This window comes from Lontra canadensis, unplaced genomic scaffold (assembly GCF_010015895.1).
Source record: "Lontra canadensis isolate GAN:19392208 unplaced genomic scaffold, GSC_riverotter_1.0 scaffold6, whole genome shotgun sequence".
Taxonomy (NCBI): domain Eukaryota; kingdom Metazoa; phylum Chordata; class Mammalia; order Carnivora; family Mustelidae; genus Lontra; species Lontra canadensis.
The window spans coordinates 4,545,523-4,617,611 of record NW_022631000.1 but is presented as its reverse complement, the minus strand read 5'-3'; positions in this window follow the sequence as shown (position 1 = coordinate 4,617,611).

The following is a 72,089-nucleotide window of genomic DNA, read 5'->3' as shown; positions in this document are numbered from 1 at the left end:
AAGGATATATTTGAACAGAATATATTTATTTGAAAAGAATATATTTGAAAGGAATATATATATTTGAGAGGAAACTCTAAGGGAAGTTTTAGATATCAAGACATAGGCTTTGTAATTATGAAAAATAGCTGACTCAGGTTGGTGAAGTTGGTAATATTGTTAAATACAAGAAATGAGAAACAGTTTTAAATACAGGAATTTCTGCTTGTGTTGGCCTAAGAAGTAAAGGCTCTGCTATATATATTATATATATATAGTGTATACAATATATATAGACACACACAAAATTATGTTTTGTTTATAGTTTTATATAGTATATAATTATACAGTTGATGTATTTTATAAATATATATTTATAAATATTTATAAACATAAAATATATAAATATATAATACATTTTATAAACATATATAACTGATATATTTTATACATATAAATAAATGTTTATAATTATAAATTGATATATTTTATACATATACATTTACATATATGACTATGTTAATGTATACTTTAATACTCTTACTTCATGTATGTTGGTATACCTTTCAGATAATAATATCACTTTATTTTCCTTTCTAGTGGTTAGAGCAGTGTTTGTTTGTTTCTCTGCTTATTTCCTCTAAATGCCTTGGTAGTTCCCCATATTCACAATAATTGTATTAATATTGTTCCTATAGAAAGTGATAAATACATGGGAAAATGACCTCGCCTGATAAAATAAAAATGAATAAAGTACTTTTGTAGTATTTTTAGCATTCTGCCTAAAAATATTACAAGTGGACAACCTTATTTAAGTATAACAGGATTGTTACACTGTAACATTCTTGGAGAAGGAGAACTACTAGAGGAATTCCCAGAAGTTAGGAGCACAGAGGTTAATTTAAAAAATTATATGCTGGGTCAACTGGGTGGCTCAGTCAGATCAGCATTTGACTATTTCAGCTCAGGTCATGATCTCAGATTGTGAGATCAAGCCCCTCCTTGGGCTCTGGGCTGGATGTGGAACCTGCTTAAGATTTTTTCTCTCCTTCTACCCTTCTCCACTTGCACACACACACAGTCTCTCTCTCATATATATATATATATATATATACACACACACACACACACACACACACATATGTATATGTATATATATATATATATATATATATATATATATGTCATATGAAACAAGAATCAGCTTTCTGGTTTTCCATTTTAATCACCAAAGGGTGAATGGACAAAGGACATAAGTATGAGCCAATTTAAACTAACCCTCCAAGCTAAACATAAACAGAGATTGTACTAATGACAATATACTATTTTGATCATCTATATATTTTGTGAATCTAGAGATGCTGCCACAGTCAAAAACATGGAATGATTTTCCCTCCAGTAGGATAGGTGAGGTTAAGTGCACCCAAAGAATGACATTTTAGTAGCATAAGGAATTTGGGGATCTATATAAAATTAGTGATTTGATAGCTATTAAATTCAACTCATGATTGATTATTACATGTAACTGCATGAAATTCTCTGGTTTCAGGAGGATTTGTGAGTGTTAAGATATGTTTTGAGCAAGGAAATCTTGGAATAATAATTCCATTTTTTACTTCAGTCACCTAATCTCTGTGTAAGAATTCTAAGGCATGTATACACACAAATGGGAAATAAAACTTTCTTAACAGATGGGCAAGTGCTCTGCTCTCAACTCCATGGCATCTCTGGTCCCTAGGGACTACTTCTTTTCTCTGAAACAACACTGTTATCACTGGTATAAGAGCTCTTAATATTCCTGGTATTTGAAACATAGGTAGTGAGAGAAAGCCACATAGACAGACTGTTTCAGTGTCCCTGGTCCTGAATGTTCATCCAGAATTTGTTGGTGTAAGAACTCAGGAAAGGAGAAAACATGGGGTAGGAGAGGGAGGTTGCAAGTGATGATAGAGAATATAGCCAAGCTCTTTACCTCCGTTACATGTACATGTCCCCCCAAAGTAACTATTTGGTTAGATTTAACTACCTGTAAGCTGACACCATTCATAGGTGAATTTATTCAATATGACCCTATGAAATTGAATAGCTCAAACAATGATTCCATAATGGGGAAATATCAGAATCATCTCAGAAACACATCAAGGATGTCTTTTTCTTTACTAGTACATAATCTTGATTTTGAGGCGGTAGCCAATGCAATCAGATGCAAAAAAAAAAAAAAATGAAATGAAAAAGGTAAAATTATCTCTATTGACAGATATTATTTGTAAATATTTTGAAAACACAAATAGAATCAATGAAAAAACTACCATAAACAATATGAAAATTTAGTTGAGTATGTCAAAGTAGTGAAATCATGAGCCTCTACATTAAAAAAATAATAATAATAACCTGATAAAATATAAATGAAGTACTCATTTTGTAAATAAAATAAAAAACTTTCAAAATGAATTGAGTGAAGTCAGTGTAAGAAAACTATAATTTTTTTTCAAGAAACAGAAGTAAACTGGACCAGATGTAACGCATATGTTGCTTATCATATCCCCTGACTTGTAAAGATCACACAATTCCAATAAAAGAGGGTCATCAGTTTATTTGTTGTTTTTGTTTGTTCATTTTGTTCAGAGCCAAGTACTTTGGAAGATGAGTCCCTATAGTGAGGACGATGGGGCAGGGGGTACAAGAAAGGGAGAAAGAGAGTACAATGATGAAAGGGTTAGTGCTATCAAGCCAAGAAAAAAACCTGCAAAATACATCACAAAGAAAGGGTTATTATGCATAATATATAAAAACCTTGAGAAGAAAAAACCCATCAAACCGTGATAAAAATGGACAAACTGAACTGCAAACAAACAAACAAACAAAAAAATCTTTAAACATGAAAAGATGGCCAAGTTCACTCAAAGTAAGATAAATTTATTTGACAGACAGGGATCATAAGTAGGCAGAGAAGCAGGCAAAGAAAGAGGAAGGGAAGCAGGCTCCCTGCTGAGCAGAGAGCCCGATATGGGGCTCGATCCCAAGACCCTAGAGTCATCACCTGAGCTGAAGGCAAAGGCTTTAACCCACTGAACCACCCAGGTGGTTGAAAGTAACAGAGGAAGAAAGTAACAGACCTCAGTGGACATGTACAGAAGCTAGATATCTCTGAATGTAAGCTGACTTATAACTTAGGCTTCACAATTATTTTTATATTTACTTAAATTTTATATTTTTATATGAGAAATTAATAAAGAAGGAAAAAAGCCTCCTCTAAAATTAACAGAATTCAAATAGAAATAGTGACCCTGGGATACCTGGGTGGCTCCACGGGGAACTTGCTTCTCCCTCTACCTGCTTCTCCCCCTGCTTGTTCTCTCTTTCTCTGACAAATGAATTAAGAAAAAAAAAAAGAAAAAAAAATAATTGACCCTAATTGTATATTAAGTTGGTGCCATAATCACGAGGAAAAGCAATGATCTGTGTGTGTTAACTATACACATGTTTTAAATAAATCCTAATGATAAGTACTGCTTGAACTGCATTTATTAGCCGCTCTCTCATTTTTTTTTTTTTTTGGTGGTAAAATTGATATTGCTATTTGAAATTATTACATTCATGTTGAGCTTAAAAGAAATAGGTAATTATGTTATTGTAATTAGAATAAAGATATTCTGTAAAAGCAGAGATAAAACTATAAAATTAAGCTGAGTAAAAAACCCTCCATCTTCATTTTCATTTGGAAATCAGAATATAAACACAATTTTCTGTCTTATTTCCTGTATTTATCTTTATTAAAAAATGCATGTATGTGTCTGTGTGTCATATACAACTTATGTCCCTGATAAGAAGAGTATTAAAGAACATATTTAATAAATCTGTAATGAGCTATTTTCCCATAAGAAAACTCTAATAATCTGCAACATAATACTTAAAAATGCACACAAACTCTTTATCTTGGTATTTCAGATTGGTCATAACATGGCTTCAGACTATTTTGGATGAGGGCACTATTTATGTCCTATAAATATGGACACCTTTCTTACAAAATTTCTTTTCTTTTTTAATTAGTGCCTGACTTTGCCTGTCTCCAGAGCATGGTTCACCTTAGTATTTAAGCATATCAGTGTGGGAATGAACACCTGACCAACAGTTACTAGCCCTGGGAAGTCAAGGGATATAAGTTGAGCTGAGACAACTACACGGAAGGGTTTGTATTTCATGATTGGATGTGGAGTTTCTCACCAACTTATTGAAATAAGTAGCAAACAGGCATGATGCCCCAGGGGCTGATTGCCAACCATTTTGTAGCCATGAAGGACATCCGCTTCAGGAAAGACCAGTTTCTTGAAAAGAGCAAACCTGAGAAACTATTTGGAAATATAGCTAAAACACTAAATTCCTCTGGCTGGAGTCTGCTTACCTCTGGACCCTTTGTTATGTGAAACAGTAAATTCTATTATGGCTTAGTCAGGTTGAATATAGTTTTCTGTTACTGCAGCCTAAGGCACCCTCATACACACCCCTTATCCATACTTGCAGGTAAACTGTTTCATGTATTACTGCCTTTTCTCCAGTTTTTTCATCCCCCTAAATTGTTCTCTCTCTACTTCAAGATGTCTCAGTCCTATATATTTAAAGCTAAAGGTTGCTTTTCTTGATCTTCCAAGTAGAATTCCTTTCTTCTCTAGACTCCTATAATATTTCAGGGCCAAAACTATTATGTGTACTCATCCTCCTCTAACATATAGTATATAGTATATAGATATCTAGTACCATATACAGAGATAACTAGTAGCATAAGATATATAGATATCTATCTACATACACATAAATATAATATAGAGAGATATATAGAGATACAGATACAGTATATCTTAGAGGAGGGTCTGTAACCAATTTACTCCCACCCTAGAAATGCTGACAAAATGACTGCTTCACGTAGTTACTCAAGAGCTCCTCACTGATTTTCTCCCAAATGAATGCATAATTTTGTCACTTATTTGGCTAATTAGAGTGTATCAGGAAACTTTAGGGTGGGGCCATCTACTTACTTGATGTGAAACCCTTTATCATGTCTATAGTCTAGGATGTTTTCCTATATTCTACTTCTCTTCCTTGTTGCAAACATCCACCCTTGTTCTTCATTTTAAAGATCTTCAATATACTCTAACATTTTTTATTATTCTTCCAAAATACTTGCTGCAGTCTCATGGTCTCCTCTTTTACAATATTGAATAAGGTATGAAAGATGAAGGAATTTGAACTTTTCTTTAAGAACTGCTGCTTGGGCAATATTTAATGATGTTTCATTAACAAAAATACCACAGTGTCTGTTTCTTTGGATTGGAAGGACCATTTTTCTCCATTAGACTCTAAGTAGTAAGGGCTTTTCCTTTAAAATAAATGCTTTAAAGCAGTTTTTCAATCCATAGAATACAGAAAACAGCAAAAAAAAAAAAAAAAAGCAAGCTGCTGTTCCAGTAAGGGGGAAAAAAAAAGTAGTCACTAAAAAGGGCAGAATTGGATTATGAATATTCAATTTAGAATAAGAGACACAGCATTATAGCTTCACTGTCCAAAGAAAGAAAAAAAAAAGAGAGAGAGAAAAAAGCATATTTGCTAAAAGACTCAGAAGACTTTAAATTAATCCTGTTATATTTTCTTCAAAAGTCTTACCCTGATACAGAAAGATGGAAGAAATTTCAATATGAGACCCAGAGAAGAAAGAATTGGCTAGTTGGGACTATTATTTTTGCCACTTCAAGAAAGGAATGTCACCATTTTCTTGGTTAACAATTGAATCTAGTTCATTGTATAATGAGATAAAATATATAAATACATTAACATAAAAATAGCCACAGATTCCTTCTCTCTACGAGTCTTCCCCCCTGGTCCAAAGAGAATGTAATTACCAATCTACCTGAAAAACTCAACCATTTCTATTCCCATCTCATATAGGATTTAGAAGAAAGAACAAATGATCTCCTACGAATAGATGCTTAATCTGCATAATAAACATGTGAAGGAGAAAGTAAAACTTAACAGGCTGGTGCAAGGGAGTTTTATTTGTTTTGTTATAGGAGTGAGTTGGTGAGTGAGAGACACTGCATAGAATGGAAACAAGTTAAAAAGAATAGAATGGAGAATAGAAGATATTCTTGGTTAGTCAGAAATATTTAATTGGATTTTCTTTAACAAATGATAACATATGGATGTAAACAATTTATGGTTACTTTTTAGATAGATTTTACTTTGTAGAGCAGTTTTAGGTTCATAGCAAAATTGAATGGAAAGAGTAGGGAAGCCTATGCACTTTTCTCAGAATGGATGGACCTAGTTACTCCTACCCAGGTCCTGTCCACTTCCCCCTAACCACTTTCTTCAAAGCAGACAGATTGGAGGGGGCAGGGGTTCCCTCCCAGGAGTGTTTCTAGAGCTCAGAAGCAGCTAGAAGGGGTTTCATTATCCACATTTTTAAAGTCTAATTAAAAAAAAAAATCACTGTATATGAAGTTGGGAAACAGATTCAAGTTTACATCTACATCCTCATATTAGTTACCTTTGGGCACCACTTTCAGATAAAAACATGGCCTCAATGGCATCATCCAATATCCAAGAAAACCATGAAATTGATCTGAAGACTGAAAGAACAAACTGAATAACTAGAGAAAGGAAAGTGGTCCACTGTGAAAGATAGGAGGTGTAAAGATGTGATGTGGGGGAGAAAAGAATTGTGGTGGTACAGATAGAGAGAGAGAATGAGAGAGAGATAAAACAGTACACAAGGGATTGCAAAGAAAAACAATTCCCCAAGACCATTGACTGTGAAAACAAGAGGGACGATTATAAAAGTTTTAACAAGAGGCGAGCTAAAATCTGAAGTTTTAGACATCTGTGCCATCACTAGGTGGAGCCTAATGAGTGTAGTGGTTCTCCTGTGAAGAAGGAGGGCAGAGACCAGAAGCAGCAGTGTGCTCTGAGGATCCCTTGGGTCACACTGAGACAGTTCCCTTTCTTGTAGTGCATTTGAGAGAGGTAGAACCACCTCTCAGGGGACAAAAGAGCTGGTGGGCATCATTAAGTTGCCCCATTCATTAGCATATGAGCACAGGTGCCTACTGAGGGTGTCTAACCTGGTGCCAAATTTTGCAGTGTTGTCCTCTGTGCACTCACGTGACTGCCCTTCTGAAACAAATGGACAACAGCCCCAGCACAGTGACATCCTCCCCCAAGGATAAGTACAAGTATGTCCCATGACAGTTCCCTAAAATTTGGAGTATTGAAACTCAGCTGTGCACCTCAGATAAAGCACAGGAGCAGACAGCTCAGTCACAGACAGGGTGAAGGCAGGTATCTTATGAAAACCTGGGGCAAAGATGGGAGATGCATTGCTCTTCTGTGACGGTTTCCTGGGCAGGAAGGAAAACAAATTCCCTTCTCTGTGGAAGAGCAGGCCTATGCCATTTCACCCCCAACCCATCAACAGAGTGCCCCATAGTGGAGGCATTGAAATGCTTATACCAAGCCCTCCCCCTCTGGGTTCCGCAGGTGTCTTTTTTAGTACGGCAAATGTTTTGAGAGCCAGAACAACAACGGACCCCTCCCAGAATAACATCACCCCCCCTCCATGTACCAGGTCTATTGATTAGAGTACTGCAAATCTTCATCTCCTGTGGAAATATGACCAGGCACAGGCTTTCCCTTATTCTTTATTAAGAGAGTCCTTAATAAAATGCCAAGACAAAGGAATTCATCCCAAAAGAAAAAAGAAGAAGTCACTGCCAGAGAGCTAATCAATATAGATATATGTACTATGTATGAACCAAAATTTTAAAACAACAATCATAATGATACTACCTGGGCTTGAGAAGAGCATGGAAGAAACCATTTTACATTACATACAATAATAATAGGAGTCTTTAACACCCCACATACAGCAATGGACAGATCATCTAAGCAGAAAATCAACAAGGAAAAAAATGGCTTTGAATGACAGACCAGAACAGATGGACTTAACAAGTATATTCAGAACAGTTCATCCCCAAGGCAGCAGAATACACATTCTTTTTCGATGCAGGTGGAACAATCTCCAGAATAGATCACATACTGGGTCATAAAACAGCCCTCAATTAGTACAAAAAGATCAAGATCAAACCATACATATTTTCAGACCACAACACTATGAAACTTGAAGTCAACCTGAAGAAAAATTTGGAAAGGCAACAAATACATGGAGGTTAAAGAACATCCTACTAAAGAATGAATGGGTTAACTAAGAAATTAAAGAATAAATTAAAAAAAATAAAAATGATTTAAAAAATTAAAAACAGAAGCACATGAAAATGAAAAATGTGATAGTCCACAATTTTTGGTATGCAGCAAAGACTGAATTAAGAGGAAAATATATAGCAATACAGGCCTGTCCCAAGAAGCAAGTCTCAAATATACAACCTAAATTACACCTAAAGGATCTAGAAGTGGAAGAGCAAAGCCTTAAGCCAGCAGAAGAAGGGAAATAATAAAGAGTAGAACAGAAATAAATAGAAACAAACAAATAAACCCAGTAGAACAGATCAAAAAAACTATGACATGGTTCTTTGAAAGATTTTAATAAAATTGATAAACCCGAAGCCAGACTTATCAAAATGAAAACAGAAAGGACACAAATAAATAAAATAATGAATGAAAAAGGAGCTATCACAACAAATATCACAGAAATACAAATAACTATAAGAGAATATTATGAAAAACTATATGCCAACAAACTGGGCAATCTGGAATAAATGGAAAAATACCTAGAAACATGCAAACACAAAACCGAAATAGGAAGAAATAGAAAATCTGAACAGACCCATAACCAGTAAGGAAATTGAACCAGTAATCAAAAACCTCCCAACAAAGAAAAGTCTAATGACAGATGGCTTCCTAGGAGAATTCTAGAGACATCTAAAGAAGAGTTAGTACCTGTTCTTCTCAGACTGTTGCAAAAAATAGAAATGGAAGGAAAACTTCCTAACTCATTCTCTGAGGCCAATATTACCTTAATTCGAAAACCAGACAAAGGCCCTGCTGAAAAAGGAGAATTATAGGCCAGTATCCTTGATGAACATGGATGCAAAATTTCTCAACAAAATAATAGCAAATTTGATCCAACAGTACGTTAAAAGTATTATTCAACTCAATCAAGTGGGATTTATTCCTGGGCTGCAGGGTGGTTCAATATTTGCAAATCAATCAACACAATAAACCACACTAATAAAAGAAAGGATAAGAACCATATGATCCTCTCAGTGGATGTAGGAAAAAAAAAATTGACAAAATCCAGCATCCGTTCTTGATAAAAACCTTCTTGATAAAAATCTGTTCTTGATAAAAGTAGGGATAAAGGGCACATATCTCAACATCATAAAGGTCATATATGAAAGAGCCACAACTACTATCATCCTCAGTGGGGAAAACCTGAGAGCTTTCCCTCTATGATAAGGAAGAAGAAAGGGATATCCACTCTGACCGTTGTTATTTAACATAGTACTAGAAGTCTTAACCTCAGCAATCAAACTGTAAAAAGAAATACAAGTATCCAAATCAGCAAGGGTGAAGCAAAACTTTGACTATTTGCAGATAACAGGATACTCTATGTAGAAAACCTGAAAGACTCCACCAAAAAGTTGCTAGAACTGACACTTGAATTCAATAAAGTTGCAGGATATAAAATCAATGAACAGAAATCTGTTGCATTTCTATACACCCATAATGAAGCAGCAGAAAGAGAAATTAAGGTATTGATCCATTTACAATTGCACCAAAAACCATAGATACCTAAGAATGAACCTAACCAAAGAGGTGAAAGATCTGTACTCTGAAAACTATAGAACACTTATGAAAGAAATGGAAGAGGACACACACACACACAGGAAAAACACTCCATGCTTATGGATTAGAAGAACAAATATTAAAATATCTATACTTCCCAAAGAAGTCTACACATTTAATGCAATTCTTATCAAAATACCAACAGCTAGATTTTCACAGAGCTATTTTTCACAGAGCTAGAACAAACAATCCAAACTTTTGTATGGGACCACAGAAGACCATAAATAGCCAAAGCAATCTTGAAAAAGCAAAGCAAAGCTGGAGACATCACAAAACCAGTCTTCAAGCTATACTGTGAAGCTGTAGTGATCAAGACAGTATGGCGCTGGCACAAAAACAGACACATAGATCAATGGAGCAGAATAGAACACCCAGAAATGGATCCACAACTCTATGGCCAACTAATCTTTGACAAAGCAGTAATGAATATCCAATGGAAAAAAGACAGTCTCTTCAAAACATGGTTTTGAGAAAACTGGACAGCAACATGCAGAGGAATGAAACTGGACCACATTCTTACAGCACCCACAAAAATAAACTCAAAATGGATGAAAGACCTAAATGTGAGACAGGAAACCTTTAAAATCATAGAGGAGAACACAGGCATCCAGCTCTTTACATTGGCTATAGCAACTTTTTACTATATCTGTCTCTGAAGACAAGGGAAACAAAAGCAAAAATCAACCATTGGGACTTCATCAAGATAAAAATCTTTTGCACAGCAAAGGAAAATCAAGACACTAAAAGGCAGCTAAGAATGAGAAAAGATATTTTCAAAGGACATATCTGATGAAGAGTTAGTATCCCAAATCCAAAAAGAACTTAAACTCAATACCCAAAAAATAAATAATCCAGTTAAGAAATGAGCAGAAGACATGAATGGATATTTTCCCAAAGAAGGCATCCAGATGGCCAACAGACCCATGAAAAGATGTTCAATATCACTCATCATCAAGGAAGTACAAATCAAAACAATGATGAGACACCACATCACACCTGTCGGAATGTCTAAAATTAACAGTACAGGAAACAACAGATGTTGGTGAAGATGTAGAGAAAGGGGAACCCTCTTACACTGTTGGTAGGAGTGCAAACTGGGCAGCCACTGTAGAAAACATTATGGGGGTTCCTCAAAAAGTTAAAACTAGAACTACCCTACGATCCAGTAATTACACTACTAGGCATTTACTCAAAAGATACTGATTTGACAAATACTGATTTGAAGGGACACATGCATTCTGATGTTTATAGCAGCATTATCAACAATGGCCAAGTTATGGAAGGAGCCCAAGTGTCCATTGACGTATGAATGGATAAAGAAGATGTGCATATATATAATGGAATATTACTCTTCCATAAAAAAGAATGAAATCTTTCCTTTTATAATGATGTGGATGGAGCTTTAGTGTGTTATGCTAAGTGAAATAAGTCTGTTAGAGAAAGACAAATACCATATGATTTCACTCATATGTCAAATTTAACAAAAGGAATGAACGAGGAAGGAAAAAAAGAGGCAGAAACAGAACATAAGAGGCTCTTAACTATAGAGAAGACACTGAGGGTTGATTTAGGGGAAGTTGGTGAGGGATGGGCTGAAAGGGTGATGGGTTGTGTTGAGCACTGGGTGATATATACAGGTAATGAATCACTAAATTCTACTCCTGAAACCAATATTGCACTATATATTAACTAACTAGAATTTTAATAAAAATTTGAAGAAAAGCAAAAATAATAGAATAAGTATTTCCCATATACCTCTTGCTCTCACTTAGGTTCAGTCTTCCCCACTATAAATTTGTTACAGTTCATGAACATACATAGTATACATTAGAGTTCACTTTTGGTCTTATACATTCTATGGGTTTTGACAAATGTATAATAACATGTGTCCACCATGAAAGTATCATAACAGAATAGTTTCAGTATCCTAAAAATCCTCCATGCTCTATTTATCTCTCCTTACCCCTAACACCTAGCAATCACTGATCTTATCATTCTCAGCAAAGAAGCTTTAACAGCAAACATTTTTCCTATTCTATTTCATTTTTAAAAACCTGACAACACTATAAGATTACACCACAGTGCCACATGGTCCATGGCTTTTGTATGGCTAAAGTAATATGTATGCATTGTGGACAAAAATAGCACATTCCTTTGTTGAATAATGGAAATTATGCTATTTTAACAAATCTTTGTTTCAGAAACAAAATTGTGTCAAATCACCTTCAAATCCTGCCAAATAAACATACTGGGATTTAATGTGTTTTACTGGGATAGAGAGAATAATGGCCACCTAAAAACATTTGTGTCTTAATCCCCCAAAATTCATGAATATGTTACCTTACATGACAAAAGTGACTTAGGTTAAGAACCTTGAAATAGGTACATAATCCTACATTATCAAGGAGAGTACCATCTAATTATGAGTCCTTAAAAGCCTTTCCCAGTTTCAGTCAGAGACAGACAGACATCACACAGTACAGTCAGAAATTGTGATGTTGCTATCTTTGAAGATAGAGGAAGTAGTGAAAAACCAAGGAATGTGGGCAGGCTCTAAACTGAAAAGGCAAGGAAATAGATTCTTCCCTAGAACTGCCAAGATGGACTGTGATCTTGTCACTGTAGTGATTTTAGCTCAATGTGGTCTGTTTTGAATATGTGACCTACAGAACAATGATATCATAAGTGTTTCCTGTTTTCATTGACTAAGTCTTTGACAATTTGTTAGAAGGACTATAGAGGACTAATACATTTTTTGTCTAGGCAAAGTTCTGGTGGGTAACACACACACAAAACCAGGTATACAATAGTCTTATAGAATTTTCTGTGAATGAGTTAGAGTAATAGTTATTTTTTCTCACATATTCAGAAGAGTAATTCCCATGAGCATACCCAATTTTGATGATTAGGTTGTTATATTGTGAGTTACATGCATTTTTGATTAATGTAGTGTTTCATTCTCTTAGGATATTCTGTTTGAGAAAAGTAATAAAGTTAATTCAAAATGCCAGTCAGAAATAAACTATTTTGATTGAACTATATTCAGCTATTTTGGTTCTGATATTGAAAACTGATTTAAATTAAATTGTTTATATTAGATAATGTACAAACCAATAAAAAGATAAAAACCAAACTAATTAAAGCTTATGAAGAATTAATATTGAAAACTATATTGATAAAATTTAAGCTTAATTTGAAGCAATTTATTGTTTAAAAATTGAGTATTATCTCTTCCTTTTCTATCTCAAAAATAAATAAATCTTTAAAAAAAAAGAAAAAGAAAGAAAGAAAGAAAGAAAGGAAAAGAAAGAAAAGAAAAGAAAAGAAAAGAAAAGAAAAGAAAAGAAAAGAAAAGAAAAGAAAAGAAAAAAGAAAAGGGAGCCTTTGGTTAGCACAGTTGGTTAGGTGTCTGACTCTCGGCTTCAGCTCAGGTCATGATCTCCGGGTTGTGAGATTGAGCGCTTCTTGGCCTTTTGGCTAAGATCAAGTGCAACGAATGGGCTGTGTGCTCAGCACAGGGTCAGCTAGGGATTCTCTCTTCCTTTCCCTCTACCCTGCCCTTCCACCATACTCTCTCACGCTCTCTCTCTTTCTCTCTCTCTGTGTCTCAAATAAATAAATCTTTAAAAAACCTGAGTGATATCTCAGTTCAGAAATATTTTTTGAGAAAGAATTGAGCTAATTTCTTGTTTTTGATATAGAAAAAACAAATTCCCTCTACCAGGCCAAACAATAATATATAAAAGAAATGGAGATTTATATGAAAGATGTTAGATAAGGAGTTGTATCTTTTCAAAAACACCATGATCAGGAAGAGATATAATAAGGAGAATATTCTATTTGCCCTCTCATGTTCATAAGATATATTCTCACAAAGACTGAGGATCCATTTTAAATAGATTAAACAGAATTTACAGAAAGCCATAGTTGAGGAAAAGTAACCAAGAGTTATTACCCAGGAATATCCACTGCTAAACTTCCATGAATCTCTATAAAGAACACTGGAAGATACAGGAAATCACTTACTTCACATTGGGATATTTGTTTTAGATTTGCCCAATAAAGAAGAGAAAGTAAAAAGAACCAAAAAAGTTCAAAAAAATTGAAAGAGGAAAAAAAATATGATTTTTACCCAGGTAGCATATATTGATACTGGGTTAAGATTAAAAAGAAGCAGGTCAAAGAGGACCCTAGAGGTTCCAAAAAACACTGCTTACCTCCCTGCATCTTTTCTTTCTTCCTTTTTCTATGATCCATTTTTATGTCTCATAAAGTATTCGATAAGCAGCTCTTCTTTTGAATCATTACTTTACAAATTATCTTCCATCTTTACCACTGTCATGGTCTTTCTATTCATGTTGGTGCATATTTATGATTCCTCATTTTCCCACTTCACTTTATTTCTTCTCCCTTAGTTCAATTATTTCCCCCAACACATTGAAATATCTTCATCTCCTGTATTAATGTATGTTGACTACATTATAGACTATAATACATACATTGTATTAATGTATTTGACTATACTACATATACATATTGTAATAAAATTATGAATAATTCTAGAATGAAAGTTTTTGCTTGTTAGCAAAGGTAAAATTACAACTGCAAAAATATCCAGTAGATTTTTTTTTGCTAAAAGAATTAGGAGTGTATGTAAGTAATTAAAAACAAAAGCAATCCAAAAGAGAAAAAGAACCTGCTGTGTCTTTTCATGAAAGTTATGTATGTACTTATTAAATCAGAAAATTGAGAAAGCTATATGAATTCTCTAAACTAAACTAGTTTATCAAAATATTTCAGGTTAAATTTAACAGATATATTAGAATATCATTTGTGTTTCTGAGCTTAGGTTGAATTTTCAGGTCAAATTTTCAGGGGCTCCTGGGTGGCTCAGTCAGTTAGGTGGCTGCCTTCCACTCAGGTCACGATCCCAGAGTCCTGGGGTTGAGCCACACATCAGGCTCCCTGCTCAGTGAAAAGCCTGTTTCTCTCTCTCTGTCTGCCTGCTGCTCTGCCTACTTGTGCTAACTCTCTGTCAAATAAGTAAATAAAATCTTAAAAATAAATAAATAAATAAAATCTTTAAAAAAATTTTTCATAGCATTTAAATGAGTAGACAATCCCTAATTTGTCTTAATGGGCTTGATTTTGAAGACCATAAAGATCTACTTTTTTCCACAGTCATTATTCATTTCTAGTGGACTTACTTAAAATCGGTTCATTATGAGATATTTTTTTCTATTAGAAAATCTTTTAAAGATAGAAATCAATCAAATGTTGTAACATGGTTACAAGTATACTTTAACTCACTTTTAAGGAATAAATTATTCACACTTAAATTTACTTTGTTAATTGGTCATGCTACCTGTATAAATTGAATTTTCTTCAAACTGTAATTGAATTTTCTTCAAATTTTTTGAAAAATCCATTGTCTATCTCATTGTATCATGTGCACTGCATGCCTAGCTTATAAAACTGCTATAAATGGTCACATAGAAGATATGAACTCTGCCTTGCCAAGTTGTAGCATTTACTGTGATTTATGGGTTGAAAATTTTATAACAACAATTAAAAATACTTGTTATTTTATGATTATTTAAAAGAAAGCCATAGACTGCAATTAAGTATGAAGATTAACAGATAATCATTTTCATAACAAAAGTTTTATATTAGAAAGGATACATAGAAATTGTTTTACAATCCTGTATAAAGAGTTAAAAATAGCATAATCATCAGTATTAGTAGTGAATATTATAAGAATTTATATCTAAAACTACTTGGGCATGTCACCTCTATGCTAAACATCAGGGGAAAAATTCAATGATAGGATTTGTGAATTTTAGATTTGCTCAGAAGAAATAGTGGCTGTATTCACAGTGTTCCCATTTATCTAATTCCTTTTGACTGTGAGGCATGCTCTCTATTATCCACTTTCACATATGCGTTCTAGCACACTCGTACTCTAGTCCTGTACGTTGAGCATTTTTTCCCAAATTGACTGCATTTTCCCTTAAAATGACATTGTATATTAGACCTGATTTTTTTAGAATATTCTGTCACAAAAGAACATGTAAATTTTGCTAGCAGTGGAACTTACACATTCATTATTTGACAGATTTTCCAACAGAGGAACTGAAAAGAAGGAAAAACACATGAGGATATAAGATTTAGTGCCAAACACTGCATTTTCAAGAGCTGATTTGACAGGTTAGTGGAAGATTCATAAATTAGCAATTTTATTTATAAATTAGCTTTGATTCAGTATCATTTAATTAAATAAGTCGCCTTTACATTGTATGTGCAATACATGTCACAGAATAAACATCTTAAAGGTGGTTTCTTTAAGTGTCATAAAATGAAATGTTGCCCTGAGTATCTTAATTTTTAAGTGGTAATCCCACTGGTATGACTGTTGATGAGAAAAATACACATTTCACGCATCCAGAATTTTAAGGAAAGCAGTTGTTGAGTTTAACACTTCATTAGTCGCCTCATACATCACAGGCTCATTATTACTTTTTCTTTCCATATCAAAAAGGATTTCCATAGCAAGTGAAAAAAGGCATGAAAGAATATTAGGGATTTGTGGCACACATGAAAGGAAATGTGCATAAAGGGAGAAGGAAAGAGAAATAAACAGGATGGAAGCAACACTTCAAATGACACAGTGATAATGACTACTAACGTTGTGAGAAGGTACCAGTCATCCAGCCATCTGCTTCAGACAGGCAGCAGAGCAAACAAGGTGAAAGGAAATGCAATGCTTAGGAATTGCTTGATTTTCATTAAAAGCCTCTTTAATTCACATAGTCTTTGTTCAAAGGAGATGGGGTGCGCAGAAACTAAAATGTGTGGGAATGGTTCAAGATCACATCAAGATCCCATCTGATAGTCCCAGGGAAGCATTGACACCCTTTGAAAACTGGAGTCACAGCAATGTATTCTTCCCTTCCCTTCCCTTTCCTCACTCTTTCTCTCTCATGTATGCGTATATATATATATATATATATATATATATATATATACACACACACACACATATATATATACATGTATATAATTTCTATATAAAAAATTGTATTGTAATACAATTACTTTGTAGGATTTCTATTCTTTTAAAATTTAGCAAATTATAGTTATGGCCCAGAATATAGTCTCTAATGTGGTTATTCTATGTGTACCAGTAATTAATGTATATTCTGCTATCGTTGGGGGGAATATTTTATAAATATCAAGTAAGTTAATTTTCTTGATGGTGTCGTACAGTCATCTATATTGTTAATGATCTTCTCACTGCTTCTGTCATTACAGAATGTTAATGTTACAGAATGTTAGATATGTTTCTCACTATGATTGCAAATTTGGTTTTTGTTTTTTTTTTTCAGATCAGTTTTGTTTCATGCATTTTAAAGGTATTTACTGCTGACAACATCTTTTTATAAAATCTAGATTTCTGATATTAAGTAGCTACTCCAGGTTACTTTTAGATAGTTCTTGAATTTATCCTTTTTCTATCCTTTTACTTTTCTTTTTCTTTTTCTTTTTTTTTTTTTTGAGAAGGTGGAGAGGAGGGACATAGGAAGAAGGAGAGGGAGACAGAGAATCTTAAGCAGGTTCCACACCCAGCATGGACCCCGAGGTGGGGCTCAGTCTCACAACCCTGAGATCATGACCTGAGCCAAAATCAAGAAGCAGTTACCTAACCAGCCACAGAGGCACCTCTCCATCCTTTTACTTTTAATGTGTTGTTATATTTATATAAACATATGTATATTTATATAAATATATAATATTTACATTTAAAGTAATGACATATAAACATATAAGCATATCAACAGATAAACAGCATAGATTTGAATCCTACTTTTTCATCTAATCTATGCTTTTTAATTCTTGATTTAATTATTTAAATTTAATAATTTAATTATTCAGATTTAATTGATTAATAATGTAATTGGATTAAAACATATCAACTTGCCAGTTCCTTTTCTATGTATACATCTGTTCCTTATTTTTTTTCCCTCTTTTTCTGCCACATCCTAATCAGTCATTTCTTATGATTTTATTTTCCCTCTACTATTGATTTGTCTAAACCTTTTTAATACTGGTTTAGTGGTTGCCTTAGGGTTAAACTTTATTTTTTTGTTTGTTTGTTTGTCTGTTTGTTTTATTTTTTTGGCTGATAAGTGTCTGTTTAGCAGCATAGGGTCCCACAGGGTTAAGACTGCTTCCTCCCTACCCACTTCCCTAAATAGGAATCAGGGTAATCAGAATCTAGATTGATACCAAGGTACTATAAACAAAAAGAAAATACTTTTCTACTATTTTTTGCATTAAATAATCAGTATTTTTTTTAGAACAACTGAGAATTTAGAGTTAATGAATTTTATTTTAACTTTATTTAGCTCAATTCCTCTTGGTCCTCATACCTCAGGAAGACAATTTTCTGAATAATGAATTGTTCTTTGTCTCTGACCCAGGAGTCTTCTTCTTGTATACCCATAAACTTGTGGTAGATGAATATAGAAATGTGCAACTGGAATAAAATTTCAAGCCTTCCATAGTTTATTAAGTATCTCTGTATAGTTTCCTTCTCACCAATAATCATCCCTCCAATTTCTGTTTCATTCTCTACAGACACCGGTTTCTGTTTCCTCTGAGGCCACTATTCTCTATTTGGCTTTTTCCTATATGCATTGTGGTCCAGAGAACGCCTAAGGAAGGAAGCAGCAGTAATTGTAGGGTTGATTTCTTGTTTCTTGTCCCTCAGGACTTATCTCTGTACTGCCTATTGTCTTAGGTCCGAAAATCATTGTTTTATTTTGTATAGTTTTCTAGTTTTTATTTATTTGTTTTTACAGTTGGTTTTAATTTCTTCTAATTGAATTTATTCCATTTAAGTTAAATTAGTATTTTCATTATTGAAATTGTATTCTTTCCCCCCTTGTTGGCTTTCGGCTTTCTATTAGGAAGATATCATAGGAAAATGTTTTGTGACTCTCTAATCTATCTATCTATTTATCTATCTATACACACACACACATGTGTGTGTAAAAAGATGAAATATATATATATGGAAATGTAAAACATACATATTTTACTATTCCACATCACTAGAATACTCAAACTTTATCTCCACTTACCTGCTCTTGACTTTTACATTATTTTATTTAGTATATACTTAAACATTTGAAGATATTACAGATATTGTTGTGTAGTTAACAATCATGTTTATCTATGTATTCACTTTTGTTGGTGGTTTTTATTATTTCCTGTACTGTCATATATACAGAGTAGGAAATTGAAGAAAAAAATGGAAGGAAATGAAAGAGAAAAGGAAGGAAGTTGCATCCTTCTGATTATACTAAATATATTTCTCCTAGAAACATACAACTGAATCTGAAAAGAAAGAATGATGATAAGAGTTTTATGAAATATTTATTTTTGAGATTAATATCTATTAAAGGAATCTGAGGTTAACCACAACATAAATGATTTGGGTTTGCCATATATATTTACTATAAAGAATAATTCCTATAATTCTGTTATGTACATTTAAGGGTAATCAAAAAATTTTCTAGAATGTGTTAAATTTGATCTTATAATAGACAACAAATTAGGCTTGATCACCTTTCAAAGTGAGTATCAGGTCCAGACTCTGTGTAATAAAGAATCTCTTCCTTAAGCTGTGTTAGTATGAGACTGCTCTAAGATTGGTAATTTGACTAAATATTAATATCAATGGATAAACAGTAGGAAACCAAGACAAAATACATGAATAGAGCTATAGTAACACTACAGTTAGAAATACAAGTAGGAAAAAAAATCACATTTACTACTTACTGTCATGCCTAATTAAGATTCTTGGCAACAAACCGATTCCTGGCAACAGATAGGGTTTAATTGTTCTAATCCAAAACAGTTTTATAACCAAATATATTAATATAATACCTGATAATTTTATGTGCACCACACATTCAATTACCAAAGACTCTTTTGATTATGATTATATCTTCTACTTAACTGATTCCTTAAATTGGGAATTTAAAACCCAGTTTATTTTGGAGAGGCTGTAGTTGAACAGATAATTTTATATTGCAAGTGTTGAAGTCACCTGAGACTCTATTGTAAACATACTCTATTATTATAAGGAAAGGAGGAAAAGTTATCTTCTACATTGTAAAGATATTTTTAGCATGAGTTTCAAAAAAAGACAAAAACTTTGGGGCACCTGGGTGGCTCAGTCTTTAAGTGTCTGCCTTTGGCTCAGGTCATTATCCCAGGGTCCTGGGATCCAGCCCCAGGTCTTTGAGCTCCCTGCTCAGAGGAAGCCTGTTTCTCCCTCTTTCACTCTCCCTATTTCTCTGTCTTCCATTCTCCCTGCTTCTCCCTGCTTATATTCCCTCTCTTGCTGTGTGCTTCTCTTTGTCAAATAAATAAATGAAATCCTAAAAAAAAAAAAAAGACAAAAACAAAACAAACACCTTTGTCACTATAATTTTATATTTTAATACCTATTATTGGCTTTAACAGAGGGATTTCAAGATAATTTGAAATAATTAGGGACATTGTACAGTCCCTACTACCAATCTATCTTTCAAAGAGAGCAGACTCATTGGCTATAGACAAAAATGATCAGTTTAATAATTAACTGAATTTCTCCAGTACATAGATTAATCTTTAGAAGTCAGGTCCTTGGAAGTAAAATAAAATCTTTTAGGTCCACTGAGATCTCTTTTTATAAACTAGTGTTGTATTATTAAAGGGAGCCTAGGAGATTCAAAGAATTAATATATTACTCAACTTGTCAATGTTACTCCTGAGAATGTACACATTGACTAGTGGAATGTAACTGACAGTAAGTAATTTCTTGTTCCCTGGTTTCCACCCAATATCTCAGCTTCAATAGGTGCACTCTAGCATCCTTCCCAGAATTGTGTTCATGCTAGATATTTGATTCTCTTCGTTTTCTTAAAATCTTATTTTAAAAAACTGTGCTGGTTATTTTGTCAGATGCTTAAAATTCTCAACAAAGAAATATAAAGATAAGTGAAAAAACTAAGTTGAGTTATGTTTAAATCTAGGTCTCTGTCCTATAGTTAACCTCAGCTAATTTTGTGTATTTGGTATTGTATGATAAACCAGAAAGTACTCTACAATGCCTAACCCTGCTGATATCTTTAATAAAACCCACCCATTATTCAAACATGTCAAGGTAATAAAAGTATAATCATGGAATCATATTTTATTCCTGACTTGGAAAAATATCTGAAAAACTGTAAACTAGACAATTCCAGCAATGTGCATGCAAGAAGCAGGGGCTGAAATGTTTAATTTCTAAAGCGAGAGAAATATGGTCTATCATTACCTTTTGGATTATTGTACCTCCATGGTTTAAATAATGAAGGAACACAGGCAAATTTTAACTAAATCAAAGAAATTGAGTTTCAAACTCTGATCTGATATTAGAACAGTAAATTATATATTCTATATTGATGCCTGACTTAATTCCCCTGATCAATGACTCCCATTCTTAGAGGCAGAATATCTTCCTGGAAATGTCAACTGAGGTAATATCTTCCAGTTGTTGAGACAAAAAATTAGGTGTGAACCTTAGATAATTATTTTGTGATAGTCATTATATGGATAAAACACAGACTGTGTGAAGAATTTGTGTAGATGAGATTTGTGAAATTATACTAAATATGGGCAGATTTTGCATGCGCACTTAAGTATATGTGTCAATTTTTGTATGAGCATGAGTCCCTCTTCTTAACATTTAATTCCTTTATCCTCTTAAACCACTTCTTCCTGAGCACAACACACTGGCTCAATTCTTTGTTAGTGTGATGGCCATTAGTTGTGTCTGGTTTACGAAAATCCTTGATCATCTCCAGATCTATTAAAAAATTAGTACTGACAGTCTACATGTCAAAACTCTTACTCTGTTATTAACATGAGCTGCCAGATGTCCCCAGTAATGTTATGACTATAAAATGCTCTATTTCCTAATTTTAGAACGGAAGGATATTAACTCAGTGTATTAACCAGTGAGATGATACACAGGACAAACTAAAAAAAAAAAAAATGTTGTTTTCTGTCAGGTCTCACTGAAGTTGACCCTGAAAACTTGAGGGAAGAAATATCCTACTTCATGTTTAATAAAATTCTTGGTTATGTATTTTTTTTATTTTGTAAAAAATGTCCTTTTGCATTGCCTAATTTAATAATTCTTCTCCCATTGGGAGATGGTAGAAAGTCCACTAGCGTGTTTGTTTTGAGATCAATATAAGTCCTTACCTATCCAACAAAGCAAAGGATTTGTCCTTCTGAAACACGAATGTGTGACTGATGGATGTCTTCTACAATCACACATAGAAATTTATTTTAATTACTTAATTTATTCATGACCCAAGGACAAAATCCAGGAAGAAAACTAAATCACAGGACATTGAAGCAGTTGCTCTTTCTTTGCAAGATAGCCAACTTAATTATAGGCCTTGAAACCACTTGGAATTTTGTAGTGTCTGTATTTATCAGGTGGTTCCTTTGGTTAAGTGGGACAAGAAAAGGGGAAGACTATTGTCCTATATAAGTATAACTATATATATATTCCTATATATTACATATTATAACTATACATATATAAATATATATATTATACACATATTATAACTATACATATATAAATATATATATTATACCTATATATTCCTATATATCCCATATGATAATGTGGTCATACATATTCAATTGAATGAGACAGGACATGCAAACTTTTATTCTTGTGCATGCATTACTTCATTCTGAATGATTTGAGTTAGGTTTTTCTCAATGGGTAATAAATATGAGAAATAAGAAGGAACATATGGCAATTAAAACAAATGGTATAAGTAAGTTTAAAAGGAAATTAGATATTTTTATTGCAAAAAAACGTTATACAGAAAATGGATTAAGAGAATAACAAGGAGTAAGGGATGCAGGTGAAGCTGATATGCAGGCAGAAGCATGGAATGAGTGGCCATTTTCAACCCTATAGTTTCTTATGTCTCACTGGGAGAATCTGTATTTTGAGATAATTATGTACAGTCGTGGAAATGGTAACAGCTGCATTTTGGCAAGTTGGCATGCAAATTACTAGCTCTACTCAGGTCATGTAAGCATGAACTGATGAAAGATTTGAAAAAGGACTGTCAAGAGCTTCTGGTTGTAAGACCTAATGAGCATCATGAAATTTAATGCAAGGATGATGACCTAGTGCTGTCTGCAAAGGTTCAAACGTTCTGAATTCAAAGGAATCTGGTATTTTAGATCATATTCATAAAATAGTACAGAGGTACATATCTACGGGAACATAACATTGTTAGATATCCCAATTTCTTAAATAGATTATATATATATATTTTTTTTAATTTTGTTTACTGGGTCTAGCATAATCTCAGTTTTAAACAGCTGCAAATGGTATATAATTAGGTCAGAATGTTTGTTGTCAGGATTCTCGGTTGCTTCTATTGGCTTATGAAAAGGTCATCAGGAGAAGAGGGATCTGAATAGCAAAGAGATTCCAGCTGGTTAGGTATTATTTTAATTATGTAATGGAATCAGCAATTTTCCTGCCAATATCTAAAGTTACTTATGGAAAATTTATTCAGAGACTCTGTGAAGACACTCTTTCTGTATTTTCATTGTGTGTCATAAATCCATATTTATCAACCTTTCTGTACCTTTAAAACTTCCTGTTGAATAATGTTCATCCATGCATTCTCTCAACAGTGCTTATAGTGGGGCTGTGATATACCTGAGAGCTGGTATCATCCTCATTCTCGAAGAATATTTTGGAAGTTAAAATCTATAGTTATTATAAAGTACAATTTCACATTTTCTGTATTTCTTAAAAGTTCAGTGTTTAAAATCATGAAAATCAGCTTTTTCTGTTATCTTCTCTATTTTTTCTCACCTATAACACTTAAATTTGCACTTTCTTTGAATCTTAAAGAAGGTAAAAAAAAAACCTCAGAATTTCCCTTCACCTAGTTTACTAAGGTTTGGGGTATTATTCTGTGAATTTTATGAAATTTATAAGTTTAAGAGAACTTGGGGGGTGCCAGTGTGGCTCAGTGAATTAAGCCTCTGCCTTCAGCTCAGGTCATGATCCCAGAGTCCTGGGATCGAGCCCTGCATCGGGCTCTCTGCTCAGCGGGGAGCCTGCTTCCCCCTCTCTCTCTGCCTATCTACCTACATGTGATCTCTGTCAAATAAATAAATAAAATCTTTAAAAGAACTTGGTCACATGCCCTAGCAATTAGGGTAAAGGAGTTTTTACATTAAGAAGGGCAGCAGAAATTGGTATATTTTATAAATCAATTCAATAAACAGTTAATTGGCACAAAAGGGTTAACTCTGGGGCTTACAATTGCCTTGGGAGTAGTGGGCAGACCAGGAGGTGCCTTTTGTTTTTTTCCACAGAGACTTGCCTTTATCATACCACAAAACTGCTTTGAGTCCTTAAAAAGGTAGATGTAGTGAAAGCACATTAGAATAATGAGGTTAAGTAACAAGGTAAGAAATATTTTATTTCCTGTGTCAGGATTTTGGCCCATAATACCGGCATGTAACTGTGGGTATAGGAAAATAAAGACCTGTCTTCAGATATTTTTCCCCATTTTTCTCCTTCTAATGGAGTCAAAATAATTTATTCACTGTCCACCTTATCTTTACTTGGGTTTTTTTGTGAATTTCATTTCTGGAATTCCATTCCTATTCTCTTCTGCCAATCTAGACTCCCTGTAACCTTTGCAGCCTGGGCTCAAATTCCATTTCCTGTGTGAAGCTCACAGCCTTGGACTCTATTCTTGTCTTTTTTTAACTTCTTGGTGATCGCCCCCCCCCAGAGGTTTAGTTTGGAATTCCCTCACTCTTTTCAGATCATAACGTAGGTACATAGATAACTTAAAAATCCACTTTTCCTTAAGGTTTACCTTTATTTGTAGGAATTTAGTTTGACTGTATAATTTCTACATTTATATTTATAATACATATATATATTTATATATATAAATATATATAGATAATATATATTTAGTTTGATTGTATAATTCCTACATTTATATTTATAAATACATATATGTATACAAATATAGATGGTAATTTTGATAATTGAATAATTCCTATAAAATATTATATACTTTAACAGCAACATATTTTAACATTTTGGTGATATTGATAAATCAGAGAGAAATTGATTATTAGCAGAGTCTACAATATGATAGGTGATCACTTTGACATGAGAGATCTAAGTTCCTGAGGGACATACCATAAGACATGCCCATGGGACAGAAAAATCAAACCTAGCTTGGGCAAGAATATATACATAATAATAAAACATTCAAGTGAACCCCTACTCATCCTTCAAGACCCATCAATTACTTCCTCATCTTAAAAATTTAGGTCTTGACCATAACTCTAGGGAATAATCACTAGATTCTTGCTTTACCATTCTAACTTTTACATTGCTTTATTAAAAACCAGAATATGTGTGTTGAAATTATTTATTGACTTTTTGTAACTCAGTAAAACTCTAAGATCAGAAACTACACCTTTATTTGCTTAGTTTAAATCATTATTCAAAATACTTTTCAAATAAATCAGAAAAGGCATTTTGTAAAGCATTATATAATATGTTTAAAGTAGGATATTTTTCTCTGTCTTTACTGTTTATATATCAGTATATAAAAATATATGAGGTCAAAACAACTGCAAATGCAGTTAAAAGTATTCATGTGATTTAAAAATTGTTAGATAATATTTCAATGCTTTATATTTCCCCTTGAAGTTGATAAAGATAATGTGAAGGGATTTATTACTATATGAAAACAGAAAAAAAACTTAGGTGTGGGGATTTTATTTTTTATCTGAGAATGTGAGTGTTATTAAATCTCTATGGGGGTGGACACCAGCAAGTGCTATAGATCACAACCACTTCTATTTAATTCCTGTTGATTTAATTTTATTTTCAGAACTGCTTCTTCACAGATTGTTTCGAAATATATGGCTGTGTGGGGGAGGATAGAACATCACGGCTATAACATTAAACACAGGCATATACATTCACAGAACCCACAAAACACAAAATGTGCTGAAGCAGCTGGAGTGTTCTTTTTTCTGATAGCAAGTCAGAAGACGGGAGGATGAGCAAAATTGGCAGTTGGATGATACTGACAAAAGCAGAACAATTCGTGCGAAGAATTTACTGTGAGTAGGCCTGAGACTGACATGTGAGATCACATTTTACCTCTACTGGCAGTGCATTGATTTTGAAATTAAAGTGACTGGATACACAAAAATGTTAAGTTTGATAGCTCCATAAAAGGAATTTCATACTTTAAAAAACGTGTGTGCTCTTATGTCAAGTGAGTTGGAGAAATGTGAGTAAATAGTGGTATTTAATTTGATAGGCTAGTTTGCTTTAAATAGTTTGGTTGTATGGTTTCTGCAGTTTGTGAGAGGTAAAAAAAATACAATAAAACTTATTTTTTGGTGCTAATTAGCTTATTACTGCATTCAGTGGAAGTTCAACAAAATAGGTATAAATTTGTGAAATGTAGTTACTTACATTTGCTTAGCAGTAGTTTTGATGAAAGATTTGGCAAAAACAAACCCACTCAAGGGTTTTGGCCATGTAGGGATAAATAAGATTTTGATGTCACTAATGCATTTTAATTACCCTTATATCTTAAACTCCAATTAATCACGCCCAACTTGGGACTTTGCTTAAATTAAAAATTATATCAATCAAGCATTTATGCTGATTTATGTGGATTTTTTCATACTAAGGTGGGAGCTGGCTTACTAAACCCAAATATTCTGCACCCTGTTCCACTCAGAAGCCATAGAATTTAGGAATATTAATCAGTGTTCTGCCAACCCAGAGATGCATGGGTTTCCAAAACAGGAAAAAATGTGCAAGAAATAAGTTTAGGGAAGTTTCTCCTTCTTCCACTGAGCCAGAAATGTCGAAATATAAATGAAGAGAGAATATAAAGTTATTTATTCTAAATTCTAAAATGTTCCAATATTTATTGGAAGGATAAAATTTCAAGGGCCAAGAATTAACTAAGTTAATAAATAGCTAGTAATCACTATATTACATTGTGGAATGTGAAGTCAGCATTGTGGGCAAACATGAGATGTATGAAAGCAATGTCCTGGGGAATTATACTTCCTAATATACTATTTAAGATACAGAAAGCATTATAAGTAATTTTCAAATATGTAGGAATAAAATTATCCAATACATAATTAAAGAGTTGTGCTAGTGTGTTGTATGCTACACATCCTCAATCAAGCGGAGTTATGTTATACAAACAGATGAGCAGAATAATAACAATATGGTTAGTAATTCAATGTTTTATCATACACTTATTGTTTGGCTTCCTAATCTATACGCATCCTAACCACTGAGATTATAAGGCATAAATAGAAAAATTGGTATAAAAATGCATTTTTTTTCATGTAGCTAAAACAGAAACCCAGGGTGAAAAGCAAGTGGAGTTGAAATGTTGAGCCTACTAGGTTCTTGTCAAGATTCAGGCATAAGTGGTTCAGTCTATACCTGTATGATATACACCATATGAAACAGTGGTTTAGTTCACTGACTGATTTGTTTGCAAAATGGACTAATTCAAAATTTTCAATATATGCATCTTTTTTGGTTTTGTTTTTATTGGCTGTATTGACTATTTCTTCTCTGTATCATGAATTTTCCTGCTTCTTTTTGTATTTTGCTTTCCCTCCCCCGGCAACAAATATCTAAAAGAACAGTACAGACTGAAGTAAATAATATATATCTCAAGACCAAGTAAGGGTATGCTTCTTTTTTTTCAGATCACTAGTTTGGGGATGCTGAGTTAATCTAATCTGTATCTGAGCTTGGTTTAGGATTTGTTGCACCTTTATCTAGAATCAGTTCACAGCTATAAAGGCATAACAAAAAAAATGCCATATATCATATATCAATTGTGTTGAAATTCCTATATTTAAATAGTAAAAACATATTAGAGACTCAATTTAATCTTATATTTAATTAATATAATATATACTTATAATTTATATTTATTATTTATTTAATATGATTTATATTACAATTTATATTTAATTAATATTCAAATTTGATGTAGTTTGGATTAACCTAATTTACTTAAAAAAATCTCAGGATGTGCATAAACAGCTTATTAATTTCTATTTTCTAAATACATTTAAAAAAACAGGTATTTCTTTAAGGAAATTTGACAAAAATTTAGTGCAATTATAAATTGGAAAAATGTAAGTGTGGTGACTCATTTATTTTATGAAATATTATATATTCATTAAAATGAAAATACAAAATGAGAAGACATTCTTCATAATCTACAATTTAGTGAAAAGGAAGATACAAAATTTTAGTTATAAAAAACCTAGGTATAAAATTGTATAGCAATTTCTTTTTTATATATAAAAGTAGCCCAAATTATGCTATACATTGGCTTGTTCTGAGGCCAAAACACCAGACAGGAGCCAGAAACACATAGATTTGGTTTAGAAGAATTGTAAATGTGCACTTACTACAGAATTATAAGGTGCACTTAATATAACCTTTAATTCATGAATACTGAACCCATCGTGGGGAGGAGTTTATATTTGCAAAGCCTTAGAATTATCATGTTATGGTGTATGTGTAAGGAACCAGTTGGTTTTCCATCTACGTGAATGTTTCCATGAGACAATAATTACTGCCAGTTTTATTATGTCATGGATTATTAAAAAAACAAATGCTACTGGATTTCTTTTTAAAACTTCATTTCAGGGGTGCCTGGGTGGCTCAGTAGGTTAAAGCCTCTGCCTTTGGCTCAGGTCATGATCCCAGGATCCTGGAATCGAGCCCTGCATCGGGCTCTCTGCTCAGCAGGAAGCCTGCTTACCCCTCCCTCTCTGCCTGCCTCTCTCTGCCTACTTGTGGTCTCTGCCTGTCAAATAAATAAATAAATAAATATTTAAAACACTTCATTTCATATTATTTTATTTTAAAAATAATTTTTAATAATTTTTAAAAATTGTTTATAGTCCAAATATATTTTTAAAGTAACCCGCATAGGGAAATTCAAGATATTTAAATTATGTTTTTATGTGTCATTGAAGAATAAAAAATGTTTTGAATGAGTTGTAAATAATTGCTGGTAAGAGAGAATTCAAAACTACAGTCTTCTCAACAGTGCATAACTCTTATTGAGCAGTGTATTCCTGCCTTACCCAGTCGCAAAAATTTTATCAAGGAAGCAAAGATATACAGACTACAGAAATTTAAAAATGTACAATTCCTAATTTTTCAGGATCTATATCTAGCTTGAGATCAGCATCCTTAACAGAGGGTGGATAACCAAGTCTCTATTTCATTATAATTTTACTGGGGACACTTCTCTCATATGTCTTGATTGACACTTAACATCCCTAGGACACAGAAACTGACCTACTATATACAAGCATGAGTAAAAAATGTTGATTAAATTAATAGATAAAACTGTACTAAATCAGGAAGAAAGAAGGTAAAGAAGGAGAGAGAGGGAGAGAGAGAGAGATGCTTCAGTAACCAGAGGAAGAATGACTTTCAAAACAGGTAATGGTCAACAATATGAAAAGCTAAAATGATGTCCAATAAAATAAAGACCTAAAAATTTCACCAGTATTGGTAATTCTAATTTAGAGAAAGGAATTTTATTGATGAGATGTGGGTTAATATCATATGGCAATAATTTGAGAAGAAAATTACTGAAAAAATGGAGACAGCTGAAATCAGCAACTAATGGTCAGTGTGAAACAATATTTTTTTCCCCTGAAGCACTGCAAGCAAAAATAACAACCCTTTCTCCTCAGCTCAAAGCCTGTTTCATAACTTAATTTCATGGAAAATAAAATGGTTTCTATGAATGCTTCTTCATTTTCAAACCTTGTCTAGGTTTCTGCAATCTCCCTGAAATTTTATAAATTATTTCAGCATCCCCTGAATGAGAGTCAGGTTTTTGAGTTAGAACATTTAGCTGAGGAAACCACATCACTAAAAATGCAAGAAAAACAATCCACTTTACATTGCAACACATGGTATATCAGACAAAAACCAATGCAGGATATTCTTTTCCAAGAAAATTTTCCAAAAATAATAGCTTTGTTCATATGTAGAAAATAAATTTCAACTTTGATGATGGTGCCTTTCTTCTATGCCTTAGATTGCTTACAAGCATTCTCTTGCCAATTAATGAATACCTAGTCCTGAAGTCACAACTTCCAATTTGGTCCTGAATGCTTGTCCTTCCATGTCCCAGTTTCAAACTCTGCATTCAGATCTCTGAAAATATGCTAACAGAACAAGAGTTTGTAGGGTCCTTTTATTTTATACCATTAACAGAACTAAAACCTATGAATGAACCCCTTCTTATTACTGTTAACCTGTCTTTACAGATGCTTTTAAAAGAATACCAAATGTCAAGCAGAGAATGTCAGAAAACGCTGTGAATTGGATCCACTAAAAACTTAAATTTCTTGACTCGATTCAGTTCCCTTTTCACTACTGTGTTTCTTTGAGTCATTCCTATTTAACTCAGAGTGAACACCCTTTCAAAAGTTTTAACAAACATTTATCAGTCTTCCCGTATTAACTTTTACTACCTGCAAGCTCCTGCATTACTAAAATTGAAACCTGATATGTCTATCCTCATCTTATGACTTCTTCAGTTCAAAAATCTATGATTTCAACCTTGTTCATACATAGAACACATACAGAAAAGTGAGTAAAAACAATGTGCATCCCCTGAATAGTAACATAACCACCAACCAAAGGCAAGGTGAATATTGGCAGTAACTGTGAAACCCCAGCAGGCTGTCCACTAATAAATTCCTGCAAAATATAACCACCATCCTGAATTCTTTGGGAATCCTGAATTCTTTTGGCCATCATGTTCTCGCTTTAAAAAAAAAAAATTACACCTAAGCATATAGCATTAAACATTATAATTTTGCTTGCCTAGTTTTTAAACAGTTATTTTCACTCAATATCATGCTTGGGAGATTCATTCTTTTTGTGGCAAATAGCAACAATTTTTTCAAAATGTGTTCATTTATTGCTGAATGCTATTCTATTATACAAATATATGATTTCCTTATCCGTCATATTCTTGACGAAAATTTGAGTTGTTTACAATCTGGGGCTTTTATTTATTTATTTATTTAACTTATTTTTTTAAAGATTTTATTTATTTTTTGTCAGAGAGAGAGAGAGCATGAGAGTGAGCACAGGCAGATAGAGTGTCAGGCAGAGGCAGAGCGAGAAGCAGGTTCCCTGCTGAGCAAGCAGCCTGATGTGGGACTCGATCCCAGGACTTTGGGATCATGACCTGAGCCGAAGGCAGCCGCTTAACCAACTGAGCCACCCAGGCGTCCCATGGGGCTTTTATAAATAATGCAGCTATGAATACCCTTGTTAGATTTTTAGTGCAAATGAATATAAATTTCCTTTTTTTAACCATTTATTTATTTATTTTAGAGAGAATGAGAAAGGGTGGGGAAAGGGGCAGAGGGAGAGAGAGCCTTTTTTTTTTTTTTAATTTGTTTGTAGGAGAGAGAATGTGTGTACATGCACAAGCGGGGGAAGGGGCCGGCAGAGGGAGAAGCAGGCTCCCAGCTGAGCAGAGAGCCCAACCTGGGATTCAGTCCCAGAGTACCAGGACGGGAGGATCATGACCTGAGCCAAAGGTCGACACCCAGCTGACTGAGTCACCCAGGTGTCCTGATGGAGAGAGAGTCTTAAGCAGACTCTGCACTAAGCACAAAGCCTGACCCAGGGGTCAGTCTCACAACCCTGATATCATGATCTGAGCTAAGAGTTAGTCACTTAAGCAACTTGGTCACCTAGATACCCCACAAATAGGTATAAATTTCTAGTATATATATTCTTGGTTTTGAATTGCTGGGTCATAATGTACACATATATTTAGTTTCTCAAGATTATGCCAATATTCCAAAATTATTTTACCAATTTGCACTTTTATCAGTAGTGTATGAGAGCTCCCCTTACTCCACATTCACACCAACAATTATCATTTTCATTAATTCTTAGCTAATTTTATCATAGTGTGCTTTTAATTTGTAATTCTCTAGTTACTAGTGAGGTTTAATACCTTTATATATATTTGTTTGCATTTGTATGTCCTCTTGGTAGAATGGTTATTCAAGTCTCTTGTCCATTTTTCTATTGAGCTATTATGAAATATAGAAATTATTTTTGTTTTATTTTATATTTACTTATGTTATTTTATATGCTAAATTCAAATTCTGAGTTGTATGTATTATAAATATGTTATTTCTTTACCTGACTTTTGATATTTTCTTCAAAATGTTTTAAAGATTTTCCTTTCTCACTTAAATCCTTAATCCATCTGTTACTAATTTGTGTATATAGAATAAGGAAGTTTTACTTTATCTGAAAAAGATTCTGTACTACATTTTAATGGTTTAGCTTTTTCCATCATCTTCAATGCCTTCTTTGCAAAGATAAAATTCTCATCCATTTAATTACAGTTGTCTTTCATTGTATCACAAAATATTCCAAAACTTAACAATTTAAGATATTTAATTAATATCATTTATTAGTATTTTGCCTCTGTTTACCTGTATTATACTGTCCTCTGTGTGTGTGTGCATATGTGTTTTTTATGTTTAACAAGGTTTTATTAGATTCATGAGATAAATTAAGAAAAATTCCTCTACAGTATTCTGGAAGAATACTGTAGAGGAATTTTTCTTAATCCTTACAGTATTCTGGAAGGATACTGTAATCTTGGAATTATTTCTTGTTTTTTTGCTAGTAGTAGCCTATAAAACATTCTGAGCTTGTGGTTTTATATAGAGTCATTGATTTGTTACTTTATGATTACAAAACTGTTCATTTTCTAGTGCTACTTGATTAATTTTTGTACATTTCAACAAAGTTTAGGTTAAAAAATATTTATATTATCCTGAATTTAATTTATGCTGTATCACTAGCATGCCTCATTTTTCTATCCTTCTATTGTTTATTTGATCCCTCCTCATTTTTTGTTAATATTGCCGATTATCTTTCATATTTATTAAGCTTTCCATAGAATGATATTTTGGCTTTCTCAATCTTCTCTATTGTATCTTTACTCTGATATTGTCAAATTATTTTCCCTACTTCTTCAGTTGGGTGTGTAGACTACTCATTTTTATCTTTTTCCTTTTCTTAATGTGATATTTAATGTTATGCATTTCTTTTTTATTCTCTCTTTTTCTCCTCAACAGTTTGCTTATTGTGGTTTTTTTGCGGGTTATGTGATTTTAATTTATGATTATATTCTCGTGAACACCTTATATGTTGGAAAAGTATGATGATTAAAATCCATTCTTCTGAAGACAAAATTTAATAGTATATATTTCATATAATTAAGAAATGAATTAACTGATATGTCACAATGGAATTAGAAATTCCATATGCCATGGCAGTATAGTGCACAGTTTAAGGATTTTCTAATTCTATTTTTCTCTATTCTTTGATTTTTTGGGTTTTTTTTTTTTTTTTTTGGTTTGTTTGCTTTTCTTGTAATGCTTCTCTTAGATCAAGGTCAAAACATGCATGTACTTATACTATCTCCTTCAGAGTTCATTTTTAAAATATATTTTCCCTATCAGTGAGGTCTCAGTTCTTTTCTTTTTTTAAAGATTTATTTATTTATTTGAGTTAGAGAGTGGGGGAGGGGGAGAGCTGAAGGAGAGGGAGAGAGAGAATCTTCAAGCAGACTCTCCACTGAGCACAGAGGCCAATGTGGGGCTCAGTGCAGGCCTTATCTCATGACCCCAAAATGTCAACCTGAGCCAAAACCAAGAGTAAGATGCTTAACCAACTGAGCCACGTAAGTGCCCCAGTGGTGTCTCAGTTTTAGGCAGAGATCTTCAATCAGACTTTCCCCTTCTTTCTATGGTATTTTCCTCTACTGCCTATATTTATCCCCTAAAATTCAGGCACACTTGAGAATAGAAGATGTTTCTTCCCAAAGGAAAGGGAATGTGCTGGTCTTTTTCAACTAAAGAAAGTGGCAGTGTTATTTTCACCATCAAATAGTTTTATCCAGGCCAATTCACTCAGCCTCTTTAAACCATAGTTTTCTCATAAGCAAAATGTCAGAGATTACCCTTAATTATTACTGTAGTTCTAATAATTGAAAGAGAATGCCATTTATATAAAATCAAATGGTAATTTTTACATATAGGTAGTCAAAGAATGTTAATTCTTTTCCCTCACTTCTTTGACTGCTGGCCTGCTTCCTCTTCCCCAAATTCCTATCCATTGCCCTTTTTTCTTCCACTAGTATTTTCATGTTTCTTTTTCTTCAGAAATAGTCACCTTTACATCATCACTGTTCATTTGGTTGCCAAGTATGAACTATACCCCAAGTCCTTACATTTCCTGGTCTTTTCTGTGGTCCATCAGAATATGCTAATTCATCTCTGGAACTAGCATACATATGTCTGCAAATGCATGTCTCTGATTACATATCATCTTTTCCTGGTTTCTTTATTCCTAGTCAATGCCAAAGGCCATTTTTATTTGTCTTTGTATTTATAGCTCATTGTGTAATGTCTGCAAAGTTTATTTACTTAATGAATTAGGTAGCAGCATATAGTAAGATTATTGAGATCATGGTTTTTGGAATCTGGTATATGTGGACTGGAATCATGAATCTCCCACTCAGCTACATGAGCTGGTACAAGCTATTGACATGATTTTTAACCTTCAAAATTGGTATACATGATACTCATTTAACAACATTTTTAAAATTAAGTGTGAAATGTTTTATAAAGTTCTTGGTATACTACCTGAAATATTTTAAGTCCTCATAAAATGATAGCTATTAATAGTTGATGGTGAAAGAATAAAAAATTACATTTAAAATGCTTTACTAAAAACTTCCATTGGTAATACATATAAGTGCATAAACTAAACATGAAAAATGCAGAAAGCACATCTTTTTCTCAAATCACACCTTCACTGTTTTCTCCTTTTACTATTTGATACTTTTTACTATTTGATACATCATCAAAACTGCAGTAATCTCTGATTTCCTCTCCTCCACAACCCTCAACTAAGAATCATCAGTCTTATGCATTCATTCATTCAGTGGAATGGATTTAGGGAGGGACTAACATTATTACATTCATGATTAGACCACAAAGCTTCTGTAGAATATTGGGCAAATTAAAATATTTATTTTATTTCAACAAACATTTTTCAGGATTTACAATGTGTTTAACCCTGCTAAGTATCTTAGTTTTAAGGGAATTGACCATAATAAAAGGTGGTTTACGGAATATATTTCAGGGTTAAATTTTGTGGAACAAAGAATTATTCTATTAGTTCAGAGCAGCAAGAAATTGATTAAGGTATTTAAGAAAGGCATAGTTGAAGTTGGGTGTCTTTAGCCTTTAACATCTGGATAAGATTTGGATAAAAACAAAAACAAAACCAAAATTAAAATAAAAGCTGTGTGTTTCATACAGAAAATTGATTTAATCATTCAACACCTCATTATTGAGTATCTACAATGCTAAAGGCCAAAGAATAATAGTGCTTAGTTTGAAAGACTTTTTTTAATGTTTAAACTCATGATAATTGAAGAATAAAATGAGACAAAACTATTTATTTATTATTTAAATTTGGCAGGCAGCCTCTAAAATACTGCCTGAAATAGTTCTGCATATATTAGGATTTTGAAAGTTACCTTTTGATAGGAGGGAGAAGTGGAACCTATAACATTATTTCTGGATCAAAATTTCCCATTAATATTTTAAATCTGTTGACTAGCTTCCCCCAAAATGTAGAAATATCAATATTTTGATGTAATCCAAATATGGTGGATATGGATTAAGAAACTTTCTGGTGAGAGATGACTTATCTCTACCCTTAACCACATGAAGATTTGATAAATTTCTGTGTACATCTATAGTTTTTTCCATGTTGTTTTTCCATGTTTTCCATGTTGTTTATGTTGTTTAGGAATTTGAAATATTCCTAAAGAACTTAAAGAAATATTGTCTTCATTTAATTACTTTAGCACTTTCATTGCTGCACACACTTTTCTGTACTCAGTTCTTCAGCATAGATCTGAATAAATCTGTCCCAACTTTCCTCATGGGGCTTATTCCAACAGATATGAATTTAATAAGGCACATTTATATAACCTAATGCAGCCTTGCAAAACATTTTCAAATATAGTTAGATTTCAAAATCATACTTAATTTGTAGAATTTTCAGAGTTCCAAACTGAGTTATTTAGGTATTTTTCTCTATGTGCCCATCTATATATATAAATACATAAACACATCTAGTTTTCTTTTCTTACTTTAGCTCCTAACTCTAAAAATACCTCTTGTGGACATGCAGCATGCACTGGTCAACATTCTTTCTACGCTAACACAAGTTTCAGTCCACTTATTTTAAACCCATGTGTTCAACCAAATGCTGTTGATATTGAATTTGTAGCAAATCATCCAAGCCATCAGAGACTATTTCTGCCAGGCTATTTTTCCTCTTTTTATTCCAAGAGGATGCTATTCACAACCATGTTAACTGCTAAGAATTTAAAACATCCCATATTTTTTTTAACACTACACAGTTAGTGTCTATGCCACAGTTAATACTTGTATCCTCTACTACTGTTTTACTTGTTCTCACATCATTGCAAATCTTCAAGGAGAGGCATCAAGTTGAACGTTCCCCATTGCTCCCCATGATGCCTAATATAAAGTTAGGGCTCTTTTCCTCAAACGGTTCCTTGTTTCCTTCATTATATTCAGGTTAATTTTCCAACAAGATATTCAGGTTTTTCCATGATCTGCTCCAGCTTATCTATTTGACTTTACGTCTCAACTTTCAATTCCACAGCAATCTGACTGATGTTATTTTCTGTTTCATAAACTTGTCATTCTCTCCTTTTTCCAACAGGTCTTTGCTCATGGTGTTACTTCTGACTGAAGCAGTCTTCCTTACTTGATTCCTCACCTTTCTTGATGGCTGTTATTTCATGACATTTGTGCCCAATTTTCTGAAAGTACATGTTCTTAAATAGTGAAATTAATTAAATTTTATTTGGTTTAGAGAATTTTGCGATAGCCTTGGAGATAACTGGAAGCATATGAGATGTTTTAAACCCAGAATTTTATGTACTGGAAAGAGAAGGAGGAGGAGAATGAGGGGGAGGCTAAGTCTGTAACTTTAATACATGCAAGGAAAAATGTGTATTTTTTTTTTAATTTTTTAAAAAGATTTTATTTATTTATTTGACAGACAGAGATCACAAGTAGGCAAAGAGGCAGGCAGAGAGAGAGGAGGAAGCAGGCTCCCTGTGGAGCAGAGAGCCCAATACAGGGCTTGATCCCAGGACCCTGGGATCACAACCTGAGCCTAAGGCAGAGGCTTTAACCCACTGAGCCACCCAGGCGCCTCAGAAAAATATGTTTTAAATAAAGCACATCTTGTTTAAAGATGGAAAAAGTATTTCTGAATATACCCTTATTAAAACTTAATACCAGAATTGAAGAAATATATACTTAGACATAATTATGTGTTATTTTCAGCTTTAAGAATTACCATGTCTATGACCTTAGACAAATTCATATTTTAATTTGTCTAAAGCAGGTTAACTAAAAACAGCACAATTCCAGGCACATAGTAATTACTCAATAAATATTAGCTAAAAATAATTTCTTGCCATAGTCAGCTCCAAATTAAACATCTTACCACTCTATCTTGTTCACTGTATACATGTTCTTTTTTATCAGCCCTACTGTATATGTGTTTAATAAGCCACAACTTTGATTTATTAAAAATTTTCATTTCTCCTTCTCCACTTACTATCCTTAATTGCCAGCCCAGTGCTTTACATAGAGTCAATGCACAATTAGTATTGCTTGAATGAATATAAGGTGAATGTTTATATTGCCATTTGGTTAAAAATAAATTTGATGTTTTACCATAACTTTAAATCCTTAAAAGACCCACACATCTTATAGAAATATTAACAGGTATATGTTTTAATATTTGTTTCCTTTCTGGTGGTTAAGGCTAATATTTTTACATCAAAATTGTAACAGGTCAGATAGATTAAAATTATACTGTGACTTAATTCAAAAAATATCATCTGAAACTCAAATCCACAGAATAAAAACATCTATTGTTATCTAAAGAAGACTAGACCATCTGAAAATTTTGGATAAATACAAAAATGTTTGCTATATATTTCCTGTGATTATCTCCTTATAAAACACATAAGACCTCTGCACAGCTCATTTACATAACATGTATATGGAAGGATGCCTACTTCTTCAGGAAAACCTATTATATAATGAACCCCAGGAAAGGATAAGGAGCCACAGGAAGATCAGAAGAAGGGGACTAAACTTCTGAGAATCAGGAAGTCATTAATTGCCAAAAAGAAGAAATCAGAGTCTACAATGCATTTGTTTATTTATTTATTTATTTTATTTTTTAAAAGATTTTGTTTATTTAATTGATAGAGATCACAAGTAGGCAAAGAGGCCAGCAGAGAGAGAGGGGGAAGCAGGAATCCCACTGAGCAGAGAGCCCTATGTGGGGCTCTATCCCAGGACCCTGGGCTCATGACCTGAGCTGAAGGCAGAGACTTTAATCCACTGAGCCACCCAGGGACCCCTTCAGTGCATTTATTTAAAAAAGTATACTATTATAATTTTTTTAAAATTTTATTTACTTATTTGACAGATGGAGATCACAGAGAAGCAGGAAGAGAGAGAGGAGGAAGCAGGCTCCCTGCTGAGCAGAGAGCCCAATGCGGGGCTCGATCCCAGGACCCTAGGATCATGACCTGAGCCGAAGGCAGAGGCTTTAACTCACTGAGCCACCCAGGCGCCCCCTATTATAATTTTGATAACTTTGCATCTCAAGTACTCTAAGAGACACACAAGTTATTGGTGATGTTTTTCCACAAGTCCTGTATAATTTCCACTTAAAATTAAGTATGATGCTATAAAATATGTGCAGTTGTATTGCATCAGTTCTTCTTTTAATATCTACTTAAAAACCACTTGCATCTGTTTTTCTGTTAACATTCGGAATGCTACATAAAATCCAATTATGACTTTAGACTTTATGGGGAACTATCAAAATGTCTTTAGTTAATTCAACTGATATTTCAATACAGAAAAATTCCAAAATGGAGCCACTAATTATTGAAACTATCACACACTACTTGTAATGGTATATTATACATTCTTTTTGTATAACCATAACTTTTGTTTATCAAGTATATATTTGATCTTTTAAAAATATTAAAGTATACTTTAATTTCAATATAAGGGAGAAACTCTGCATTGTCAATTACTATTATTACAATTTATACTTGCTTTATTTCTTTTATTGTTATAATTCAGAGATTTGTCTCCTGCCCAGTTGTAGAAAGGCATCCCTTCATTACATTTTAAAAAGCAGCTCACTGATAGAATCAGTAATAATTATGAACTTGGATTATTGATTTCTTAAAGGACTTATAAGAAATTATCCACTATTGGATTCAAAGTGTAATTGGGCATATTTAATCACATAAAATTATGGTTCTTTTAATTCCTTTCAAATGGGACATTAATGACTGTTGGATCATGAGCAAGAAAGTAGAGAACAGAAGTATGAAGGTGGCAAGGGAATGGTACTGCAAAAGGAGAGGGGACAAAGAAAAGCTGATCTGCTGTAGTTGGCTTTTATTTGGACCACCCCTGACCAACACTTCACTTCAAAAGAGAATTGATGCTTGAATGAGTAAGAAGCTACACTTTTAAAAAAACAAGCACTTTAACAATGAAACTATCTGTAATAGAGGAATATTCCATACCAGAGGCTCAAAAACATTTTAGACAGATTTCTTTTCTTTGTCTAAGTTAGTATGCAGACATTCTTTTTTCTATCATGAATACTTTAGCATGACACCAGTTGCCTGATTGTGTCAAATGCATGAATGAATGGGCAAGCAGAGAGGGAAAAAAGATTTGATAACTTGATTACATATGATAAAGTAGAAGACACATATCTCAGTACTAAATTCACATTTTGATGGTTTCATTAGCATAAATGTCTAATGCTTATGAAATTGGATTTATGCTGTATAAGTGATTATCGCATTTAAACTATATAAACTGAACTACATAACACAATTTAAAGAATGGCAGAGTTTTCTTTACATGAAGATTGAAACTTATCTATCGCATGCAAAGGAAAAAAAAGAAAGAAAAAGTAAAAGAAAGAAAGAAAAGAAAAAGTTGACTAGAGTTTGAATCTCATATGATAGGGCTTTCCCCTCATTTTTTCACTTAATTATTACTACTTTACTGAGTATTATAGAACTGTCATATTTGAAAGATATATTGATATAAAAAACTGAAGTGTCAGAAAATTGTTTTTAAATTAATTCTTTACTAGTATAAAATAATAACAGTGAAGTTAAAAATGCCTTAATCACAGCCCTGGTAATCAGATGACATAATTAGGATTTCTTAATGCAAATCTTTTGCCTATTCATATACTCAGACTGGTGACTTTCTAATGCTGAACTCACAATCTTTTGAATTTCCTTTATTTACCTAGAAGGGCAGTTGAAAGCCAATATATGAAAACAGTGTATGAATCACATGTACATGATAGTCAAATATTCTAGTAGGAAGTTGAATTTTAAGGTTAAACCAGAGGCAAAATTATGAAATTACATCTTTGGATAACTCCATTGTTTTTCTTATGTGTCTGTATATCCATATGTGCCTTTCTCATCATCCTGATAATAGATTCCATTGAATATATTCTCAGGCAATTCAAGGCTTATCATCAACAACATTCTTAGGCCTCAGGGCTTTCTGAAATCCCCCAAATGCACAATGTGACAACAGAATTATATCAAGAATCAATCTTTGTATGTGCCAATGGGAATGGCACAGAGGGAAATATTATCTATACTTAACAACGACCAGTGAGCAGAAACTTTTTAAATTCTCAGATAATTTCCCCAGTGACATTCTTCAAGGAATTAGTTAATCTGATTACAGAAATTATAATAAATATGAAATAATTAGCTGGGAAAATAAAGAAAACAAAGACAAAGTCCTTACTCTAACTTATAATGCTTTTACACGAACTGACCATCTATTAACTCTGGAACCCTTAACTTTGTTCCCAAGGAGCTTCCCTTGTTTTTTCTGCTTGAGCCACACAGGTCACTATGTTTTTGTTTTTGTTTTTGTTTTTAATTTTTTATTTTGTTTTGTTTTTGTTTTTGGTTTTGTTTCTGGAAAAGCCAGACATGGTTCCAGCTTAGATTGTTTGTATCATTTTGGCAGACACATTCACGATGTACTCTCTCACTTCATTAAACAGAAACATGTTTATCATAGAGACTTACTTTAACCACTTTATATAAAATCACAAGATCCTTACCCCCACTGTCTGCTTTTTATTTTCTCCTTAACACTTAGTACTGTTATATCAGGTGGAACAATCCCTGATTATTCAAAATTTAAAAGGAGTTTGAACAATCCCTGTTCAAATTTTTACTCCTTTTTTATGAGTTTTTTCTATACTTATATATTTTAATGACCTTATCCTATTAACTCAGAAGCATTCTCCATTATAAGCTGCAACATTATTTTATGTTATACTATGAAACAATTGCTATCAGTTTTTCCCCATTAAGGATGATATTCGCCGTGGGTTTTTCATACATAAATTTTATGAAGTTGAGGAAAGTTCCCTCTATCCCTATACTTTGATGAGTTTTAAACAGGAGTGGATGCTATATATTGTCAAATGATTTTTCTGCATCAATTGAGAGGACCATGTGGTTCTTCTCTCTTCTCTTATTGACCACTTGGTAACCAGTATTTTATCACATTGATTGATTTGCAAATGTTGAACCACCCTTGCATCCCAGGGATAATTCCCACCTGGTCACGGTGGATAATCTTTTTAGTGTACTGTGGGATCCTAGTAGTTAGTATCTTGTTGAGAATCTTGGGATCCATATTCATCAGGGATATTGGTCTGAAATTCTCCTTTTTGGTGGGGTCTTTGCCTGGTTTGTGGATCAGGGTAATGTTGGCTTCATAGAAAGAGTCTGGAAGTTTTCCTTCTGTTCTACTTTTTGAAAAGGTTCAATTTGCAAATGACACTACAAAGGGCTAATATCCAAGATCTATAAAAAAAACTCCTCAAACTCAACACACACAAAACAGATTATCACGTAAAAAAAAAAAAAAAAAGCAGAAGACATGAACAGGCACTTCTCCAAAGAAGACATACATGGCTAACAGACACATGAAAAAATGTTCATCATCAGCCATCAGGGAGATTCAAGCAAAACCAAATTGAGATACCACCTTACACCAGTTAGAATGGCCATAATCAGCAAGACAGTAAACAACTGTTGGAGAAGTTGTGGAGAAAGGGGAACCCTCTTACACTGCTGGTGGGAATGCAAGTTGGTGCAGCCACTTTGGAAAACAGTGTGGAGATTCCTTAAGATATTAAAAATATAGCTTCCCTATGACCCTGCAATTGCTCTACTGAGTATTTACCCCAAAGATACAGATGTAGTGAAAAGAAGGGCCACCTGTACCCCAATGTTCATAGCAGCAATGGCCACAGTCACCAAACTGTGGAAAGAACCAAGATAGCTTTCAATGGATGGATGGATAAAAAAGATATGGTTCGTATATACTATGGAGTATTATGCCTCCGTCAGAAAGGATGAGTACCCAACTTTTGTATCAACATGGACAGGACTGGAAGAGATTATGTTGAGTGAAATAAGTCAAGCAGAGAGTCAATTATCATATGGTTTCACTTACTTGTGAAGCATAAGGAATAACACGGAGAACGTTGGGAGATGGAGAGAAGTGAATTGGGGGAAATTTGAGGGGGGAGACAAACCATGAGAGACTGTGGACTCTGAGAAACAAACTGAGGGTTTTGGAGGGGAAGAAGGTGGGGGTTGGGTAAGCCCAGTGGTGGGTATTAAGGAGGGCAGGTATTGCATGGAACACTGGGTGTGGTGCATAAACAATGAATTATGAACCTCAAAAAAAATTAGATTAAAAAGAAATGCTGCCAGTAAAACAACACCATGTGATTGGTGAAAGATGCATTATATTTCCAGAGATATTAAAATGTGTATTGGAAGTCCTTGAAATGGAACATTGATCATGTTTATCTCTGCTTCTCTCACTAGAATGAAAGTTTCATGAGGGCAAGGACTTGAGTGCTTTCTTCACTGCCATCCACATTTATAGTACCTATTATTCCTGTTACATAATAAGAGGTACCCAAGAAATATTTTTGACTTAATAAATATCTAATAGATTTTAGTAGTTTTATGTTTAGTTATTCTGTCACCTCATGACTTACAATTTTTATATATGTATCCATAGATTTTCTCTGCATTACAGCATCAGATAAAGACATAAACAATTGAAAAGTAGGTATTTATTAAATTGTGTCAAATCGAGGACCCTTATTTAACTTAATGGAGAGGTGTTTGATTGTGTGTGGTGTGAATGGGTGTATTTGTGTGTGTATTCATATGATGATTTCAGAAAGCATGAATATTTGTGATTAACAAGGCTTAAATTTGTGAGTGACAAAATGCAGTTGTTCAAAAGTAGAAGTATGATAGGTGATTCAGTGCAATTGTAGTGTGCATCATCATGTCCAGAACATAGGTTCATCCTAACTTGTTATCCTTATACTTATCCTGCATGGCCTCCAATCCACAATTCAATTAATAATCTAAGAAGATACCACCACTCCACTTCGCTGTCCTTAGACAGCAAGAAGTTGAAATGCCATACATCCTACCACTTAAAGAAACTTTTTGGAAATTGCACAAAACCTTTCTTCTTACATTTTGTTGGTCAGTGATATCTCATGACGACACATAGTGCTATGAGAGGATGGGAAATTTCAAATTATTGGTCTGGGTGTCCAATACCGTATTAGAAAAAAAGGAAGTAAATTAGTTTTATGGAATAGTTAGAATTCTCCACATTTAAGAGTCTGTGAGTATCCTTATTTTAAGATACTCTGAGAATAGCTGAAACATTAGACTTGGATGGAAAAGGAAACAACTTAGTCTGGTCTTTGCTGCAGAGAATGAAATGTATTTGAAATAGGCTTGGGGAAATAGTCTCATCACATTTAAGTTTATTTTTGAGAGACACCATTAATAATGTCTTTGGTTTGGAGTACCAACATGGTTGTTTTTTGTTTTCTGAATCCCTTCATTATTTGACTTTCAATCAATGAAAATTGTCTAGTGCAGATCTGGATTGTTTTCCTAGGGAGAATGGCATTCTTTTTCAACTCTGCCTTTTGGGTGGTAAATCTAGTCTGAGTATTGCTCTCTTTTAAGCATCTATAAATAACTAATGAACACCTACATTTTAAATTTTTAAAATATTTTTTCAGTGCTTTAGCCCTTTGTAGCATATGATCTGGCATTGAATTTGTGCCACACATTTTGACACTTAATTGCAAGTACTATTAATTTTTAATATCTAATCTTTCCGATCCAACATATGACAAGTTGTACTAATCCATTACCATATGCTTAGGTTCTGTTACTTGTAGCACTATAGAATGAGTACCAAATTCTTCATTAGTTAAGATTAGATTAAAAAGATTATATTTTTTATTTTGCTGTGAATGGCAAGAATATACATTAAAAGTTATTAAAACAAAAATTTCTACTAGGTAGTCTTGGACTCCTCACAGTTTTGCATCTCATGTCCTTCTGTCAAAAGGCAGGAGGATATGGCAGTTGAGAACATGGCCTCAGATGGAATACAGCATCAGTTCAAGTCCTGCTTTATACTTGTTAACTGTGTGACCTAGAATATATAAACTCCATCTCTTGGTGCTTTGATTTCCTCAAATATGCAATTAAGATACTATTAAATACCTTGCAGGGTTGTTGTGAAAATGAAGCAAGTTAATACATACAATTAACTTAATACCTTCAAACACAGAGTGAATTGTATATATGTTACCTTACAATCAGTTAGCTTTCACTATGCAATAGTCATCCAAAATCTAGTGTTTTAAAATATTAGCCATTCATGTTTCTCACAAGTCTTCAAGTTAGTAATTTGGACTAGTTTGGAATGAGTTTGGCTGATCTTTAAATGGACTCACTTATGAATCTATAATCAGCTGGTATGTACACTGGGACTGGCTTTTTTATCATGACCTCATCTGAAAAAGCTGAGATGAATGGGCCCCCTGTTAATGTGCTCTGTCATCCTTCAGTGAGCTAGTGTAAGTGTCTTACATGGCAGTGGTGGCATGGATACTAAGACCAACCAAAAAGGACATGTTCTAGTGTACAAGATTTTTTTTCCCAAAATCTCTGCTTGTATCATATTTGCTAATGTAAAACCAACCAAAGGGAAGAGCAAGGTCACCCCCTATTCAAGGAGTAGAGCAATGATTATAGGAGTTATGTGGTCACATTCCAAAAGAATGAAAATGACTTTTTCACTAGTAATATGCATTTAAGATTCCTCTATATCTTTTAATGACTTGAGAGCTTATATATTTTTATTAGTGAGTACTAGTCCATTGTCTGAAAGCACCACTATATATTAACCATTCACTGAAGGACATCTTAGTTGCTTGTAAGTTTTGGCAATGTTGAATAAAGCAGCTATAAACATCCATGTGCAGGTTGTTGTGTGAACATAAGTTGGATAAATATCAAGGAACACAATTGCTGGATTTTTATGGTAAGAGTAGTTTAGTTTTGCAAGAAACTGGTAAACTGTCTTCTAAAGTGGGCTGTACCATTGTGCATTACCACTAGCAATGTAGGAGAATTCCTGTTGCTCCACACCCTTGATAACATTTGGTGTTGTCAATCTTCTGGATTTTGGCCATTCTAATAGGGATACCTCATTGTTGTTTAAATTTGTATGTCCCTAATGACATACGGTATAGAATATATTTTCAAGTACTTATTTGCCATCGATGTACTTCTTTTAGTGAGATGAGTTTTAAGGTCCATTTTTTAATTAGGTTATTTGGTTTTTTAACTGCTGAATTTTAAGAATTCTTTGTTTATTTTACACAGCAGTCATTTATAATATTTATCTTTTCCAAATGCTTCCTTCCAGTCTATGGCTTATACTCTCCTTCTCTTGACAATTTCTTTCACAGAATAGTTTTTAATTGTAATGAAGTCTAGTTTATCATGATTGCTTTCATGAATCATGCCTCTGATGTATCTGAAAAGTTATCACCATGTCAAAAGTAATCTAATTTTTCTCCTATGGTAACTTCTAGGAACTTTATGATTTTGTATTTCACCTTATAATGCACTTTGAGTTAATTTTTTTGAAGGGAATAAGGTCTGTATCTAGATTTCTTTTTATTTTTTTGCACATGGATGTGCACTTTGGCACCATTTGTTAAAGAGACTATCTTTGTTCCATTATATTATCTTTGTTCCTTTATCAAAGATAAGTTGACTGTATGTATGATATTCTATTTCTAGTTTTCCACTGGTATTTGTGTTTTGTTTTGTTTTAATTTTGCCAATACCACACCACTTTGATTACTGTAGCTTTACAGTAAGTCCTGAGGTCACATAGTGTCAAAATTCTGTCTGTTCTTCTCCATTAATTTTCTATTCACTATTCTAGGTCTTTCCCCTTTCCATATAAACTTTAGAATTGGGTAGTCAATATCCAAAAAATAACTTGCTGAGAGTTTGATTGGAATTGCTTTGAATCTATAGTCAAGTTGAGAAGAACTGACATATTAATAATATTGAGTCTTTCTATCCATAAACATGGCATATCTCTTCATTTATTTAGTTCTTTAATTTCATTTATCAGAGTTTTATAGTTTTTCATTGATAAACATTATACATATTTTACTAGATTATTAGTGATGTTAATGAAATGGTATTATGTTTTTAATTTCAAAGTCCACTTGTTCATGGCTGATACATATGAAAACAATTCATTTTTATGTATTAATCTTATATCCTGCAACTTTGTAATAGTGACTTATTGGCATTAGACTTTTTCTTTTTGGGGGGGTAATTTAATTTTTTTTTGCCATATAGGGCATTACATCATCCACAAGCACACACAATTATATGTTTTCCTTTTTAATCTGTAGATCTTTCAGTATGATGTTGAAAGGAGTGGTGAGAGGAGTCACCTTTGCCTTTTACTTGATCTTATTGAAAAGGTTTCTGTTTCTCATCATTAAGCATGATATTACCTGTAAATTTTTATAGATAATCTTTTATCAAGTTGAGGAGGTTTCCATCTCTTCCTAGCTTTCTGAAACTAGGAATCATAAATCTGAATCCTCAAATAGTCTCCCCACTAAGCATGGGATCAGGACCCTGGGATCAGGACCTGAGCCGAATGCAGATGCTTAACCCACTGAGCCACCCAGGTGCCCCTGTTTCCAGAAATGCATTTATTCTACATTGTCCTAAAGAAGTTACTTAAATCTTTCTTGCAACAAATTCCCTGTTTTTATTTGTGAGAAGGTATTTATTTTCCTTCACTTCTAACACATAATGTTGTAAGGTACACACTTCTAATTTGTTGTTGTTTTTGCTTTTTTCTCTCAATAGGTTAAATGTTCCACTCCACTTTCTTCTTGTTTTTATGGTTTCTGAGGATATATCTTATGTAATTCTTATCTTTGTTCCTCTGTAGGTAAGATATTTTATTCCTCTGGCTTCTTTCAAGACTTTATCTCTGATTTTTCTGTAGTTTGAAAATGATATGCGTAGGTGTAGTTTTGTTTTTGTTTTGTTTTGTTTTGTTTTCGTTTTAACATTTGACTTACTTTATGCTACGAGCTTTCTGGATCCATGCTTTGGTACTTGGCATTAATTTGGAAAATCCTCAGTCATTATTGTTTTAAATATCTCTCTGTTCCATTCTTTCTTTCTTCTTCTTCTGATCTTCCTACTGTGGGTATAAGACACACTTTGTGTTGTCCCACAGACCCTGGATATTCTATTTTTTGTTGTTTTTCTCCTTCTCCTTCTTTGTGCTTTTTGCTTTTCAAGAATTCTATCGATAAATACTCTAGCTGGGAGATTCTTTCCTCAGCTTTGTCCAGTCTACTAATAAGCTATTCGAGGGCATTCTTAATTTTTTTTTTTTTAAATCTCTAGCATTTATTTTTGATTCTTGCTTAGGCTTTCCATCTCTTCACTTACATGACCCTACTGTTCTTACATGCCCTCTATTTTATCCACAGGAACCCTTAGCATATTCATCATAGTTGTTCTAAATTCTTGCTCTTATGATTCCAACATCCCTGTCACATATGTTTCTAACATTTGCTCTCTTCCCAAATTGGGTTTTTTTGCTTTTTGTTATATCTTGCAATTTGAGGTACTGAGTGAAAGGAACTGTTATAAATGGGTTTTTAACTATGTGGTGGTGAGAAAGCATTTAATTGTCCTATGATTACCTTTCAGTCTTTTCTTTTTTTTTTTTTTTTAAGATTTTATTTATTTTTTTGACAAACAGAGATCACAAGTAGGCAGAGAGGCAGGCAGAGAGAGAGGGGGAGGCAGGCTCCCTGCTAAGCAGAGAGACGGATGTGGGGTTCGATTCCAGGACCCTGGGATCATGACCCAAGTTGAAGGCAGAGGTTTGACCCACTGAGCCACCCAGGCGCCCCACCTTTCAGTCTTTTAGTGAGCCTATGCCTCTGGACTGTGGACTTCACTAGAATTTTCTTTCTTTTTTTTTTTTTTTTTTTTCTCCCTGCTCAGGTGGGACAGGTTGACTAGACTGGGTTTGAGTTGAGTATTTTCCTTCCTCAGGTCAGTTAAGCTCTTAGAATTCCCCAATAGGTTAGGTATTGGTTAATTAGTTTCTCCTGAAGGCAGATCTTGTTAAAAAGAACAGAGTGTTCTGGGGTATTTCAAAATGGCTCCTTTTCTCCTTATTATGCCTGAAGCAGGAGGGGATTTTTCTTATACTCATATTATGGGCCCTCACACCCATGTCAGGTTTCCTTGGGGGTTCTAACTCTCAAGACTTGTTCACACTGAGCCTCTAGCAATTCATCAAATATATTTTAGGTTTCCCTACTCCTGCAATAATTTCTGTGGGAGTTTCTGCTCCTGAGTCTCTGCTCCACTGGTAAGCTGTGACTTCCTTTATTTGTCAGACTCTTTAATATTTGGGACAGTGGTTTGCCCTGTGTCCTCTTTTTCATAAATCTAAAAGTTGTTGATTTTTTTTTAGTTTGTTCAACTTTTCCTTATTTCTTGTTAAGATTTTATTTATTTGAAGACAGAGATCACAAGTAAGCAGAGAGGCAGGCAGCGAGAGAGGTGGAAGCAGGCTCCCTGCTGAGCAGAGAACCTGATGTGGGGCTCCATCCCAGGACCCTGAGAACATGACCTGAACCCAGGGCAAAGACTTAAGCCACTGAGCCACCCAGGCGTCCCCAACTTTTACTTATTTTTAAGATACAGTGGAAAATTCAAAACTTCTTACATGTGGAACTGGAAATATTAATTGCCTGGATTATCTCTTCATTTTTCTTTGGAGATATAATTGACATATAACATTAGTTTAGGCATACAGTGTAATGATTCAGTATTTGTATATATTGTGAAATGATCACCATAGTAGGTCTAGTTAACTAATTCATTCCATACATAGTTACGAATTCATTTTTCTTGTGATGAAGACTTTTAAGATTTACTCTCTTCACAACTTTTAAATATGCAATACAATATTATTAACTATAGTCACCATGGTGTATATTACACCCCCATGACTTATTTATTTTATTATTGGGAGTTTTGCCTTTTGGCCCCTTTAACCCATTTTGCCCATCCTCTCTCCCAAACACCAAACTGATGTCTGGGTCTATGAGCTCTGCTCTTTTCTTTTCTTTACTTTTCTTTTTCTTCTTTTTTTTTTTTTCCCTTTCTTTTTTGTTGTGTTGTTGTTTGTTTTCCTGATTCCACATATAAGTGAGATAATATGCTGTTTGTCTTTCTTTGTCTGAATTACTACACTTAGCATAATGCCCTCAAGGACCATCCATGTTGTGGCAAATGGTGAGATTTCAGCCTTTTTTTTTTTTTTTTTAATGGCTGAATAATGTTCTATTGTGTCTATATACCATATTTCCTTTATCCATTTATCCATCAGTGAACACTTAGGTTGTCCTATGTTCTGGTTCTTGTAAATAATTCTTCAGTGAACATGGCAGTGCATACATGTACTGAAGTTAGTGTTTTCATTTTCTTTGGATAAATAGGGGGCAGAATTGCTAGATCAGGTGGCAGTTCTATCTTTAATTTTCTCAGAAACCTCCAGACTGATTTCCATAGTGACTGAACCAATTTACATTCCCAGCAACAGTGCATAAGTATTCTTTTTTCTCCACATTTTTGTTAACAATTATTATTTTCTAGTCTTTTTGATTATAGCCATTCAGGTAGGTTTGAAATCATATCTCATTCCGAGTTAGATATGCATTTCCTTAATGACTAGTGGTGTTGAGCATCTTTTTATATACCCATTGCCCATCTGTATGTCTTCTTAGGGAGAAAAAAATGTCTATTCAGATCATCTACCCATTTTTTAGTCAGGCTGTTTTTTGCTATTGAGTTGTATGAGTTCTTTACATATATTGTACATTAACCCGTTCTCAGATACGTTATTTACAAATATTTTCTCCCATTTGGTAGATTGCTTTTCATTTTGTTGATGATTTTCTTTGCTGTACAGAACTTTTCTTAGGTTGATGGGGTGACAATAGTTTATTTTTGCTTTTCTTTGCTTTTTTGAGTCAGATCTAAAATATCATACTCAATGTCATGGTGCGACCATATATGTTTTCTTCTAGGAGTCTTTTGGTTTCAAGGTTGCATTCAAGTCTTTAATCCATTTTTAATTAATTTTTTTGTATGGTATAAGATAGTATAGTTTCATTCTTTTGGATGTTGCAGTCTATTTCTTCCAACACCATTTATTTAAGAGATTGTACTTTACCCGTTGTATATTCTTGACTCCTTTCACACAGATTAATTGGCCATATATGTGTGGACTTATTTCTGAGCTCTCTATTCTGTTCCTTTGATGTATATGTCTGTTTTTATGCCAATACTGTACTGTTTTGATTACCGTAGTTTTGTGGTATAGTTTGAAATCAGAGGACATAGTGTCTTTAGCTTTGTTCTTTCTCAAGATTACTTTGGTTACTCACGATCTTTTACAATTTTAGACAAATTTTAAAATTGTCTGTTTTAGTGCTGTGAATAAAGCTCTTGAAATTTTGATAGAAATTGCATTGTATCTATATATTCCTTTGGATAGTATGGATATTTTAACAATATTAACTCTTCTAATCCATGAGCATGTAGTACTCCATTTGTTTGTATCTTGAATTTATTTCACCAATGTCTTATAGTTTCCAAGTGTACAGTGTTTCATTCCCTTGTTTAAATGTATTCCTAGATATAAATTTTATTCTTTTTGATATAATTGTAAATGGAATTTTTTTCTTAACTTCTTTCTGATAGTTCATTATTAATTTTGTATCCTGCAACTTTATTGAATATTTTTATTATAACATTTTTTGATGGATTCTTTAGGATTTTCTATATATAATATCACATCATCTACAAATAGTGACAGTTTTATTTGTTACCTTCTGGTTTGGATGCCATTTATTTCTTTGTCTTACCTAATTCTCATGGCTAGGACTCCAATACCATGTTGAATAAAAGTGGTAACTGTGGGCATTTTTGTCATGTTCATAATCGTAGAGAAAAAGCTTTTAACTTTTCACATTTGAATATGTTACCTGTGGCTCGAATAAGAGTTTTGATCATTAATAGATGTTGAATTGTGTCAAATTTTTTTTGGCATCTATTGAGATGATTATATGATTTTTTAAAAATATATCTCAATTTTATGTATGTAGGTATGTATGTATGTATTTGAAATTATTTTTATTAACATATAATGTGTTATTTGCCCAGGGGTACAGGTCTGTGAATCACCAGGCTTACACATTTCACAGCACTCACCATAGCCCGTACCCTCCCCAATATCCATAACCCAACCACCCTATCCCTATCTACCACCCCCCCAGCAAACCTCAGTTTATTCTGTGTGATTAAGAATGTCTTGTGGTTTGTCTACCTCTCAATCCCATCTTTTTCATTTTTACATTCCCTACCCCCCACAAGCCCCCCTGTCTCAAATTCCTCATATCAGAGAGATCATATGATAATTGTCTTTCTCTGATTGCTTATTTCACTCAACATAATACCATTTAGTTCTATCTGTATTGTTGGAAATGGTAAGATTTCATTTCTTTTGATGGCTGCATAATATTCCATTGTATGTATATACCACAACTTCTTTATCCATTCATCTGTTGGACACCTAGTTTCTTTCCGTAGTTTGGCTATTGTGGATATTGCTGCTATAAACATTCGGGTATATGTGCCCTTTCAGATCACTACATTTGTATCTTTAGGGTAAATACCCAGTAGTGTGATTGCTGAGTTGTAAGATAGCTCTATTTTCAAATTTTTGAGGAACCTCCATGCTGTTTTCCAGAGTGGCTCCACCAGCTTGCATTCCCACCAACAGTGTAGGAGGGTTTCCCTTTCTCTGCATCCTCGCCAGCATCTGTCATTTCCTGACTTGTCAATTTTAGCCATTCTTACTGGTGTAAGGTGGTATCTCATTGTGGTTTTGATATGTATTTCCCTGATGCTGAGTGACATGGAGCACTTTTTCATGTGTCTGTTGGCCATTTGGATGTCTTCTTTGCAGAAATATCTGTTCATGTCTTCTGCCCATTTCTTGATTGGATTATTTATTCTTTGGGAGTTGAGTTTGGTAAGTTCTTTATAGATTATGAAGAGTAGTCCTTTATCTGATATGTCATTTGCAAATATCTTCTACCATTCTGTCAGTTGTCTTTTAGTTTTGTTGACTGTATCCTTTGCTGTGCAAAAGTTTTTAATCTGGATGAAATCCTGATAGTTCATTTTTTGCCCTTGCCTCCCTTGCCTTTGGCAATGTTTCTAGGAAGAAGTTACTGTGGCTGAGGACAAAGAGGTTGCTGCCTGTGTTCTTCTCAAGGATTTTGATGGATTCCTGTCTCACATTGAGGTCTTTCATTCATTTTGAGTCTATTTTTGTGTGTCTATAAGGAAGTGGTCAAGTTTCATTTTTCTGCCTGTGGCTGTCCAATTTTCCCAACACCATTTGTTGCCAGTCCTTTCTGGCCTGCCAGGTCTCTCTGGATAACTCTGCTGTCAATCTAATATCTCTACCATTGTATGTTACAGACCTCTTGTCCTGAGCTGCTTTCAGGATTTTCTCTTTCTCACTAAGAGTTATAAATTTTACTTAGATGATGGGGTGTAGACCTATTTTTATTGATTTTAAGGGGAATTCTCTGTGCCTCCTGGATTTTGATGCTTGTTCCCTTTGCCATATTAGGAAAATTGTCTATTATAATTTGTTCCAATATACCTTCTGCCCCCTCTCTTTCTTCTTCTTCTGGGATCCCAATTATTCTAATATTATTTCATGTTATGATACCACCTATCTCTCAAATTCTCTCTTTGTGGTCCAGTAGTTGTTTGTCTCTCTTTTGCTCAGTTTCTTTATTCTCCATCATTTGGTCTTCTATATAACTAATTCTCTTTTCTGCCTCATTTACCCTAGCACTAAGTGCTTCCATTTTTTATTGTACCTCATTAGTAGCTTTTCTTATTTTTGTCAGATTTGAGTTCTTGGTTAGATTTGAGTTCTTTTATTTCTCCAGAAAGAGATTTTATTTCTTCAGAAAGGGATTCTCTAATAGCTTCCATGCCTTTTTCAAGCCAAGCTATCACGTTGATAATCATCATTCTGAACTCTAGTTCTGACGTGTTTCCAATGTCTGTATTGATTAGGTATTTGGCCATTGGTACTGCTTCTTGTTCTGTTTTTTTTTTGTTTTGTTTTGTTTTTTAGTGAGTTTTTCTGCCTTGTCATTTTATCCAGATAAAAATATATGAATGAGAGAGTAAAATACTAAAAGTCAACAAAGACCCCAGAAAAATATATGGTAACCAAATCAGAAGAGACCCAAAACCAGGGGGAGATGAATAGGGGGGAAAATATATATGTGTGTGTGTATGTATGTATTTTTTTTTTTTTTTTAGACTGGTGAAGAGAACAGAGTTACCCACTTGATTTTGGGTGTATTTTGGTCTATTAGAAGAAGCTATCTCCCAAAATTTTAAAGAAAGAAAAACTTACATATATACAAAAATAAGGGTAAACATGATGAAGGGATAAAATATGACTGCAAAGATGAAAATTTTTAAAGATTTTTAAAAAAGAATTAATAAGGTAAGAAGCTGGTTGAAAAATGAAAAAAAAAAAAGAGGAAAGAATGTGATCAGGCTGAGGAGACTAGAACAAAGCCATGTGCTAGATTTAGGGTATATGTTGATCTATTAGAAAAAATTGTATCCCAAAATTTTAAAGGAAAAAAAAAAAAACTATGTATACAAAATATAAGGTTAAATACAATGAAGGGATAAAATGTGACTAAAACAATGAAAATTTAAAAAGATTTTTAAAAAGGTATTGATAAAATAACATAGTTTAAAAGTATTAAAATAGGAAAGAGGAAAAATTAAAAAATAGAATAAGAAAAAATAAAATTTAAAAAATTTAAGTTTGAAAGACTGAAGGATCATGGGGAAAAAAAGCCATGAATTCTATGTGCTGCTTTCCCCTAGCTCTGGAGTTCCATAGTTCTCATTGATTGGTAAACTTGGTCTTAGTTAAATGTTCTTGCTGATTTTGGGGGGGTGGGGCTGTTGCCGTGATTCTCAAATGTCTTTGCCCGAGGTGGAATTGCACCACCCTTGACAGGGGCCAGGCTAAGTAATCCAGGATAAGTAATCTGCTCGGGTTCACTCTCAATAGCTTTTGTTCCCTGAATGCTTTCCATACAGCTTTGGAGGATGGAAATGAAAATGGTAGCCTCTCAATCTCCCGCCCAGAGGAGTTGAGATCTTGGGGCCTCATTCCTCAGTTTGCCCTCAGAGAAAAGCAGTCAATCCCTCCAATATCCCTAGTCTCCAGCCGTGTTCTGTGCTCACCTGGCTTGTGACCGAGCTTCTATCTCTGGTGCACGACCCTGTTTAGAGTCTCTAAACCCAGCGCATTCCTGCCATGTGCTCCCATGCCACTCCTCCTGGAGGAGAAAGGAGGAGGTATCTCTGGATCTACCACTTGTGGGGTCTCTACTCGAAGAGCAGTGGTCTGATTCTACCCTGAATCATGGTTTAAGGTAACCCATAGCTGACAGTCTCCACTTCCACTCCCTCTGTAGCCTGCTTCCTCATTCCGATACCTGGCATCTCTGCCACACTCAGACACCCCTGGTCTTTCTGTGACCCCGTGGGTCCTAAGACCACACTGTCCCTGGGAGGGCTCCACCCCCACTTAACCTTTGGAGCAACGTCTTTCAGTGGAGCAGACTTCTAAAAATTCTTTTTTTTGTGTGCTCCTCTGCTCCCCCGCTTGCTGGGAGCCACCCCTCCCCCTGTGCTTTAACTTCCTGTTGCTTCGGATTCACTTCTTTGTGCATCCTACCTTCCCAAAAGTGGTCAATTTTCTTCCTAGAATTACTCCTCTTCTCTTCTATTTCCTGTTAAGTTTGTAGGTGTTCAGAATGGTTTGAAAACTGTATAGATGAATCCTGGGACCTAATGCTATTTCAGTTTCCTACTCTTCCACCATCTTGCTTCCTCTGATTATATGATTTTTATGCTCCATTTTGTTAATGTGGCATATAATGTTGATCGATTTTTGGATGTTGAACCACTCTTGCATCCTTGCAATAAATGTCATTTGATCATGTTATATATTCCCCTTTAATATATTGTTGCATTTGGTTTGCTGATATTTTGCATCTATGTTTATCAGAGATATTGGCATGTATTTTTTTTTTCTTGTGTTATCCATGTATGGTTTTAAAATGCTGTCCTCATAAAAGGAGTTTGGAAGTATCCCTTCCTTTTCTATTTTTTGGAAGAATTTGTGAAGGATCTTTCTACTTTTTTGATGGTATCCTTTGAAACATTTGAAAGAGTTTTTATTTTATTGAAGTCCAACTTATTTATTCTTTTGTTGCTTAAGATTTTAATGTTATATCTAAGTATTATGTGACTCAAGATAATTGAGATTTACTTTTATGTCTTCTTCTAAGTTTTTTTGTAGCTTTAGCTATTTTCATTTTAATTAATTTTTATAAACACTGTAACATTGGTATACAACTTTCTTTCATATGAGATCATCCAGTTGCTCCAGCACCACTTTTTAAAATGTAGTTATTTTTGAATATCTGTCAGTTTCTCCATGAAGCAAGTATACTTTCTTAGTAATAGCCCTTTTCCTCTCTTTTCTGCTACCCATCCAAGAAGTTATTTAAAAAAAAAAAAATGTGATGGGGAATCAAGTTTTACCTTAGGTATTACATTAATCACATTATACATCTGAGCCTTCTCAGCATGGTTAGATTCTGCTCTTTCTTGAAATAAGTGTTATAAAAACTGAAATTTAGATTGGGTTTTATGGTATGATTTTTCTTTCAAGTCAACTAAGCTTCAGTTAGGTGTAGGCACAGGCTGTCTTTATGGCATTTGTCATAAAGCCACAGTAACCAATAGAAATTTATTTTCTTCTATCTGTCTCCTCTATGCATATATTTTATCAGGGGCCTTATAGGGTTATGTATACATAGATAGTCAAGGGCAGAATTCATGCATTTTTGATACCATAACCCACAAGACATGTTATATCCTCTCATCTAATTCCAATTGTTGTCCCTATATGAAAACATACATTTTTTTCAGAAGTAAAGCAAGTGCACATGAAAGGATTATTACCTAAATATACAGTACAATTATAGTAATAAACAGAAGGTAGATTATAATAAGGTGCTACTTATATACAAGGATAGAAGGAGATAGAAAAAGGAAAGATAGTGTAAACAGATCATCATAAATGTATTCTTTCAGAACAGTCTCTGGTTCCTTCTCCGTGTTCGACATGATATAAATTGCCATGCCAATGTAGTGAGGGACCTGAGAAAGCACAATCTTTCTGAGGTAAAATAAACCTTAATTTGATTTCTGGCTCTTCTTTTATTTGAAGGATCACTGAGATGCTACTCAATGTGCCTCAATTTCCTCATCAGAAAAAATGAAATATAATAATTATATTTTATAAATTTATTTTTATAAATACTGTGAAAATTCAGTGTAACAATATGCAAAATAGTAAAATGCCTGATGCAAAGCTGATATCTGTAATGTGCTCAACTCAGTTGCTATCTCTTAAACCCTGTATTCTTATTTTTACAATAATTATTAATCATGACCTGAATTAATGTTATATATTTTTAATATATATTTTTTTATTGTCTGTTTCTCTTCTCTAAGCTATAGAAACCATAAGAATAGGAGACTTTGTTGTTTTGTTCATTTCCATGACACAATATTTGGAATCATGTCTGGGACATACTTGGAACATAATAAATATTTGTTGTGTCAATGGATAAATAATAGTTATTAGTAATAAGCACCATTATTTTAATTTAAGCATTTTGGAATTTGGGATGACACCTGCACATGATCTTCTACTTAACATAATCTGCTTTTTCAGCAAAAGTATGTACTTGCCCTGGTGGATTAAAAATAGCATTTGTTATCTCATTTTAAAATCAAGTCATTAGACTGACATAAAGCTAGAATGAAATTGACATAAGTTTGACATTGTAGAGATAGAAATAACTTAGTAAAAATGAATATAATAACTATTATTGTTAATTATAATGATATTATAGGTTGGATTATGGCCCCCAAAAAGATACGCTGAATTCTAAACTTCAGTACCTAGGACTTAGTAGGCTGAATGCTTAACCATGAGCCACCAAGTCATTATGCAAACTGAACTGTTCATCATAAACTGGCTGCTATCCAATCCACCAAACCATAAAATTGGGCATGCACAATAGTACTTCATCATAAAATGGAAGTGTTAGATATGAGATTAGGCTCAATCAGTCCCTGTAGGCACAGGTAAGTTATATAACAAAGCAGCCCAAATGCTCATGGTTTCTACGTCTGCCAAGTTCTCTTCTTTCTTCCAGTCTGCTGCTTCCTGACAGCACATGGTAGAAGAATGAGACACAAACAAGCTGCAAGGAAATGGGAGCAGGGGCAACAGTAGAAAAGACTGTCACCCCGAAAAACTCCTCAGTCTCGTATTTATTAGAAAGTGGGTAACAACCCACAAAGAAACCAGAATAGATTACACATTGACCATGAGTCTTGTAGATACGTAAGAAGAAAGGCAAAATATGTCTGGTCACGTAGTACATGACCTAAAGTGAGCAAGTCTAAACCCAAAGGATTGTCTGACTAACTGCTGATTCTCTGCGGGGAAGGGGATATAATGGAAAAATGAAGCAGGTGGCGTTCTGCCCTGAGCAAGCCGGGCATCCCCAGCTTCTCTGCCTCAAGGACGTCTATTGTCTTTTCCCCCAGAGGCCTGTTGCCAGTACATGTTTTTCTTAAAGCTATATCTAAGCATGCTTGATAATTAGTATAATTTCTCATAGGTTATATTTTAAGCAGTACATTGTTCTGAGGGACAGTTACACCAGTCCATGCTTGTACTCTTGTAGGGAATTCCATTTAGTTGACTGGGGAGAGGGACCTGGGAAATGGTTTACATACGATTCTGCATAATGTATAGGGGCCACTTGAAAGTGAGCCGCTGTACCACTATAGGTTCTTTCTGGGATATCCCAGGGGTGAAGAGAAATTCTTCCTGTGGACTAAGAGGGCACAACCAGCATCCTGGTTGAGAAGCATATCAAGCACAGAAGACTATTCTCAGGACTTGGCCTCTAATGGAAATCACCCTGCTAGATTTTGAGATTGCTTGGGATCCATGACCCCCTTTTCCTTCTAATTTCTCCCTTTTGGAATGGGAATATCTAGCCTATGCCTGTCCTGCTACTGTATTTTAGAAGCAGATAACTTGGTATCTAGTTCTACAGGCTCACAGAAGGAGAGGGATTTTGCTTCATGATGAATCATACTCCAAGTCTCATCCATAACTGAGATAGATTATTTGATTTGTGGTTTTGAGTTGATGATATTAGATGAGATTTTTTACTTAGCATTGGAGTACTTAAGACTTTGGGGCATGTTAGGATGGGTGAATGCATTTTGCATATGGGTAGAACTTAAATTTTAGGGAGCCAGAAGTGGACTGTTACAGGTTGAGCTGTGTACACAAAAAAAATATATGTTGATGTCCTAATTACCAATACTTTAGAATATGCCATTATTTGAAAATACAATGCCATATCCTATTATGGTGCCACAAGCCAAAGAACATCTAAGGCTACCAGAAGTTGGAATAGGCAAGGAAAGATCCTCCCCTAGACTTCAGAGAAAGGGCATGGTCCTGCCAACACTTTGATTTTTAACATCTAGCTCCAGAATTGTGAGAGAATAAATTGTTTTAAACGAGCCAGGTTGTGGTTCTTTGTTATGGTAGCCCTAATAAGCTGATATATATTTGTACACACACACACACACACACACACACACACATCCCTTGGGTTAATGTAACATGTAAAATGTATTTTATAAAATGCATAATTCTAAATTTATCTAATTGAGTCACACAAAAATGTAAGGAATTATCATCATACAAAAGATAAAAATTGTTCAGTCCAAAGAATTTCAGTGTTCTTCCTGAGAACTAAAACATGATTCCTCTGCCTTCAATTTCTAAATGGAATTTAAAAAAAAAAATAATGTAAGTTCAGAGACATCCCTGGACATTGGAATTTTCTAGACAAATGCATGTGCATACTGATTCCCCAGGTATGTAAAACCGGTGAAGTGTGGTATAAAAAGAAAGAAAGGAAAGTAGGTGACATTAAAAAAAAAAAAATCTGAGCCAATTATCTCTATCATACTGCCTATCCTCATATTAAGGACTATAATGGGAATATTGCCACTATGTCTATATAGTCAGCAAAGTATAGAAATATTTCTCATTAGGGTTGCACTTTGGTGACCTAAAATTTCACATGTATATAGTGAAAAATTAGCTTTTTAGTTTCATACAAAATGTTGTCTTAAATCTAAACATGTGAAAGCACCTAAGAAAACCTAAACTTATAAATGTACATGTTATTGGGGGAAAAGTTAAGGGATCAAGAAGTTAAATAATTTGTCTAAATTACAAAAATCCAAAACAGCAATAAGCTAGTATAAAAACTCATATTCTGAAAACTATAGTCACAGCTAGAAATCATTGACCTGTTCTATCCATGATGAATTTTTCCCCAAGAATCAGTAAAGCAGACAGCTTGTGGACAAGAATTATAAAAGTCTGAAATTTTATTCTACTTACAATCTAAGTAGTTATCCTATTACTATTTCATGGAACATGACAGAAGGTACAATAGTCCTGAATGAAAGACAAAGGACTTTATTACTCACAACAAGAGCAGTAGCCAGAAATTAATGTTGGTTTGTTTTGATTCCCATGCTCCCTCTGGACCCACAGGGGAATGTAAGAGGCCCCTTGTAGATGCCTGTATACTTCGTCAACTGTATTACCTGAGGAAACCCCTGAACCAAGAGAACTTATTAGTTATAGTGGGAAAAATCAAGTCTGCTCATTGGGGGATAATGTTTCCTCCTCAAAGTTGCATCCTGAGTCATGACCTAGTAAAGGGCAATCAGGGTCTTCCATTATCAGCATACCCAGCAAGAAGTTGTCAGGGCATTCAGGACCCATAGGAGGTAAACTCTCCCAGCAATCTACCTCTGCCTTACAAGTTCTCTGCAGAACTCAAATTTTCAACATGAGTAAAACATTCTGTCAATCACTGTATATCACTAACCAAAAGCAACTGTTACAAAATCTATAGAGTTTCTTTTATATAATATTTCAGTTATAATCAGCATAACTTCAAGCATCAGGCCAAACTTCAGTACTGAACGATCTTAGTCATGCACCATAAGATGAAAAATCAACTACCTCTGGATAAGTACAGTATTTTTAGCTATAGTGACCATGCTATATGTTATATCCCTATGTCTTACTTATTTTTATAACTGGAAGTTTGTACCTTTTAATCCCCTTCACTTGTTTTACCCCACCCCTCCCGTCTGCCTCTGGCAACCACTAATCTATTCTCTGAACCTATTCACAGCATCAGGTCAGACTGTCACTTTTTTTTTTTTAATTTTACATATAAGTGAGATTATATGATATTTGTCTTTGTCTTGATTTGTTTCATTTACTTTAATGGCTTAAAGGTCTATTGATGTTGTCACAAATTGCAAGATTTCACTTATTTTCATGGTTGCATATGATTCCATTGCATATATATACACCACATTTTCATTATCCATTCATCCAACCATGTACATTTAGGTTTTTTCCATATCTTGGCTATTATGAATAATGCTGCAGTGAACATGGGATTGCACATATCTTTTTGAGTTAGTTTTTATTTTCTTTGTTTTTTTTTTAATTAGTTTTTATTTTCTTTTTATTTTATTTGTTGTTATTAGTTTTTATTTTCTTTGGATAAATATCCAGAAGGGGAATTCCTGGATAACATGGTAGTTCTATTTAATTTTCTGCAGAATCTTCAGTTTTCCATAGTCATTTCACCAGTTTACATTTCTGCCAACTTTTGTGTTCTCTTTTTTTTTTTTTTTTTAAATAATTGTTATCCTAACAGGTATTATGTGATATCTCATTGAGCTTTTGATTTGTATTTTTCTGATGATTAATGATTTGGAGTGCTTTTTCCTATATACTTTATCCAACTATTTGTCTTCTTTGGGAAAAAAAAAGTGTTCATTTTCTTTATTCTTTTTAAAATAAGGGGTTTTTTTGTTTTGTTTTGTTTTATTCCTTTTGCTATTAAGTATAAGAGTTCCATCTATATTTTGGATAATAATCATTAATCAAATGTATGGTTTGCAAGTATCTTCTTCCATTCCATGGCTTGTATTTTCGTTTTGTTGATTATTTTCTTTGCTACGCAGTAGGTATTTATTTTGATTTAGCCCCACTTGCCTAGTTTTGCTTTTGTTGTCTGTGCTTTCAGTGTCATGTTCAAGAAATAACTGCTAAGGCTACAGTCAAGAAGATCTTTCCTTTTGTTTTCTTTTAGAAGTTTTACATTTTAGGGCCTTATGTTTAAGCTTGTAATCCATATTTAGTTGATATTTATATATGTTATAAGATAAGGGTCCAAGTTCATTTTTGCATGTGAGTGTCCAGTTTTTCCAATAGGATTTATTGATGTATTCTTTCCTAATTTTGTATTTATGATACTCTTGTCAAAGATCAGATGACTATAAATGTGTGGATTTTTTTCTAGGTGCTCTATTCTGTTCCATTAATCTAAATGTCTGTTTTTATGCCGATACCATACTATGTTGATTACAATAGCTTTATAGTATTTTTCAAAATTAGGAAGTATGATATCTCCAGTTTTGTTCTGCTTGCTCAAAATACTTTGGCTAGCTGGGGTCTTTTGTGGTTCCATAAAAATTTTAGGACTATTTTTATTATTTCTATTAAAAATGCCATTTGGATTTTGATAGGCATTGGATCCAGTCCATAGATAAATTTGGGTTGTATGGCCATTTAAACAACATTAAACCCATAAACACAGGATATCTTTTCACTAATGTATGTATGCTCTAATTTCTTTCATCAGTATTTTTTGATTTTTAGTGTACAAGTCCTTCATCTCTTTGGTAAGTTTATTCCTAGGTATTTTATTGTTTATTTTGTTTATTGTTTAGGCCACTGTAACTATATTTTTTTAATTTACTTTTCATATATTTCATTCTTAGCATGTAAAAATACAACTGATTTGTGTATGTTAATTTTGTATCCTGAAACTTTGCAAAATTTGTTTATTAGCTCTAACAGTTTGTGTGTGTCTGTCTCTGTGCGTGAGTGCATTATTTAGGATTTTCTACATATTATCCTCTTTTTTCTTCCTTTTCCCACTGTCTGTAGCAGCTATCACCTATGAGCCCTCTAATTGTGAATCTTTGACTATGGGATTTTGTACCTAGGTACTTTTTTCAAAGAACTAGTCTAAGTCTCTACCTTTATTCTTAGCTCTTATATTAAACCTCCCAAATTCTAATTCTAATCTTGATTCTCAGTAAGTCTTTAGACTATGAAACTGATCATATTCACAAAATTTCTCCATGGGATCCCACATCATCCCTAAATACAGGTTGTCATTAACTGTGTAAGTCAGCACTTCTTCATTTCTGCATACTTTATATATAAATAACTGCAACACAATATATAGATATATTTATAACTGCAACAGCCTCCTAAATAACTATCTTAGAAGTATTCATTTCATCATGTCACAATCCTGCTCAAGAATTTTTAATGACTCTCCATTATTTGGATCAAGTCCAAAGTTTGTGCTGGTTTTGTTGAAACTTATTCCCATTAATAAATAGACCACGTGTACTCAAGCTGAGCTGAATTACTCCTTTGTTCTTCAGGTTAGGTTTTTGCTTTAAAATTGAATTTGGTTACACAAAATGATCTGCAAATGTGTTCTTTTCCCTATAGTTCTCATTTTATATAATACATACATGCACACATTTATTATTTAAATTCAATTACCCAAAATATAGTATATCAGTAGTTTGAGATGTAGTGTTCCACTGAACACTACAATTATGTATTACACCCAGTGCTCATCACATGACATGCCCTCCCTAATGCCCATCATTCTCTTACCCCATCCTCCCACCCACCTCCCCTTCCATTCCTTTCCCAGAACCAAGAGTCTCTCATGTTTGTCTCCCTCTCTGATTTCTTCCCATTCAGTTTTCTCTCCCTTGCCCTATGATCCTCTGCTATTTCTTATATTCCACATATGAGTGAAACTATATGATAATTGCCTTTCTCTGGCTGACTTACTTAGCATAATATGCCCCAGCTCCATCCACATGGATGTAAATGGTAGGTATTCATCTTTTCTGATGTTTGAATAATATTCCATTGTATATATTTACCACAACTTATTTATCCATTCAAGTATCTATTCTAACTAAAATGGTCTTTCTCTCTGCCTTTCCTATTCTTAACAATCTCTGAAGTAACTTTAAATCCACCAACTTCCCAAGTAACTACAGTTCCTACTGACCTCCCTGTTTTGTTTTTTTGTTTGTTTGTTTTGGTTTGGTTTTTTTATCTATTTATTTGAGAGAGAGACAGAGATAGCAATAACACAAGTAGGGTGGAGAGGAAGAAGCAGAATGAGCAAGGAGCCCAGTGAGGGACTTGATTCCTGGACTTCCAGGATCATGACCAAAGCCAAAGGTAGTGCCCAACCAACTGAGCCGCCCAGGGTCCCCTAACTTCCCTGTTTTAATCATCCAAATCACTTATTATTTATGCCATGAATCCTGAACTGCTATAAATGCCACATATTTCTTGGAAGTTTTTGTGATATAACACTGTGGCTGAAATCTCAGTGTCCAGCCTCTTCTTCAGATTTAAAGACATGACACTGCTTTTCGGAGGGGTGCTATACCCAGCTAAGAAAGAACGTATTTAAGCTCCCCTTTAGATGGGAGTAGGCATATGACCAATGTTTGGGCTCACGTTACATGTTTAGAAATAATTTAGTAGGACTTCCAACAAAATTGCCTAATTTGGGTTGATTCAGCCATCAATTTCCTTTTCCCTTCCATCTTCCCATATTTGCAAGAGGCTAAGACCGGTTGGAGCTTCATCTAATGCAAATATGAGTACACTATGCAGGAAGACATATATGACATAGATAGAGAAGTAGAAAGGTAGAATGATTTTGGTACACCACTGACATTGTAGAGCCATTGTACCAACCCTGATCTAATTACTTTTTGTCTTCATTTTACATGAGAGAAAATGAACTCCAAACTTTTAATCAATTATTAATAGAGGTCTTTGTTACTAGCAAACAAACTAATTCTTCACTGATTTCTACTCCATGAAACAAAATATGGATTACAAATGCCATTACTTTATTCTCGAGTGCTTTTGCTTCCTAAAGTTTGTTTAGAATTTATTGTCACCTGGCATATAGTCTGTCATATTCTTTATGTATTCAATAATATTTGCATTGAATATCAGGAAAGAAATATCTCTTCCTTTTCATGTTTATCAGAAATACAATATGCATGCTTAGAAAGACAGAGTGAGCTAGGGAAAGAGGAGAGAGATTGACTAAAAGGGGCTATGAGGCCTCCTTTACTGAAAATTCATCATGGGAGGAAAAAAAGTTATCATTTGCCTGAGGCCAGAATTTTTATATGGGATTAGTACAAATCATTTCCTCATTTTCATGCTTTTTAAAAAGTCGGGGTATATTATCTCAGAGAAATATTGAGATCAAGAAAGACAGTAGTTTTTTGGGGTGCCTGGGTGGCTCAGTGGGTTAAAGAAAGACAGTAGTTTTTAATTTATTAACTTAGATAATACATTGTTTAGGTTTTTACATCTGGATATTTACCTAAAGTAAAACAAACATTTTGTTTCAGGTAACATCAGCAATACATCAATCTGTTGGTTACATCCTCCATTTCCACATCCAAGAAATGAGAGATTTAAGGCTATTCAGAAAGCTTTTGTTGTTGTTTTGTTTTTAAGATAAGGTATTATTTCCAGGTCTCTAAAATTTCCAGCAGTTAAAAACAACAACAACAACAACAAAAATTTCTTGAAGAAATTTCTCCAGACATTAAAGTTGCAATAAGAAAACATCTATACATTACCCTATTCCCTTACTTCCCCCAGTAATTTCATGTTACATTTGTAAAGGAGATTGTATTCAACTCACCCTATGTCAGCTATCACATTTCTCAGAACAATAATTCCCCCATCCATGATTTAATTTTCTATTGTTTCAGGTACCCATGGTCAATTGTAGTCTTAAAATATCACATGGAAAATTCTAGAAATAAGCAATTCGTAACTTAAATTATGCACCATTCTGAGTAGTGTGATGAGATCTTGTACCCTCCTGCTCCATCCTATGTGGGATGAGAATCATCCCTTTGTCCAGCATATCCATGCTATATGTGCTACCGCACCCATTAGTCACTTAGTAGTTCTCTCAGTTATCAGACCTGCAATCTTGGTATCCAGTTTGCAGGGAATGGCCAGCAATCCCTGTACCAAAAGATGAAAGATTACTTCAAACTTTGCTGTGAAAGAGAGAAGGAAAGGGGTCAACGCTCAGAGAAGAAGACCTTTTGCTCCTCTTTGCTCCTGCTTTTATTGGTCCTTCAGAGCAATCACAAATACTTATCAGTATTTCTCAAGCTTGGGATGTGTGACAAGGGGTCTTACTGAAATTAAGAGGCTCTGTTTACAGGAAAGATAAGGTATGCTAATCTGCATGTTCTAGTAAACATAGCCTAAGGGACAATACATATGTCCCTTAGATCACAGGGTGGCTGTTTGGGCTAAGAAAGCTTTGGGAAGGCAACTTTCCTGGGCTTTCCAATTCCAACAGGAGTGGTTACGCAGGCCTCCGCATTCCAAAGGCCTACACCCCCAGCGGCCTCCGTGTTACATTTTAGCAACCCAGATATTATGGCTGATTTCATACTCTACAGTAACCCCAACAACAGTGCTTGTGTTCAGGTAATACTCGTCTTATTAAGGGGTTCAATAGTTGATGGGGATTAAGGAGTGTATTTGTGATGAGCACCAGGAGATATATGGAAGTGTTGAATCACTCTATTGTACACTTGAAACTGTATATTAACTAACTGACTTTAAATAAAAACTTTAAAAAATCAAAATAATCAAATGCAATACTAAATATATAAATAAATAATGACTCCATAGTGCAAGAGTAGTGATGCTGGCAATTTGGGTATGCCTAAGAGAAGCTGTAAAGTGCTTCTTTAAGTGAAAAAGTAAAAGATCTTGACTTAATACAGAAAAAAAAATTTCATATGATGAGGTTGCTAACTAAGGTCTATGATAAGAACAAATCTTGTGAAGATTATGAAATTGTAAAATTGTGAAGAAGAAAAAAGAAATTTGTGCTGGTTTTACTGTGTTACTATCTTACTGTGCTTAACTCATAAATTAATTTTAATTTGTAAATTAAAATTTATTATAGGTATGTATGTATAGGAAAAAACAGTGTTACGTGTAGGGTTCAGTACTGCCCATGTTTTCAAGTGTCTGCTGGGGGTCTTGGAACATATCCTTCATGGATAAGGGGTACTGCCATAGTAACAGACTTCCTATTTTTAACTAGTCACACTACCATATGAAACAAAAGTCACTATTCTGATTTCCACTGCTTTGCAACTAAGTGTGGCAATTAGATTAAATTCTTCTGATAAAGCATAAGCAGAAATATAATGTGACATTAATTTTTCGTTGTTTTTAAAAAGAAAAGAAAAAACTCTTTCTCCTTTCTGCTACTTGATGTAATGATGAGTCTTAGCAACAGAGGTGGAAGACACAAGCCCAAAATGGCAGGACAGAGAGATGAAAGGAAGTTAGGGCAGAATGTGTGGAGCCCCACATCAATTGTGAGACACAAACCTTTAGATCTCTTAAATGAGAGAAATTAAATTGAAATCTTGTTTAAGTCCTTTACCAGAGGTTTTTGTTTTTTTTTTTTTTTGTTATGCATGTAGCCATATTTAATTCTAAGCAACACAATTCTTACATTATCTGCAGAGCACAGAATGTACATCTTTTGGTTATCTGAGACAGATTTTTACATCTAAAAGTGAACTTGTATGATTATCTTAATTCCCTAACTCATGGATTGATTTCATATTTCTAACAGTACCTTCTTCTTTTTCTTTATAATACTTATTTTTTTGTGTGACTGTATTAACAAAATTCATTTACATAATCACAGAAACACTTTACTAAACTAAGATAGTGACAGAGATAGATAATACTATAAATCCATCACTGAAATTATTATGCTTAATCTATTTCTTTAAGCTTTTCAAAAGATTTAGAAATAGATTATTTAGGAGTATTGTCTCCCTTAAGACTCTCTGAGTTTGAGATTTACAAAAACAGAGACATTGCAAATAGTAGCAAAAGAAATCTAAGCACCATTTGTTCAAGTCAGAGTAAGAAAATTCAAGATAGTAAAATAAGTCCCATTTCAGAACTTAAAGGCAATGATTTTAAAAAGTTGTGGAAGGCAGAGGAGTATTACCAAATTGGTTGAAGCTTTATACCTATCTAAAAATCCCTGGAAAATTTTAATTTCTAAACTACCTTGGGGAGAAATTAGACCTAAAAATATATTCTGTCTTTGAATATGTGCCTGTATATGTTTGAAGGTAGATGTAGTGAAATGAATTAATATTTATAATGAAAGTATCTAATTGTGTAGATGTATTTAGATGTATGCTTTTTTAAAACTTGTTGAAGATGTAGATCTTATAATAATTTAGTAATGTTTAATGTCATCATATTTAATGTTTGTGAACTTTGTGACATTAAAAATAAGACCATTAAAAATAAGAAAGTGATATTTACTAAACCCTGTAACAGGTACACTCTTAGGTCAAATAACTTAATTGTAACCATTTTCTATACTTCTGAACCACGTATTTTGCTATTTGCTTAAGACCTCAGAACCAAAAAGAGAAAGAACCAGGATTTAATCCACAACCACACTCTTTCTATTGAATTGCATTAGTTCTTTAGTTTTAATTTTTTTAGCAATTAAAAAGGATAATTTAGTGATTGATTTACAAAGGATACTAATATCCCTCTCCTATACATCCCTAATGCTGAAAAGTTATTGTTTGGGCCTCAAAGTCAAATAGGCAAGTTAGCAACACTAACCTGGTAGAAATCTTGTGCCCACTGCAGATGCAATAAACAATGGTTTTACTAAAACAAACAAACAAACAAACAAAACAAAACAAAAAAAATCAACAACAACAAAAAAGACACCCTAAACACTAAAATCAACCTTTTAAGAGCTGAACTTACAAACCTAAAAATACAAAGTGATGACAGTATTATCATAGACTGCTTAGAAACTTGAAAGAATTCTTTAAAGTGTGAAGCTTAGTGTTTATTTTGACAGAGCTGGAGAGCTGATAATTCCTTCTCACTAATCCATTTTTTTCTAAACAAATCTATTTTTCTAAGAAATGATTCCCAATAAACCATAACACTTAATTTAAAAAGCAAAAAAAAAAAAAAAAGATAATGACTAGAAAGAGAAATATGCAGTCATACATTACTTACTATCCACTTACCTTCCCCAGTTCATGACAAAAATTAGAGTACTCTAATTACCTGAGGATATTTTTTAAATGATAGATTACTGTATCCTAATCTCAAAGATTCTGCTACAATAAGTATGCTATATATCCCAGAGATATATGTAGTTCACAGAGTCTCATAAAAAAATGGTCTAGAGAATGCATTTTGAGAACAACTGAATCAGTCTACATGTTTATTCAATTTATGTCATAGTATATAAGCATGAAATTATAGATCTAAATGAAATCAATGAGTATGAAAATCCTTAATTTACCTATGAGAGAACAATTCAGTTGAATGTTAGAAACTAAGTCAAATGTGTAGTATCTGAGATTTTTCCCTACTTACAAGCTAACAAATCAGTTTACCATAATTTCATGGATGCCGGCAGAAGGAGTGATTTCCTGGGTTAAAGACAAGACTTCTTTACTCACTACACAGCAAAGAGCATGAGCTTCATGTTCATGCCAGTTCTTGTCACTTCATATCTCATAAGGATGACAAGGAGCATGCAGGTAGATGCTACACATATAGTAAATCCCAACCTTTAATAAAAAGACTGCACAAGAACCTGCCCAAATCTTTCCCTGTAGGGAGATAGTATACTGAATGTCAAATAAACCTGCCTTTTCTCTGGAGGGAAACATGATCCCAATCTTCCAAGGCCATTTACTCTACAAAAATTCTTGAGAAGTTAGTCTGATCAAAAGCTTTCACTGTCTTAGTTTATAGGACATGCAGAAACATGAGAGGCCCAATGGAGGATTCTCTTAATAATTATTTCCTCCCATTTTTACATGGATATTATACAAAGTATACTCACAGGGATCTCACTATCCCATCTCATTCCCAGTGTGATTTATTCATTTCTGCCTCTCCTCCAAAGAGATATGAAAATTTCTCAGCATCACCTCGCTAGGTTTCCTGAATATTACAAGAAAAGTCCACACAGTATAGCTCCACAAGGAAAAAGATAAACCACAAATAAGTAGCATCAGGCTGGCTAACTGTGACTTACACTTCAGTTCCCATGCAATCCTGGGCACTTCAGTAATTCTATATGCTTCTTAACTTCTCTCCTTTTAGATAACTTCCCAAGCTATGTTTGGAAGCTTTATTTATTGAGGTAAAGTCCTCTCTTTCCCCCTCCTTGCACCACCAAAGTTTTCATTCTCATCATGGCTCCTTTAACCCTTCACTGAAAAAGAAATCCAATTATCTCATATAATTTTACTTTAGAAATGGAAGATTCTTTAACACAAGCCAGATTCTTAGAAAATTATTTTCAACTTCTCTAAAACTAGGAGGCCTAAATCTCCCAACTTCCACAGATCTAATTTCATTTCTGAGATCTATAACTGCAAAGATATGGAGAAAAATATATTTGTAACTTCCCATAAAGCCACCTAAATAGTGATATCCTAGCAGAGGTATTATAACATTTTCATTTTTATTATTTGTTTTTGCTTAGGACAATAGGCCCAAACCAAATCCAAAATATTAGATGATCTCAGAAAATATGGGAAAGTTATTATTTAGTACTTAATATATTCTCACTTCTTAACATCTATCATTCATCATTCAGTCTTTCTTTTGTTTATAGCTAGGATTATTATTTATTGGGGACCTTCCATCTCCTGGGTATGTTTGGTGGTAAAATTATGTTTTCTATTTAGAACACACATGGGAAAAAGTACTATGTTAAGTAACATAGTGTTTATAAACATTTGACCTTAAAAAGGTTATAGACCATTGGAGTAAAACTCTTTTACACAAACATCTATAAGGAAGAGTAAAAAGTAATGCCTTATTAGAGAGTGTTTTATGTTCCTGTTGCTTTTGCTTCAAATCACTGCAATGTAGGTACTCAACCCAACACACATTTATTCTCTTACAGTTCTGAAGTTCAAAGATCTAAAATCAGCCTCACTGGGCTAAACTTAAGGTGCTGTAGAGTTGTCTTCTTTCTAGGGGCTTTATGGGAAAATTCATTTATTGCCTTTTTCAGTGTCTAGAGGGTGCCTATAGTCTTTGTCTTGTGACCTCTCCTTCTAATATTTGCATTAGTCTGATGTCTGCCATTGTCATATCTCTTTTTCTGACTCTGGCTCTCCCGTTTCCATCCATTCCTTTATATGGACACTTGAGATTCCATATAAGCTTCAACAGATAATCTAGGATAATCTTAATATCTCAAGTTTTTTAAGTTAATCATATCAGCCATGTGGGTTTTTTTTTTGCTATATAGAAAATATATTCACTGGTTATGAGGATTAATATATAGATCAATTTGGTGGAATAGTATTATACCTAACACAGATTTATATTTTTATAGTTATGAAGAATAACAATCCTATAATTTTAAATAGGTACTTGGTCTGATATCTGGTGAAAATTTATTAATTATTCTTATAAATGATGTAGCTAAATTATTTGTATATCAATTATCCCCTCAAAATCATATTAAAACGGAACCAGGCAATTCAGAGAGATAAAGTGAGTGAAAGAGACAGATAAAGAGAGAAACTATATTTTATATCCCTTCATGAAGATGAACTGCTAATCCACTTAAAAAAAGAGAACTCTTTGAACATTTTTTAATACTCTAGTGAAATTTTCTGTTAATGAAACAGTAGTTGACCTTAAAGTAGTCCAATATAACAGCTTCTGAACTTGCTGACTGCTTATTGATTTCTTTAGCGTGT